A 72089-nucleotide genomic window follows, 5' to 3' on the forward strand; every position below is an offset into this window, starting at 1 on the left:
ATATTTAAAGACACGTGTAAATTATATGAAAATCCCTGAACAAGTCGCATTAATTCACAAGGGTAAGAGTTTAAATATTGGTGTGTAGCATTGTATAGTGGCACTCCACAAAGTTTTTTCATATAAAGAATTCAAAAGTGAAATACCTTAACAATTTTTTTTCTGTTAGAAAAACTACAACAGGTGTAATATGTCACAGTGGTCAAAATTGGCCCTGCATGAAGGTGTGGGCGTGGTAACGTTCCATAACAAAGCTGGTCAATCTATGTCCATCTTGGCCCTCTTGTTTTATATCCTATCTAAATATAAGTTAATTATTTAAATGTGATAATTTTGCTTGCGTAAACCAAGAAACCAAACTAAAACATTTATGTTGACAAGATTTTCTACTCTACAAACCATACACTTAAAAGGGTAAGCGACATACTGAAATTAACTGAGTTTATTAACTCAAGAGGTATTATAAGAGCAAACTATTATTACTATTATTGGATGAGACGGTAGATTTGGATTGCACATATAAGTGCTTCAAATAATGATAGATATACAAACTTGAGATGGACCGGATTGATTGGTTCGAAATTAAGTTATTTCGGCATAACGGTGTTTGAATAAAATTTCCATAATAGCATTGAAGTGGTTTGAATTTAAAAAAAGGTCAAATGCCCCTGCTATTTTCATGGAATTTCCCGAATTTAATCTGAACAATTACGACTTGTGTGCCAATAAATGACAATGAAATTTGAGTAGACAACACAATGATGCATTTTATAACAGGTAAATATGAAATAATAGTGGGTGGAGAGAATTCGCTTCACTTCGTTTTAAGTTGAAGACTGTTAAGAAGTGTTTTGTGTTATGCTTACTATATTTTGTAAACACTGTTCATTCAATAACGACGATTTTACGTCTCTAATATTAAAATCTGTCAATCATCATATTGTTGACAACTTTACCCTCATTTTGCTACAGATTGGTTTCCATTAATGTGCAGTTCAAAAGATTAAAATGTCGTTGCGTACCAATAATGCCAAAAGCGGAATTAATTTGTTGCTCTTGAAGCTTTAAAATAATACTGGCTGTCGAAATTAAATGCCTAGCTTGGGTTATGGATTGTAACTGCACTTTCCGAGAATGCAAATAACAGGTGTCTATGGGACTCTCGATTCGTTTGCGACAGGAACTGACTTACCACAACAACCCACCATGAACACTTTTAGCTAAAATGAAAAGCTTACACCTTAAATAGTTCAACATTGCATCTTGTACGAATACTCACTCCACGCAAGGGAATTATATGCGATTTCCCCAGCTGTAGACTCGGCCTGATGGGATCTAGGTTCAAGCCTGCACACACCGATAGTGTTCGCACCTGAAAAAACAAACCACTGCAGCTAAACAAAAACATATACAATAATGTGTGCTCACAGTTGCAATATACTTTTAACATAAATAATCAATTGTACATACCATTTCAGTTAAGGCATTTTAAAATCTTTCCGCCAATACGAGTGCCTTAAACATTGCATGCCTAGCAAATACTTGCAAGCCAACTGGGCAAACTGGGGCTCCAAAGAGGGAATAACTTGCTTTAGGTTAAACAAAATTCTCTTCAGTACATGCTGTAATTGCTGATAAATTAAGGTATTAGCCATTTTATCCAGATGACTTCGGTTTGTATCATAAGTTGAATACTTTTGGTTTTTTTCGTTTTATATTTATGGCTGCTACGCTTTACTTTACAGTAAGGTACGGAATACCGTTAGGGCCATCGTGGTTACACAGTAAAAACCAGAGGGCGACAATGCTATAGTTCGACGGCGACAATGCGATAGTACGATGGCGACAATGCGATAGTACGATTGCGACAATGCGACAACGCGATAGTACGATGACGACATTGCGACAATACGATGACGACAGTGCGATAGTACGATGGCGTCCATGCGATTATACGATGACGACAGTACGATAACGCGATAGTACGATGGCGACAATGCGAAAGTCACATCGTACTGTCGCCATCGAATCATCGCATTGTCGCCATCGTACTATCGCGTTATCGTACTGTCGTCATCGTATTATCGCATTGTCGCCATCGTACTATCGCACTGTCGCCATCGTATTGTCGCACTGTCGCATTGTCGTCATCGTACTGTCGCATTGTCGTCAATCGCTATCCGGTACACATGCGCATCGTATTTTTTGTAGATTACGGAATACCGTGGTTACACATTTAAATCCAGAGAGCGATAATGCGATAGTGCGATAGTACGATGGCGACAATGTGATAGTACGATGGCGACAATGCGATAGTACGATGGCGACAACGTGATACTACGATGGCGACAATGCAATAGTACGATGGCGACAATGCGACAACGCGATAGTACGATGGCGACAATCCTATAATACGATGGCGACAATGCGACAACGTGAACGTTCTATCGCATTGTTCCCATCGTACTATCGTATTATCGCCATCGTACTATCGCATTGTCGCCATCGTACTATCGCACTATCGCATTGTCGCCCTCTGGATTTTAATGTGTAACCTCGATGGCCCTAACGGTATTCCGTAGTAAGGAGCATCACAGTAGTACACATTGTCTGGTCATGGGGATAATAATACGATTAAAATCATCCAATGCATGATAGTTACATAGCAAAAACAAACATTAATGATATTTGACCTTTCATCAAGAAGCATTAGATTTGTACGTTACATAGCACATTGCCCTAGGCGAATAACAATTTAAATATATATTCAATCCATGTGAAAGAATAGCCCGAACCATCCACATAAACAACCACTCTTCCACGGACGGTGGCATATTTGTTGTACAATTGCTTTCCACAAATGTATTCAATGGTTAGAGGTAAAAATCAAACCATTGTTTAAAGGTTACAATCCCTAATATTATAAAGTTTGAAAAATTATTTAGGCAATTCAATTTTTGGCATACTTACCCCAAGAAATCTAGGTACAAATTTATCAAACAGCCATTTTGTTGTCAGATTGTATGAGTAAACCATTTAAATTGTTTTTTTATCAAAACATGTCATTGTTGAAGTTAATCAGTTAAACATGAGCTAACATTCTAAATCCAATATGCAGATAATCTGAACAGAGATATGACGAGTATCATTCAAATGCAAGTTTACATACATTATCAGCTACTGAATAAAAGTAGTAAAGTTGAATTAAACAGCTTAAAGTCAAGAGTGGAGCGAGGTTGAACATAACATAAACATCATTTACTGACCAACAGTGTTCAGCAATTTGATCATGGCGATGGCATCCGATTTTGAGGGATCAGTTAACAAGGGATCAGACATAATCCACGACTTTCCTTGTGATATTTGTCATTAGAATGAGGCTAAATTTTACTGTGAAAACTGTTCAAAAATTGTCTGTAATATCTGTATGAAACTCATAATAATATGTACAAAAACACACTGCGTTTGAAAGAAAAGACTCCGCAAATAGGTCGGTCGCAAATGGAAAAGAATATTTATCAGACGAATGTCTGAATCACAATGGTCAGAAACTGGAATTGTTCTGTGAGGACCATGATCAACTCACTGTTTGCAGCAACTGCAGTCATCAGTAAGTACTTTTATATCGCACTGTCAATTTTCTTCATTTGGAAAGATTCCAAGAAACCCTATAAGTGTTTGAGAAGAAGCAATTATGCGTAGTCCAGCCTAGGCTGTAGGCAAGGGATCGCTGGTTCGAATCCAACCCAGAGCAATGCAAGAAATGCATCCAAATATCATTTTAAACACATAACGGTCAATTTAACAAATAGACCCGTTTATGTAATCTATATTAATAACCTTTGACCTTTGACAAAGTGGCTTTGGTTTAAAGTGCAACATACCACTCCATGATGTTTATCACTTCCGTCAAGTTTCATTTAAAAATCCATCCGTGCTGGATGAAGTTACGCTCTGAACAAATAGTTGAGAATCTATAGTCTTTCATTGATCTTTTATCCCTGAAATATATCATTGTCCTTGGAAGTAGGGACTTTGCACAATGCACTCTGTACCATAATTCTTATCATTTCCATCAAGAAATACACATATTTTTTCCAGCCGCCCTTTAAACTACTTGCCCGCTCACTGGGTGTTCCCATAAAACGACAGTTTTATTTTCAAACTTGATGTAATATTGGTTATGAATGGTCTAAAACTTTTATTATTACAGATACTGTTCCAGTCAGGTACGGACAGCTGATAAGATGGCATCGCTTCACCACGAAGGGTATGTTGAGCAGCTGACAATAAAACATGATACTTTACGTGAGAAGTTTATACAAAGGTAACAAGACTTAAAACAAGACTTAAAGGAAAGTACAAAGTCACTTGATAAAACCTAGAACATAATTCCACAATTTACGAGAGGAAATAAATGAATGTTTAAATACACTAAAGATGAATACTGTTTCCACGCACGCGATATTATGCAAGGTATGGCCACAAAGAGCATCACCTCACAATTTATTATGTACAGTAATTGTCATGATGAGTCATTTAAGGCAGAATCTATTCTACACGGAATGTTTGCAAAGAAGGCGGTTACAATAGATTTCAAACCTGATACTAGTATCACAGAAACTGTCAATAATGTGTGCGGATTAGGAAAAGTTAGCAAAATAAAGCAATTATCTACTGAAAACAGCACAAAACAAGGCTCAAGTTACTCAGAAATACAAACAAATTATGTTAATAAGCCAGGACTGGTTTCCAATACGGCATCAGGTTCAGCTAATCAGCCAGACCCTGACTCCGAAAATCAAAACAATGATGTGAACAAACCAGACCTAGCTACTGATCAAAACAACCGAACATTTGAGGAAATAGCCACAGAATATTCAGATACAATGGAAAGAAATCCAGAAAAATCCAAAAAGACATTCTTGTAAACACGTGTTACTCAAATTACCTGTACAACAGCATGCCAATATGCACATACATATAGCATAATCACATGCGCTTAAAATATTTATCTAAGAAAAAGGGATGTGTATCTCTTTGTTGTCGTTTCTACGTTTTCATCTGTGATTTAATTAGCCAAACGCTCCTTTCAGAAGACACGAATTCTGATTGGAAGTTTCCATTTGTTATATTTAATAAATCACTGCTTGTTGCAAACGTTCCCCGGGCGTTAAAAAATTAATTTGGCTACACTGACGCTCTGTTTAGCACTAAAATCTATGGTATTCGTTTACTTATGTACACCAATACAAGTGCACAGTACCTGCATAACAATACATGTATATGGTAATGTGGAACTTTCCGTTTATATGACACATTTTCTAGTTTTGCCAATCAATCGGGATTAACCATTTTAGTTGTAAACATAACATACCGGTATATTATTTAATATTTCATGCTCATATTTTCCCTTATTAACTGATATATTATTAAAATCTGAACGTATGCATACCCTTTATAACAAAAGTTTAGCGAATTAGCCATCTCTGTTTTAAATGAAACTTTTGTTAAGTGATTTATATACTCATTGATTGACACAAATGCCTTTACAGGCTACGTAGCTGAGCGCAGCAAAACCTTCTGGTGCAAGGTGTGCTCTTACACGTTTGTTACTAATTCTTGTTCGATATACAACAAAGAACGATAACAATGAAAAGCATGTCGACAGTTTTATGATATGTTTATGAAACCATCTTCAACGTTTGCATCGCCTGGGAAGTTAATTTAAACTTCTTATGCCGCTTTGCAGATTACGCGATCTGGATATAGAGAATAACAGGTTACTGCCTGATCTTTTTGTAATATATCAGGCAAGGCTTCTAATAATACAACGGCGAGGCTTGCCGAGCCGTTATTTTATTCGTGACGAGCCTGATATATTACAAAAGATCAGGCCGTAACCTTTTTTTCTGTTTATCATACCTCTACGTCCCCGATTTTAAAGAATTAATGAAAAAAATCGCTAAAAAGCTGCAGTTTTAGCGGAAATGAATATGACCTTTGTCGTTTGACGTGCTAATAATGACGTCATGAGCACGCGCGCTTAATATTTGTAAAAAAATGTTTTTTCCTTTTTGTGTTGAATTTTGTGTTTTAAATATAGTACATCTTGGTATCAAATTGTGTTTTTTTTCCAATGTGATTCGATTTTACTAAAAATGATTACTTTATAATTGATTCCGAGTAATATGACCATCCTTCACACATGATGTTGTCAGATACAGCCGTGATGCTGCTACTATCTCCTTCATCAGGTGGGTCCATATTCATCGGACGTTTCGGCACTGTCCCACTACGTCCTCCTATGGTGTGCCGACCGGAAGTGATCAATTTCCGGCCAGGAGATAGTAAGCTTCCGCTACACTTCCTCATCTGCCAGGTCTCGGTGGCCAGTCCCTAGTCGACAGCCCTGTGTCCCCATATCCACTTCTCCTCTCTCTTCCGCCATAGCCACAAGGAAGCAGACTCTGTTTCACGTGCAGCAACCGATATGGCCCGTTTCCGGACCTGTCCTGTAACCCCCAGTCTGCTGAAAGTGCGCCACAGTGATTGTGCTGGGAAACCTCTGCAGCCCACCTCCACTGGAAAACACCATGCCTTCCAGCCTTTCTCTGTGCAGGTATCTGTGAGGGCCTGGTACTTTTCGCGCTTCCGTTCGAAGCTCTTTTCAATCCGCTCCTCCCATGGTACTGTGAGCTCCACCATCACAACCTGTTTTGATGCAGCTGACCACAGTACTATGTCGGGTCTCTGGTTTGTCACGGTGATCTCCTGTGGAAACTTGAGCTGTTTCTTCAAGTCTGCTTCCATTCTCCAATCTGTTGCCGTTCCAAGAATCCCACATGCGCGTTTGGCCTTTGCCCCTTCTTCTCCGGCTCTGACAAAGGAAATGAATGAGGGGCCTTTGTTGGTCATCTTCTGCGCTTTTCGTGCTTGATCTAGATGATCGGCGATTGAAGCAAGAACCCTGTCGTGACGCCATCTGTATCGACCATCAGACAGGGCTGTCCTGCATGAGCTCAGGACATGCTCCAGATTCGCTGGTCTTCCACAGAGCTTGCAATCTGGCTTTTCGGCAAAACCCCAAGTCACTAGGTTTGTTGGACTTGGCCGCACGTCGTAGACAGACTTGAGCAAGAAACTAAGTCTGTCGCTTTCCATGGTCCAGATCGCATTCCATGTGAGCCTGGATTCTTCCTCCATTCGGCGAATCTCTTCCTGCACTTGGGTGCGTCGGTCTTTTGCACTGGCTTTGCTCCACTGCGAACGGGTGACGCATCCGAAGCCTAGTCGCCCGTGTGCAACATTACCGACAATGTCGCTGTGACGAAGACGAGCCTCAGCCTCTTCAACTGCCTTGTCGGCCCTCCACTTTCTCCCGGTGTTGACCTGCACTCCTGCTTCTCTAACCTTCTCATCTCTACTGTCTCGTAGCATAATGACTTTCCGGGCCTTTGTGACCTTGTATTCCTCCGTCAGTGATCTGAGAGGTATCTGCAGCTTGCTGCCTGTGCAGTACAAACCGAGGCTGGTGAAACTCTTTGGCACCCCCATCCACCTCCTGAGGAATGAATTTATTGTCCTTTCCATTGCTTCCACTGTTGATGACGGTACACTGTACACCAGCAGCGGCCACAATAGGCGTGGTAGGATGCCATGATGGTAAATCCAGGCCTTGAATTTTCCTGGCAGACCACACTTGTCCACATCTTTCAACCAGTTCTCCATTTGCACTACCGTGTCTTTGATACTCTGTTTATCATTGAGTGAGTCTCGAAACCACTTCCCGAGGCACTTCACTGGTTGCTCCTTAACAGTAGGGATGAGCTGATCTTTGATTCTATATCTTGCACTCTCTTGAATCTTTCCTTTCCTCAAAACCATGCTCCTTGATTTCTGGGGTTTGAACTTCATTCTGGCCCACTCGATAAGTTCGCCAATGTCTTGCAGCATCCACCTTCCCTCGACGTACGACTTTGCTGTAATAGTCATATCGTCTATAAATGCCCTCGTTGGTGGTTGGATACACCCCGAAGTCATTTTGGGTCCTCTTGATGGCTTCTCCGCTGACTTCACTATCAGATTCATGGCTGCTGCGAACAGCACCACTGAAATTGTGCACCCGGTAACGATGCCTACTTCAAGTCTCTGCCAGTCAGTGGTTATTGCCCTTGTTGAAAATCTCATGATGAAGCCGTCGAAATAGTGCCGCAACATCTGCCGAAATCGAACGGGTACATGATACAATTGTAGAGTCTTTTGTATCATCTGATGCGGAACAGAACCATATGCATTTGCTAGGTCAAGCCAGATCACTGCGATGTCTCCTTTGTTCTCGCGTGCTTCCTTGATGATTTGGGTGATGACACTGGTATGCTCGATGCACCCAGATACACCGGGTACTCCTCCTTTCTGCACAGCTGTATCTATGTACTTGTTCTGAAGCAAATAAGAGGTCATTCTTTTTGAAAGGACAGCGAGGAGTATCTTCCCTTCCACGTTCAGCAAAGAGATAGTCCTGAATTGACCAAGGGTTGACGAATCCTCTTCTTTAGGAATAAAACATCCCTCTGCCTTCAGCCATTCTCTGCAAAGCTCTCCTTTCCTCCAAACAACCTTTATAAGCTTCCACAACCTGAGCAAGATCTTGGGGCAGTTCTTGTATACCCTGTACGGTACTCCATTGGGTCCTGGTGCTGAAGACGCTCTGGCCTTCCTTACAATGTCCTTGACTTCTTGCAACCTAGGTTCTGCGCAATCAAAGTCATGTTCAGGATCATCTGGTGTGAGCAACTTGTCGCACTCGCCCAGTTCCTTGTGACGGTCGCTGTCACTGTACATATCTTTGATGTACTTGTTTGCCTCCTCTTTTGTGCATTGAAGTTCGCCTGTCTTCTTTTCTCCGAGCAAACGCTTCACAAACTGAAATGGATTGCTAGTAAACTGAGCTCTCTTTCGCCTTCTCTCGTGTCTCTTCCGGCGCAGATTCTCTGCTCTCCGTAAACACTGGATCTCCTTCCGTACATCATCTCTCAGTTCTGCCAGACCTTGTTTCTCCTCATCCTCTGCTTGTCTGTATCTGCTTTTCAAGCGTCTGAGTTCTCCCCTTAGGTTGGAAATCTTCTGCAGTCTTCTATTCCCGCCAACCTTGGGTTGTCCGACTTTCTCTTTAGCTGTTCCGAATCGCTCTTTTCCAAATGTGTAGATCAGCTCAGACATGACATGCAGCTTGCTCTCTACTTTGCCTTTCAGAACGTTCTCCATCACCAGTTCCAGCTCTTCTTCAAACGCCTTCCACTTCGCTCTCTCTGTACTTGCGGGCCACATCACTTTCTTCCGCCGCTCTGTAGATTCTACCGCAGCTCGATCTTCAGTCCTCTCTGCGTTATCAATGGTTACCTCACCCTCTTCTGATGCGTGGAGGCTCTGGACACTGTGGTGTTCATCCTGATCCAGCTCCTCCTCCGTCTCACCAAGTTGCCTTGCGCGTTGCAACAGATTTAGGATTGGTGCGCATCCCATCTTTGTGCGATGAATCTTCAGTCCCACCTTATTCTTACACACCTTCCCACAACTACATGTTCTTGCCCAGTCCGTGTTCTGATTCGTTGTCGGTTGATCGGGCGTGTTCGTTACCTGTTGGCTTGTAGGTCGATCATCCTCCCCCACTCTCGTACGACCTTGGGGGTATTTATTGTGTTGTCTTTCTGTAGCTTGCTCGGGTTTCTTCTTACGAAGAACGTAAACTGACTTGCTGGGACAGTTTACCCCTATGCCAGTCTTTCCTAGCTGCCACCTGTCTCTCCATGGTGTCACTGTGCTATTCACAGTTGTCAGCTGGTCTTTCCCAACAGTCACTGGATATCCAGAAGATATAGTTGTCAGATACAGCCGTGATGCTGCTACTATCTCCTTCATCAGGTGGGTCCATATTCATCGGGCGTTTCGGCACTGTCCCACTACGTCCTCCTATGGTGTGCCGACCGGAAGTGATCAATTTCCGGCCAGGAGATAGTAAGCTTCCGCTACACTTCCTCATCTGCCAGGTCTCGGTGGCCAGTCCCTAGTCGACAGCCCTGTGTCCACCTATCCACTTCTCCTCTCTCTTCCGCCATAGCCACAAGGAAGCAGACTCTGTTTCACGTGCAGCAACCGATATGGCCCGTTTCCGGACCTGTCCTGTAACCCCCAGTCTGCTGAAAGTGCGCCACAGTGATTGTGCTGGGAAACCTCTGCAGCCCACCTCCACTGGAAAACACCATGCCTTCCAGCCTTTCTCTGTGCAGGTATCTGTGAGGGCCTGGTACTTTTCGCGCTTCCGTTCGAAGCTCTCTTCAATCCGCTCCTCCCATGGTACTGTGAGCTCCACCATCACAACCTGTTTTGATGCAGCTGACCACAGTACTATGTCGGGTCTCTGGTTTGTCACGGTGATCTCCTGTGGAAACTTGAGCTGTTTCTTCAAGTCTGCTTCCATTCTCCAATCTGTTGCCGTTCCAAGAATCCCACATGCGCGTTTGGCTTTTGCCCCTTCTTCTCCGGCTCTGACAAAGGAAATGAATGAGGGGCCTTTGTTGGTCATCTTCTGCGCTTTTCGTGCTTGATCTAGATGATCGGCGATTGAAGCAAGAACCCTGTCGTGACGCCATCTGTATCGACCATCAGACAGGGCTGTCCTGCATGAGCTCAGGACATGCTCCAGATTTGCTGGTCTTCCACAGAGCTTGCAATCTGGCTTTTCGGCAAGACCCCAAGTCACTAGGTTTGTTGGACTTGGCAGCACGTCGTAGACAGACTTGAGCAAGAAACTAAGTCTGTCGCTTTCCATGGTCCAGATCGCATTCCATGTAAGCTTTCTCTGGGGTACTCCCTCCCAGTTCAGCCATTTTCCCTGTTTCCGTAGGGTAACAGCTCTGGTGAGCCTGGATTCTTCCTCCATTCGGCGAATCTCTTCCTGCACTTGGGTGCGTCGGTCTTTTGCACTGGCTTTGCTCCACTGCGAACGGGTGACGCATCCGAAGCCTAGTCGCCCGTGTGCAACATTACCGACAATGTCGCTGTGCCGAAGACGAGCCTCAGCCTCTTCAACTGCCTTGTCGGCCCTCCACTTTCTCCCGGTGTTGACCTGCACTCCTGCTTCTCTAACCTTCTCATCTCTACTGCCTCGTAGCATAATGACTTTCCGGGCCTTTGTGACCTTGTATTCCTCCGTCAGTGATCTGAGAGGTATCTGCAGCTTGCTGCCTGTGCAGTACAAACCGAGGCTGGTGAAACTCTTTGGCACCCCCATCCACCTCCTGAGGAATGAATTTATTGTCCTTTCCATTGCTTCCACTGTTGATGACGGTACACTGTACACCAGCAGCGGCCACAATAGGCGTGGTAGGATGCCATGTTGGTAAATCCAGGCCTTGAATTTTCCTGGCAGACCACACTTGTCCACATCTTTCAACCAGTTCTCCATTTGCACTACCGTGTCTTTGATACTCTGTTTATCATTGAGTGAGTCTCGAAACCACTTCCCGAGGCACTTCACTGGTTGCTCCTTAACAGTAGGGATGAGCTGATCTTTGATTCTATATCTTGCACTCTCTTGAATCTTTCCTTTCCTCAAAACCATGCTCCTTGATTTCTGGGGTTTGAACTTCATTCTGGCCCACTCGATAAGTTCGCCAATGTCTTGCAGCATCCACCTTCCCTCGACGTACGACTTTGCTGTAATAGTCATATCGTCCATAAATGCCCTCGTTGGTGGTTGGATACACCCCGAAGTCATTTTGGGTCCTCTTGATGGCTTCTCCGCTGACTTCACTATCAGATTCATGGCTGCTGCGAACAGCACCACTGAAATTGTGCACCCGGTAACGATGCCTACTTCAAGTCTCTGCCAGTCAGTGGTTATTGCCCTTGTTGAAAATCTCATGATGAAGCCGTCGAAATAGTGCCGCAACATCTGCCGAAATCGAACGGGTACATGATACAATTGTAGAGTCTTTTGTATCATCTGATGCGGAACAGAACCATATGCATTTGCTAGGTCAAGCCAGATCAATGCGATGTCTCCTTTGTTCTCGCGTGCTTCCTTGATGATTTGGGTGATGACACTGGTATGCTCGATGCACCCAGATACACCGGGTACTCCTCCTTTCTGCACAGCTGTATCTATGTACTTGTTCTGAAGCAAATAAGAGGTCATTCTTTTTGAAAGGACAGCGAGGAGTATCTTCCCTTCCACGTTCAGCAAAGAGATAGTCCTGAATTGACCAAGGGTTGACGAATCCTCTTCTTTAGGAATAAAACATCCCTCTGCCTTCAGCCATTCTCTGCAAAGCTCTCCTTTCCTCCAAACAACCTTTATAAGCTTCCACAACCGTAGCAAGATCTTGGGGCAGTTCTTGTATACCCTGTACGGTACTCCATTGGGTCCTGGTGCTGAAGACGCTCTGGCCTTCCTTACAATGTCCTTGACTTCTTGCAACCTAGGTTCTGCGCAATCAAAGTCATGTTCAGGATCATCTGGTGTGAGCAACTTGTCGCACTCGCCCAGTTCCTTGTGACGGTCGCTGTCACTGTACATATCTTTGATGTACTTGTTACATCAAAGTACATTGATATAATAAATTCCTGTTGACCATGATATAAAAAAATATGTCAGGCAACGTTATATTAGGCAGATATCAATGCGGTGGTATGATAAATAACACTTCGTTTCAACCCAATTGACCCTTATATCTCTGTGTTAAAGATTGGAATGATTAGATGCCGCAAGTATATAGAAGTGAATATAACATTTTTAGTTCTTCGCAAGAACAACTAAGTTTAATAGTGGCGTTTTGAAAATCAGTTCCCAGACCACTACCGTTCATCTAATCAGTCAAACATCGAGGAATGAAGGCAACTCGCGCCGAGAAATAGTTTGCGGAGGTATACTTTATGTTATTAAAAGTAGTGCATTATGCTGGTCACATTGAGAAAAAAGTCGCGGCGCGGAAGAGTATGCTTTAAATAACATTTTGCCTTATGAAATAGTCAATTGCGTGTTACGTTATAATAGCGTAACACGGCTCTCCTTAAAGGTCATAGGGGCAGGTAGACGCATTCACGAAGACACAGCAGGACTTCCAAAAGAACTCTTTCAAATGAATTACATTTTTTATCTGTTCAACGGGAGATAAACGGAAAAATACAATATTATTTTACTTAGTCTTCAATAAAACAATTATTTCATTGTGTAAAGCAAATAAAACTATTAAAAGAAAAATGATTTATGTTTATATGCATATCAAGTCCATTTCATTATTGTTTCATAATGATAAGTCAAACGCAGTTCATTGTGAAAATTCGTGACAATCGGAAATAATTTACCCATATTCGCTTAAACGCAAAAGAAACCAACATCATTTTCGATAATATTGTGTTGTGAGATAATGCCTTAGATATATTAATAAGGAAAGTAATAATGTATTTGTTTTGCATCAAGTTCAATGTCGTGAATACTTTAATAGATATGCAATCAGACACCAAAAGGCCAGATAGCCAGACCTATTGTACATGTATCTTCTAATTATAGATGTAACTCAGCCAATTAATTAATGCATGAATACATTTCTTAGAGCGATGCGAGATGGCTAGTACAGATGGTATCTTCTACATAACGTCAAACTAGACGAGAAGAACGCACCAAGTTAATTACTAATTGATTATCTCGCTAATTAGTCATGTCTTGAGTATGCATGCGGCCCATTGATTGTTGTATAACTTCATGTAAATGGCGGGCTGACATCCATATACGTCCGTTGCATATATTACGGAATCCGGATAGGGCCAAGTTGATTGTCGCGTGTCGACCTTCGAGGTCGACGAACGACATTCAAGAGACGCACGATATGACACTCGAAAATTGAAGTCGACATGCGACAATCAAGATTTTAGTGTCGCATATCGCGCTGGGTTTTAGAAAAAAAAAATTGCAGAAAATCTTGACTGTCGACTGAATTGTCGACTGTCATATCGTGCGTCGCGATGAATGTCGCGTGTTGCTTTGCATGTCGACTTCAATTGTCGCATGTCGACTTCAATTGTCGTGTGTCGACCTTCGAGCGCGACACTCGACATTTTAGCGACGCACGATACGACGCGCGACACGCGATAAGACACTCGACACTATATCAAGCAAATGTTGCGCAAATGTCGCCTGTCGACCTAAAAGTCCCTACGTCGACACGCGACATTTGCTCGACGCACGATACGACACGCGACGCACGATATAACACTCGACACTATATCAAGCAAATATCGCATGTCCACCGGTGTGGGAGAAATTTTTTCAACTGCAAGCACGATGTTATAGTAACTTTTTCAGCTACAAGTAAAAAATGGCGGCATCTTGCAGCGGCGGTACGTGATTTAAATATTATACTATATGCTACATTTGCGACATGCGACATTTGCGCAATATTTACAAGCGAAATGGTAATTGTCCGTAGGTGGATAGTGGTTTTACTACATCGTCTGAGGAGGGTCGGATATGGGAACTTCTGCGGGCGGCTCTGTTAATCAAGCGAGTACCGTCATCCCTCGACTTGGACGTCCTCTCCCGCTGACATCGCTGACTCCAAGAACTTAGGAATGATCGCCAAGGCGAATTGTAATTGTCCGTAGGTGGATAGTGGTTTCACTACATCGCCGGAAGAGGGACTGGAGCAGCAGAGGTGGCAATTTAGAGGACGGACGTGGCGGACCTTGGGCCAGGATTTCGAGGACATGGCTCTATGAGATAATGGGAGTGTCCCAGGGCGGCGGTACTCAGTACACTAAACGTATTGGGGAAACCGTTCTGGGGTTCGGGTCGACGGCTTGTGGCTTTTAGAGGGGCCATAAAAGCGGCGCAGCGTGCAAGGAGCGAGAAGAAGGTCTTTTTTAATTGTCAATTTAATTTTCCAGCGTGCACTCGTCTATTTGGATCAAAGTTATTTCGTTGGCGAATACTCGGGCAGCCGAGGTAAATTTGACCTACTTTGGCTCAAAATTAAATATTTTCCCATGAAGATCACAGGGGCAAGTCTGCACATAATGTAGTCGTGAAGACTCAGCGATGATCTGTAAATAAACTTCTGAATTACACACACACTTTAAAGGAGCATTATGTACCTTTTTCAACTCGTAATCACCATAAACTTCACATGGGGTAATAAATAATCCACTGATAAGAGATAGCATGACGAACTATTCGAGCCAAATTACAGAGTCATGTGTGCTTACACAGATGCTTCACGAGAAATTCTCAGGTTGTGTGTATATCAGAGTTTATTTACAGGTCCTACTTGCCTCTTCAAGAGGTATTTGCAGCCCGACCTGCCCCTGTGACCTTTCAGGGGAAAATATTTAATTTTGAGCCAAAGTAAGCCAAATTTACCCCGGCTACCCGGGTATTCGCCAAACAATTTTGTTTTAAAATAGTTCAGTGCACGCTGACCAATGAGACCTTAAAGGGATCTTTTCACGTTTTGGTAAATTGACAAAATTGAAAAAAGTTGTTTTAGATTCGCAAGTTTTCGTTTTAGTTAAGACATTTGTGAGGAAACAGTAATACTGAACATTTACCATGGTCTAATATAGCCACTACATGCATCTTTTGACGATTTAAAAACCTGAAAATTATAAAGCATTGCAGCGCGAAACGATTAAATAATTTGGAGAGTTCTGTTGTTGTCGTTTAATTTTGTGAAACTACAAAGATTGATTTTATAAACTATAAAATACGTCTCTCATACATACTTGGCAGGATGGCCGAGCGGTCTAATTGGTTTTTACTTCAAGACTCCGGGGGTCGCTGGTTCGAGCCCTGCTGCGGGGCTACTTTTTTCCTTTTTTAAATTTTATTCTTGATGTTTTACTGGAGCTTTTAAGATCCAATGTTTACATTTATCAATATAAAGCATTTAATGACAAACTTCAAAACATTCCAAAATCTGTGAAAAGGCCCTTTAAATGTGCCTTGGAACGTGTGATGATAATCTGATGTGGATGTATGTGTGTGTTTGTCAAAGAGTATGATTTCAGCATTTTTATTGCAAAAAGTTGTGGTTACTAAGATAACATACATAAGAGCAAACTATCAGGTTTAGTCTTTGACAATCCCAAAAGAACTGTTATTTCAGTTTTTTCTTCAGACTAAAAATGTGGTTGCTATGGTTACAAAAATAATTGAAATGAAAATCTTGACCCTGCCATTTTTAAAAAATACTTAAGCTAGCATGATGAAACTTATGGAGATCCTGTGCTAACTCCAACAACATTAACCTGGTACTAGGCTGCTCCATTGTCTGTGACAAAACTTTTGTTTAACTAATGTTTACTCTGTAAGTCATACAAACCCATGTTTTTTAACGTCCAATAGCTTTAATGCTATCAAAGTACAGTGGCATTACTTGTTCTTGATTAGTCATGATATTATTTCTACAGCTATTTTCCCCACACCACTTATGCAAGGACTGTTGCCAGATTCTGGTATAAGTATATGCACTAAAGATAAGTAGTTTCAATCTATTTATTTTAGCTCCATTGCATCAAAAGTGTGAGACTTTTTGAAACTTTATTAGTTCCCTACCGGTTTCACCGGAGGGGCTTATGGTTTGCGCTCTGTCTGTCTGTCCGTCACACTTTTCTGGATCCTGCGATAACTTAAAAAGTTCTTAATATTTTTTCATTAAACTTGAAACATGGATAGATGGCAATATGGACATTATGCACGCCATTTCATTTTGTTCCTACGTCAACAATTATGGTTGCTATGGCAACAAATAGACTAGAAATACTGCTGAAAATGGTGGTTTTCTGGATCTTGCGATAACTTTAAAAGTTCTTAATATTTATTCATGAAACTTGAAACATGGATAGATGGCAATATGGACATTATGCACATCATTTCATTTTGTTCGTAGGTCAAAAATTCTGGTTGCTATGGCAACAAATAGACTAGAAATACTGCTGAAAATGGTTGATTTCTGGATCCTGCGATAACTTTAAAAGTTCTATATATTGTTTCATGAAACTTCAAACATGGATAGATGGCAATATGGACATTATGTACGTTATTTCATTTTGTTCCTATGTCAAAACTTCTGGTTGCTACGACAACAAATCTGACAATGGTGGAATTTCTGACAATGGTGGAGCCGGTAGGGACATATATTGCTTGACAATAGTCATGTTGAGTCTGTTTCCGGGATAGAACCAGTGTTTGGTGCCTTTGGGTAGAAATCTAAACAACACTTCAACAATGGGGATCGAACCCGTGACCACCCAGTTGCTATGCAGACATTATATCTACTACGCCACTGACCTGTCAACTAAATTACGCAGAAACAGTGGGAGAAGGTTCAATGACTTGATAAATATGATGCAAATACTGTTGAAAATGGCGATAAATAAAAAACAAAGAATCAACCTTTCTTGAAACTTTAAATTACCTTCGCATTTTCAGTCAGGGATTTCAATTGAAGCAGAATCCTTTCTTATTTATGCAAGCATGTTGACTTTTGATATCAGCAAATCACATTGCTTGCTTAATTTTCATGCACATGTTGCCAAGAAGCTAAACCCAAAATAAAGTTTATGTCATACAAATTGTGTTTGTTGGAATTTTACGTAATTGTATGCAAACATCATTTGAAGAGCAGAGCATAGCATTCAACAAATAGGCAGAACTACAATAACTAATTATATTGATCGGTTACCAAACAAATGTATATGCATTATTTTTCAAATATATTAAAATAAGTTGAGTTATTTAATGGTAGCGTGTAATATTATGTAATTTTAAAGTCATTTTATTAAGCAATTTAATTAAACGTAGTATACATAAGTTTACATTACTAGCCTCTGTCATACTAGTATTTAATCAAACACATGTAAACCTATAGTCAACGCGAGTCATTATCTAGAGCACTTAGCCTAGATATAACATCGTTTATTACAGTGAAGTCGGTGCATGCATCTCATTTCTCTGTATTTCGTTTATCATATCCTAGGTTTACTTCAAATTGTTAGTATATGGTTAGCAGTGTACACACTGTATTCTCTGCGTTGAAATACATTCACACATACCTACTATTTGTACTGTAAAGTATACATTGGCACACGTTCACAAAACCCGGGAAGCCCTGGCCAGTTTATGGGAGAATTAACAACTTATTCTGGGAGAGACACATTCTGGCACACCTTTCACCACCTGACCCACAACAACATGACCCACTGGTGCCTCCTCCAGTCAGTAGAAGTCTGGGGACAATTATGGCAAGCTACACTCTTTCAGCTGGCATCATGTTTTGAAGGGGAACTAACTGTGATCATTAAGCGAACTGTTGATTCTGGCTCTAGCTGCGTTCTCTTGCAGCTTAAGTCTGCTCAGGCACTTACCTATGTCCTCACAGTGGGGTATTTCAACTAGGATGTGTTGTGGCATCGACCCGGCTACCATCAAACGTGAGGACGGAAACAGGTCTTATTGAAGAGATCCATGATAATCAGGACTTACAAGACTTCATATAGGCTATATTGTTCTCAAGCTGGCACCGGTAATAGTGAAATTACCAAGCTAGAGCTGGTCAAGGTTAGATCTGTTGATAAAACGGCCTTCTTGTTTTTCCGCGTATGGTCAAAAGCCCTATTATTACGTCCCGTTATGTCACCCAAAGACTGGCTTTGAAGGAAACACCATCATTCTTTACGTCAGGCCATTCTCTTCCCTGAATAAATGAAAAATATATAAGGGCCTCGTACATACGGCTTCTTGAGCGAAGGGTCCACATCGTATTGCAGCTTCTCCAATTCCTGATGCCAACGAAAATATCCATAGATATGTTAACTGCGTCGGCACGCAATCCGCCGCCTACCAAGGTTGCTCATCTTATACTACGGTTATAAGTAAAGTCATATATTCTCATTTCTATGGTTTCCCTTGGGCAGATGTTTAGGGCACTCTATTTGCATTGGATACTGTGGTTAATCGCTAAAACCCAACATAAACCATCATACAGTTCCAGGTCACCACAGCATGCATTCCAATCTAATGCCGGAAGTGCGGTTGTTCAGTTAGATTCCGGATGGTATGGTCAACCCACTTCAGAAAGCAAACCATCTCTAAGGGTAACAACCCTCTTATGAAACGGGTGGTGGACATTCACAGAACAGAACCGCCACCGCCTATACTGTTTCACCGATAAAGGGGTGGATAACCCATACAGAGATGCCCTCCCAGAGGGTCTTATTTCCTGTCAAATGGTTATAGCACATTAACCTGTTCCGGGTCTGTTTTGTAGTTATGTCACTATTGTGTATATGACTTATATAAACGTCAACTCTTATGAGTATTAACTAATGTTAATAACAACACAACACGTGCTTCTGCTAAGACGTTTAATACAGAAGTGCGGCATCAGAAAACAGGGTACAGGGTTAACGTTGGCGGGAGCCGTAGTCTGTTTCACAATATAAATAGTGGTGGCTATAGTCTATTTCATAGTAGAACATTTCATAATAGAACATCTCCCTCTTTTTCTAAAAAGCAAAATCAAAATATGATTATGTTGTTATAATACATTACATGTTTGTATAATACATATGGTATGATAATATCAAAACGTTGAAAATAAATCAAGAGTTTTCAACAAAATATTGACCAATCATAAATGTTAGTTTATAATCAAACTATGGATTCAGATGCCTTTCTTTTGTTAGAATTTAATTTTCTCTATTTCGTCCATTCATTTCCTGCATATTTACGGTTTCCAATCACTAATCGTCCTGCCCGTGTTCTATATCCTGTATCTGAGTTTATGATCGGGTTATTTCGGGGATCTGGGATTGACACTTCAACTTGGGGGGTATTATGAGGGTGTTCATCAGGCTGTAAAACTAAGGCGTCGAATGGCTCAATATCGCTGGTATTTTCGCGCGTTTTGTGCAACACTGACCTGTTTCTGCGATACGTGCCACCATCGGCAGTTTGAACTATGTCCGAGCGGTCATTGTGAACTTTCATGACCCTTCCAATTTTCCAGATTTTTCCAAACTTAATACGAACGCTGTCATTAACTGATAATGGCGTTAACGCTCGCGATGTTTTGTCGAAGTTTGACTTTTGCTGTGCCTTAGATTTTTGCATTCGTGTGCGTAACTGTTTGTCATTGATTGCTGTAGGTTGCAGCGCTTTGTTTGTGATTGGTACAATTGATTTGGTTCGACGACCAAGTGCTAATTGACTAGGTGTGTAACCGCACTGTAACGGGGTATTGCGATATTTGAGTAGTGCTTAGTATACGTTGTTTTCGTATTTAATGCTTTTTGCATCAGCTTTTTAGCTGTCCCTACTGTCTTTTCGGCCAAACCATTGCTTTGTGGATGACCTGGTGATGACGTTCTGTGTTCGAATCCCCAAGAATCGGCGAATTTCTTAAATTCAGCGCACGAAAATTAAGGGCCATTGTCCGATATCAGGATATCGGAAATTGACATTCTTGACATGTATTTTTGCAATTTCGTTATCACTGTATGTGATTGTGTGTTCGGTAAATGGTCAATTTCAAAGAACCTACTATAGTAGTCGACCGTTAACAGGTATTCTTGTCCGTTAAAGTGGAACAGATCAGTGGCGATTTGCTGAAAGGGTCTGTCTGGGAATGCGGTCGTTATCAGAGGTTCTGGGGCATTTGCATCTCTGTGAGTAAGGCAAGTCGGGCAATTAGTGACGTAATGAGTTATTTGCTTAGACATGCCAGGCCAAAACAACGAATCTTTGGCACGTTCCAGTGTTTTCGTAATTCCCAAGTGTGACGAATGAACTTCCTCTATTAGTTCATTTCGCAGAGACTTTGGGATGACCAATGTGTGACCTCTGAATATCAGACCATCTTCTGAGCTTAATTCGTCGCGGTGATTGAAATATTCCGCTATGTTTCGATCGCATTTGCTCGCAGATTCCGGCCAGCCATCGGTTATAGTCCGTTTTAATTTTGTCATTTGTGGGTCTTTCGTTATTTCGGTACGTATTATTTGAAGTCTGCGATCTGTGACGGGAATTTGTTGATAAACCGTGTGCACGTGACTATCAAGACGTTCAATTATTTCGGGACATGTGTCTGGCAACGCGTGTCTTGACAAGCAGTCACTGACAGGGATTTTTTTGCCGGGTACGTGCTGTACATTGACCTGGTATTTGGACATTGCAAGAAGTATTCTGATAGTCGCGGCGGTGCAGCAGCCAGTGGTTTTTTCATTATTGAAGAAATTTGCTTGTGATCGCAGTGAACGATTACTTCTCTACCGTACGTGAATTGATGAAATCGTTTCAACCCAAAAAGAATCACGAGAAGTTATTTTTCAATGACTGCGTAACCTTTTTCCGTGTCCGTTAATGATTTGCTGGCAAACGCAATTGGTCTCTCGTCTTGCATAAGACAGCAGCCTAACCCATATTTGCTCGCGTCTGTCTCCAGTATCAGGGGCTTGTTAGGGTCATAATACCCTAGAACTGGCGACTGGGTGATGATGTCTTTAATCTTTGACAGGGCTATTTCCTGTGGGGCGTCCCACAGAACTCTTCCTCTTTCTTAAGGAGGTTCCTTATGGGGGCGGTGACCTCGGCTAAGTTTGGCGCAAATTTTGCCATGTAATTAACGAGTCCTAGCAAGGTTTCGACCTTTTCGCGGCTGTCTGGGGTCTGCAATTTTGAGATTGCGTCAATTTTCTTCGGGTCGGCTTGTAATCCGGTGTCAGTGATCACGTGACCAAAAAATGGGACTGATTTTACCCCGATTGTGTATTTTAGCGGATTGAAGTTGATACCACGTTCGCGTGCTCGTATCAATACCTGTGTCAAGTTTTGGTCATGTTCCTTGGGGGTGCGTCCCCAGACTAGAATGTCGTCAACGAGCGGGTGAATACCTGGTAGTCCCTCAAATATTTCGTTAACTTTTTGACAAAATATGTCGCTAGAAGCCGAAATTCCGTACGGAAGGCGCAAGTAGCGGTACCTTCCAAACGGTGTTGCAAATGTGGTAAGGTACGACGATTCCTTGTCTAGTTCCACACTCCAGTATGCGTGTGTTAAATCAAGTCTTCAAGTGTAGACGTTGCAAAATGCGGACGTTGTATCGCGTTATTGAGCTGTTTTGGATCTAGGCAGATCCGCAATTTGCCATTGGGTTTTTCAACAACCACAATTGGATTGACCCAGTCTGTCGGTTCCGATACAGGCCTTATAATATCGTCTTTGACCATTTTCTCAAGTTCGGACTTGAGGCGAGATTTTAAGGCTTCCGGTATGCGTCTTGGTGGCGTTACCACCGGAATCGCATCTTCGCGAATGTGCAATTTACTTTTGCCCGGGAGAGTTCCGATACCTCTAAACAGTTCGCCGTATTCAGACATGACATATTCCTTAGTGATAGGACTGTCCGTTTGTTCATTGACCTCGTATGTTAATTTCAACAGACCTAAATCAAGCAAAGTTTGTAAACCCATCAGGGGCTGTGCGCTATTCACAATGTAAAATATAGCCTGCGTCTCTGATGCTCGGTATTTGCATTTGAGATTTATTTTGCCAAATACATGTATGTTATCGCCTGAGTAGGAAGTGAGTCTTGTGTCAGGGGCTTTTAATGGGGCTTTGATATTGAGCGATTCGAAATGTTTTTGAGAGATTGTGTTTACGCTTGGCCCGGTATCAATTTTGAATTGTATGTTCTGCAAATTGGGACCGATGCTTACGTTTACGAATGCCTTATTGGGAGCAGAGGAGTGGACGGACGATTGTGGTTGACTTACCGTATCTATGGAGTAGGGTTGTATCCACGAATCACACGAATCATCGTCCTGTGTGTTTTCACTGTCACTGTCACTATTATCGACATCGTAAACGTATTTTGATTTAAACACTCGTCTCCAATGGTTTTTCTTGTGACACCTGTTGCATGTCTCTCCCCATGCGGGGCATTGTGCCCGTTCTTTGTGCGTCGGGTTGCCGCAGCGCTCGCACCGTCGATCCCGTCCATTTCCACGATTAGGGGCCGTTTGCTGTGCTATCCTATACGATGGTTGGTCTTGATCGGCTTTTTGCTGAACTTCCCTCTGTGCTGGGTATCGATCACGTTCTCGACCTCTTCTTCCGCCACGTAGGTGCCCTTTGTCACGTGAGCTAATGAGGTGTACGTCTTTTTGGTTGATCAGCGACATTTGTTGTCTGCAGTATTCGAAGTTTTGAGATATTTGTATCGCTTTGTCGAGCGTCAGATTTTCGCCTTCATTAATAAGCTTCTCTCGAAGTTTTTGATTGTTCACACCGAACACAATTCGATCTCGTATCATTACATCATTCACTATTGCTGGAAATCGACAGTCAGTAATTTTAAGTTTTAGCCTTGTTATGAATTGTTCAATGTTTTCATCATTTTGGTCTTCCTTGTAGAATTGATATCTTGCAAAGACCGGATTTAATTTGGGTTTCACGTGTTTTTGGAATTTGTCAAAATATGTTTTTAGTTGAGTTTTTTCTTCTTCTGTCATTGCCCATGCTTGTGAAATATCTTGGCCTTTTTCGCCGACCCATATGAGCAAGAACGATATCTGTTCCTCTTCTGATTTTTCTTTTAATGGTCAGGAAAATATTAATTTGATGTGTCGTTCGAATTTCTCCCACGTGGATGGTAGATGTGAACTGTCCCGGTCCATAACTGGTGGTGTTATTCCAGATAGAGCCATTTTGTAATTGTCAGCAGGTTATTTATTATAAATAAGTTCACTAGTTTTAAGTTATCCGATTTTTCGTGGGTACATATCCCACTTCTGACACCATGTTTTGTAGTTATGACACTATTGTGTATATGACTTATATCAACGTCAACTCTAATGAGTATTAACTAATGTTAATAACAACACAAAACGTGCTTCTGCTAAGACGTTTAATATAGAAGTGCGCCATCAGAAAACAGGGTACAGGGTTAACGTTGGCGGGAGCCGTAGTCTGTTTCACAATATAAATAGTGATTGCTATAGTCTATTTCATAGTAGAACATTTCATAATAGAACAGTGTCCATTCTCTCCGACAACTCTATGTTGAACCTTACATGGCATGTTTCTCTGGTGTTGTCGAATTGAACTGGAAAGGATTGTGGAGGGAACATGGTTAGAGTGTACCTTACAAGACCCAGAATGGTGGACACCCAGACATCCCGTTGAGCTTTTCTTTATTAAGCAACAACGGACATTCCTTTTAGACGAGCCATTCATAGCAATTTAAGATCAGACAGAAACAGGTCAATGAGCTTACGGATCTCATAGCTGAAATAATTAAGGACCTTGCTCGGCCCGCTAGCTGTCGAGTGACATCATACATAACGAACAAAATAGATTTCTGGTGTAAGACAGGGCTGGGAGGTAGTTCGAAACGCCCCACGAAAAAAGCTATTTGGGACAAAAGCTCCCCCAATAGACTGCTTATTTTTAGCGCTTAACTTGGAAATGTCCATTTTATTTGAAAACGTTTACTTGAAATTTGTAAACAAACTTACTTGTCTGGTTGGAATGTCTCTTTTGCTGATTATACCTCTCAAAAAAAATCCCATGCACGTTTCGGCAAGGCCGGCAGTCATTGCAAGAAACGGATCATCTGCAAAAGCACACCTTTCATGTAAGTTTATGAAAATCAGCGACTGTATATGAAAATTGAACTTGCACATAAGTTAAAGCCAGATAAACAGCTGCGTTTGAATTTTCACGAACTGGTTTATGTATGGTTTCTAAACATAGTTCTTTATTACAAATTAAACCAGATCATAGCACGCACAGTGGGGAACGTAAGGTTTTGTTGGAAAATACTAAACCCACATTTTTTAAATGTATACATATATATATATATATAAAGACGTACTATCTATGTCCTTAGTGGTGTTTAGTAGGAAGGCAATTGTCTGTTCACGATCAATCTGGAGGTTGGTGCCAGAAATAGTTGCCAATGTAGCATAAATAACAAGAATGATAAAACAAATGTGTGACAACATTTAAAAGGTCAAAATAACATGTACTTTGTTCTAGTTTTTGTATACATGTTAAAAATGTTATGGAATCACTATGGTTCAAAGCAAAAGTTTATTCTGAAATAAATGCATAAATGTTATTGCGTGACACTACAATTATTTTTAATTTCATAAATTAAACTGCGTTACATTAACATTGCAGTAGTGTTAAAACGAATTATTCATACAGGAAAATATCGATATAGAGAACAGATTTATATTCTATAAGAAAGGGTGCCTTACACTGAAATAGTGGGAAACAGGCAATGAACCCTGCAATGGCGGCCATATCCACATCTGCGCTTAAGTCCATCTGCAACATTTTAATGTGAACAAAATACTACTTATATATATATATATATAAACACTGCCATAATCAGCTACGCGCTACCAAGTCAGGTGTAAAGTTTTGCAATATTTCGTGGTATTATTTACGGACATGGAAGCTCCATATGGCAAAAGACCTATTTTCGCATGACCTTTCTCAATTTATTGGGCAAGGTTCTGTTTTCATGGTAAACATTGTACATTTAATAAATCGACCGACATACTTAAGATTTACATGAAATATTTCCTGTTCACTGTATTAAATGTTTTCCTTTTCAATAACGCTGCTTACAAATACTGTTTAATGGACCAGGTTTTTGTAGGACTGTTTGTACAAGTTTGTTTTCATAAATGAAGCATATATGACTAATTTTACAATTGTTTATGTGTGTATCTGCATCTCTTTTAGCGTTGTTAACACGTCGTTGCAAGCAATTGCCAGCGTTCCCATGTCATGATCCATTCCCATGTCCGGATCCGCGCCTGTAATGGAATATAACATCTTACGCGTTTTTCTAATCTGATTTTTTAGCGGCAACAAACAATATATACAGTCCAACCCCTTTAAGCAGCCAGTCAAGGGAAACAGCCAAATTGGCTGCTTAAGCGGGGTGGCCTCTTAAGAGGGGGTTGGGTCATAGGGAGTCTGGAGTTGATGAGTGCATGACCAACTGTTCAATTTTTGTATAAACAAAATGGTAAATATGTGTACATGTACTAAACAATGTATAGACTTAAAATAATTTTATTTCTTCCGTTATAAAATCAGCTATAAGACAACAGTTTTATTCAAAAAAATATTCAATTCATCTTTCTAACCATCATCAATATCATCATCATCAGAATCAAGTCAATGAAAAAGAATCATTCTCATGATTCATTGTTTACACAATGCGCGTTGTATGGCCCCAATGCACTTAAGATGGGAACAGTTGTGAATCAGTTATGCGTGAATAACTCCCGTGTCACTATAAATCGATAATTTAATCGGTTTAGTGCAGCTTTGAATACCTACCGCACGAAATGGTCCCGACAGTGATCTCCTTCACGATAAAATCGTGGCCAGTTACTTAAGAGACTGATAATAGCAACCGGGTGTAATCCTCCTGGTAATCGTGCTTTTCATGCATAATATTATAAAAACATTTTTTCGCCGCGTAAAGGGTTTTATGAATATTAATATTGAAATCATTGTAAATATAAAACAAATATAAATGTTTTGTTTTATTCCCAAATGAGAATAATAATTTGTAATCCGAAACACACTCCCGATTGTTTAATGTTAACGAGACGTTTACAAATTCTAGCATCGTGTATTTCCTTTGTCCCGACAAAAGCGCGCGAAAATTATGCACCAATGTACAATGTCACGCCATACCCATGGTTCGAAAGCATGCGTGTATTGATTTTTGGATAAAAACTTTGTAGCACAGATAACATGTAGATCAGTTGATTTCGGTTAAAAGTTTTGTTGTTCTTTTTAACTTTTAATTAGCCGATAATTGTCATAAATGTGTGCTTGAAATAGTATGAGCTACAACTAATAAATTATAAATTAAGAATCTCCTTTCCAGTAATAATAGGTGATATTCGCACGTTCGGAAACAAAAAGATCAAACGGTCGCATATTGCTTTTAACCCGATAATCCGCCGCTAATTAATTGCAATTTGCAAACTGGCTGTCAAAATGTTTATCACACATCATGCTTCAGTACTACAGAGCCTAAACCGCAGACCATAGGGACCCGACACAGTGTTTGGATTGCCTAAAAAAAAAAAAAAAAAAAAAAAAAAAAAAAAATAAATATATATAATATATAGACAAGGGGTTGAACATGTCAAATAGTCAGACTGTCACACAGTCAACAAAAGTGCAAATTACAAAGTCAATTATCGTTTAAAATGTATAAACCTATATATACAATTGTAGCTAAATATCATCTGCAAAGGTTGGCAATAACAAAATTGGCATCATTTCAACCGTTAAACAATTACAAACTTGAACATCGAACCAAATCGACAGTTTTCGCTAGGTCGGACAAATACCCGCACTCAGATCTAGTTCATAACCCTCCGTGTAAATGCGCACTTACAAACAATACTATCACAATTTATCGCTTTACATTGATGAAACAGTGTTCAATAAACAATCTGACCCTAAAAACTCATTCCAAGCATTTATATTTTGTTTTCAACAACTGTTTTAACACTAGTTTATTTACTTTAAAACGAAAGTCTCCATCGATTTCCGCTGCTAGAATCACGTGACCAATTTTGCAACGAGTAATTTCATTGGTTGGTACCTGGCTCCCGGCGCTGTAGTGGATTATTCAGGAAGCTGTAACAATAAAACGGTATAAGTAGCGAACAACAACAACAAGTGACGAATGTAAACAAAACAACGTTTTCTGTCCAAAAAAGCCTAAAAAGTTAAAATGATTTTAAATAAAAACCAAATGACTGCATTTGATATTGCAAGCGGGGGTCACAGCCTTTTGTTATTAGGATCGGCCGGAACTGGTAAAAGCCATGTTATTAAAGAAATATGTAAGGAACTTAGTAAAAAGGGTAAAAAAGTGCAACTGACATGCAGCACTGGAATAGCTTGTGCTGTGTACCCCACCCACTTGAATCCATTAACAGTGCACAAATTCACTGGAATAGATGATGGAAGACATGACCCCACGGAAATTGCATCAGTGTTAAAGAACAATGCTAAATATGATAAAATTGTAAGTGCAATAATGGAAACTGATGTATTAATTGTTGATGAGTGCTCGATGATCAGTAAACGTACATTTGAGTCCATAAAAAATGTTTGTGGCATTAAAAATCCGGATAACATATTTGGAGGCATCCAGGTGATATTCAGTGGTGACTTTTTTCAGTTGCCACCGGTACCTAACAAAAGGTACGGTGATGATGGCACTTATTGTTTTTTAAGTGATCACTTTGAATCGGTATTTCCTCATGTAGTAACATTAAGAGAAAATGTACGTCAAAGTGATGAACTTTTTGTTAAAGTAATTTCCGATATTTATCAGGGTGAATTTTCAGAGTGTGTTAACACTTATATGAACAGTGCCAGTAAACCTTTACCAGAAGGTTGCAATAGTGTTAAATTATTTTCAACCAATTTACTTGTTGACATGTACAATAGGAATCGTTTAATAAATTCAGCCGGAGACATGTATGAATTCAAAGCTACAGATTCTGGGATTTCCGCAGAGTTAAAAGATTCGACTGCTCCTAAGACATTATGGTTGAAGGTTGAATGTCCAGTTATTTTACTGCGTAATTTAAATGATTATCTTGTGAATGGTTTAACGGGCACTTTGAGATCTGCTTCTAAGACACAGCTGGAAGTATACTTCCCAACTCTACAAAAGAGCCATATCTTACATAAAGAGTCATTTTCAGGTAAACATAACTTGTCATATTTTGCTATATAATATTTATGAAGTAATTAGGCCACATGTTTGTAATAATTGATGTTACAGTTTTCTATAATACTTAACCCAGTCAAATGAAGCATTACAGAAAAATAAATAATTCATTTTAGTCTGATTTGGTTCCCTGGTTTTAAATTTATTAAAAATATAATAATTTACCAATAACATATACTTAATAAATAAATTTTGTAATTGAAATAAATTAGTAGGTTTCATACATTTTAACAGAATTAATCTTTATTTTACAGTGTTTGATCCAAAAACAAACACACACATTGCCAGCAGACTTCAGTTTCCGGTAAAGCCTGCGTATGCCCTTACAATCCATAAAGCACAAGGAATGACACTACCTTGGTAAATATAGTAAATACAGTAAATACAGTTCAATGTTATCTGTTAACATCATGTAACATTAAAACCTTGGCAACAGCTGTATTTAAATAAAAATAAAAATAGTAATTATATAAAATTGTTATGGCCTAGTTTTAATTTGGGTTATTTATATAAGGAGTAAAACTACATGCAACTACATGTATTACAATTGTAAGCAAGTTAATAAGTTATGAATATATAATCAACAGTTGAATAATTGTATTTAGAACAGAATATTAAGTTATGCATCATTTTATTTTAATGTTTCAGGGTTGAAGTAGACTGTTATGATATATTCAAGCCAGGCCAGTTTGGAGTTGCAATTTCTAGAGTTAAGTCTTCTGATGGATTACGTGTCATAAATTTTCACCCTCGGCACATCTTTAGCCCACCTGTCGCTATACAGAACATATTGAATATGAAAAGCCTGGAAACAGTTGAAGATTTCAGCTGCTGTAGAATGAAAAGGTATCTATACATTAAAGCATTATTGGTACATGTATTACCACCAATTGATTTTTCTCTAATTTAATTTAAAGCTTAACAATGAAATAAATAATACTCACTATATGGAACTGCCAATAACGTGTGATAACACTTTTGTCGTCAACTTCATGTGATGATGGTGGTGACTTGAAACTTCACACTATGTTGGTCATGTCATTTAACCACAATATGTACCATTTTTGCTAAGCTATATAATTCAGTTACAATTTCTTGACCTTAATTTCACTGCAAGTAGAACTGGAAGAAGAAGTAGGTCTTTTTCGTAATGGCTCCTTTATATCCAATCGGTATGGTTCATATTTCACTTTGGTATTAGCAGCATTAGACTTTTTTGACACAACATTCTGTCCAACCAGAATACTGTTAACAGCTCTCTGGTATTGTAAGGCACTAGGATTGGTATTTGCTCCGTGGTATGTTGACCTTTGCTGGTTAAAAATGTTTTCAATAACGTCGGAGTTGACTAGTCCTGGAGTAACATACATTACAGATGACTTGGTGAGAACTGTTTTACAAAGTGCTGTAAAACCCAAAATACATGATTGAATATCTTCAGAACACTGTTGGGATAACAGCCTTTTCTTTCTGTCTTTTCCTGGAATTTCAGGACAATTCAAAATGAAATTATCCCAGGCAGAAAACCATGTTGCCACATCATGTAGAGTAGAAATTCTGTTGTCATCTAAAGATTTTACAGGTCTCATGTCTCGAAAAATTTCTATAAGTTTGGATGTATTTTCCAGCAATTCTATGACTCCATTTAATACCTCACCCTTTTCACCCAGATTGTTTTTATATAATTTCATTGAATGCAGCATTTCAGAATTTAGCACATCTTCTGCTAGATGATTTCTCATTTTTAATTGTGAGTCAAGATGAAAATGTTCTCTTGATAACTTCTTGTGAGTTTGTAGAGCATTTTGTTGGTCCCAGTTGAAAAAGTCAGTGAACATTTGCCACTGAATAGTGAAAAAACTAGTTAATGTCAAAATTCTTGTACTTTTGGGATGAATTCCACTTTTTAAAATGTTATTTCTTATTTTTTTTACAACATGTGAAAAATCCATTACAAATATGATGTCATTTGATGAACATGGGCTTCTTGCTATATAATTCTGTGGCTTATCTCCTAAACACATATGCATGAATGATCGGTTAGCTTGAGCACCATCCATACATGTGTATAGAGCTGTAAATCCTGCACACCTTAATAAATATACAGCTTTCCAGAACATACCACATAGCTCGGATGCCTGTACACCATTGGTAATGAAATAGGCAAACGGGAATCGAAAACCATTAGTTCCCAGGAAAAGAAGTTGGAGAGCATATTTTCCTACCTTTTTTTCATTTGACCCTTGCTTCAGGGCATAGCAGGAGTCTCCCTCATTTCCATAATCCGTGAACCCGGAGATTTCTACAATGTCACCATGTTTATCAATTTGTATGTCTGTCTGTATTGACATTTCATCAAATATTATCCCCCCATATCTCTCCCCCTCTGGTATGTTCTGTCTATTTGCCTCAGTATACATCCACTGGAAAACATCATCATCAAATCCTGGTTGTTGTTTTATTAAATTTTTGTACAATATTAGCAACGATTTAGAAGGCAGGACTAATAACTTGCTTGAATATAACAGATCATAGCAATTTGGACTTTTATTGTACATTTGGAGACATACACCAACAAATTTTTTGGACCATCTTCGTCCTTTTGGGTCTCTTCCAACATTTTTTGCCTGTTCAACCAGTAATTCAATCATATTTTCATCTGCCTGTGGAAAGAGCGATCTAACTTGATTAATCAATGGTTCAGCAACAGGAATGTTTTGTACAGGCTCATTTTCCTTATTATCAGATTTTGAAATTGTCATTTTTTGACATATTCTACATGATACAACACGACTATGTAAGGGAACCACTTTTGCACACATTAATGACTTTAGTGATCTTACTTCTTCTTCACCAGGGCTTTTCCATAAGTCTATTGTGTGGTATCTACTGACAATTATTGATTTTGTCACCTTAAGGCCACTACAAAGTTTGATATTTTCTACCGCATTAAAAACTTGTGTCACACCTTTAACACTTAAGTGAAATGTTCCTTCAATATAAATGTTGGACAGGTCGACAATTTTTGCTGCAATTTTAAATTGCCATGTGTTGTTACTTTGAAATATTATTGTCCTTGATACATTGTTGCCATTGCTGGTGTATCCACTTTCTGATTCACAAATGATCTCTTCAAATGAAATCTTCTTTATTAAATAATTTTCTGGCACTGATTTACTTATATCTGACCAGATTATATCAGAAACAGGGGATATTGAATCAATAGGATTAAGGCAGACACCTTTGTAAAATGTTTTGAACGATGTTCCAACCTTTCTCCTCACACTTTTTACACCAGGAATCAATTTTTTTACATGTTCTATGAAAATGATAGAGCCAGGTATTGGATACTCTTTTCTTGATTCCACACACTCAAATTTAAAAGTCTCATAGAGGTTCTGTATCTCCACTTCTCCCTCACTTTTTGGAGACAGTCTGGACAAAATCCTATAAAAACCAAAAAAAAACTAAAGCAAATGTTAATTTTATGTATAAGCAAAATACAGTTAACCCTTTGCATGATGGGAAATTTGTCGTCTGCTAAAATGTTGTCTGCTAAATTTCTAAAATTAGCATTTTCTTCAAATGTTTTCAAAGAATACTATCAGAATAGCAAACATTTTGGATCCTGATGAGACGCCACGTTCTGTGGCGTCTCATCTGGATCCAAACTGTTTACAAAGGCCTTCAAAATCCGGTTCCAGCACTCAAAGGGTTAAACCTGTGCTAGTGGTATTTTTTAATATGGAATGTTAAGGATAAAGTTGTAAAATGTGTACTTCCAATTTAGATCATTGTAGAATTTAGCTTTGTTTAAAATAAAAATATATTTTCTTTAAGTATTTATTTTTATATATTCTTTAAACATATGTGTCGCGTTCTGAGAAAACTGGGCATAATGCATGTGCGTAAAGTGTCGTCCCAGATTAGCCTCTGCAGTTCGCACAAGGTAATCAAGGACGACACTTTCTGCCTAAATTGGATTTTTGCTAAGAAGAGACTTCATTTAAAAGAAAATTGTCATTTTGTGCGTAAAGTGTCGTCCCTGATTAGCCTGTGCAAAATGGACAGGCTTATCTGGGACAAAATTTTACGCAAAAGCATTATGCCCATTTTCTCAAAACACCACACACATATACATGAAAGTACATGTATACTTCATGTCATTACTTATAACTTTTGGATACTTGAAAATAAAGCATGAATGACTGATATATAGCCGACAACTGAGGGTTTTATAATTATAAGAATGCAATATATTCACCCTCAGTTATTAATTTATGATATTTTGTGGTTAATGCCTTCGAAAAGTAACATCATGTTTAATGTAAGTAATGCAATCATTAATTTTGTAACCTTCTAATATATGGTTGTAATACAAAATTTTCATTTACTGTAACATGTCAGGTTTATAGATGTTATCATTAAATGTATTAATGTCTAAACAATTTATATCATTAAATGTATGACAACTTAACATACTTCCTTTGTAAATGGCTAGTTCTTTTAGAAGGAAAAATACAGATATTTATATTCGAACATGATGTTACCTTTTGAAACATGTATTGATGTTCTGGTAAATTGTTATTCTTAGTAAATTTGGTATGTTGTATTCATCAGTTAAAAGTTTCAGTCTATTGTTTTCATTTAGTGAAAGCATACATCTTTATTACAACCTATAACTTTTTAACCTTTAATAAAACGCAATTTGGACATCTTATTGAGATCAGTTTTCATCAAAAAACATTATGAAAAATTTGAAATTTCTCAAAATGTATTGCTCCTATGAAAATTTACACATTTTAATGTAGATAATTACCAGATCATCAATGATTTTATTTTAGTCATTGAGTCATTAGTGTTTAAATAATAATATTTTGTTTTACATACATTTCAGTTATAAACATGAGCATATGTCAGTGGCAGCTACAGATACAAGTTTTCAAGCATACACTACAAGCACTACAGATAGCTATGAAATGGATCTTGATGATGATTTTAATGACATTCTGGCATCTATGGACAGTGACGAACAAGAGGTACTACAGTTTGAAATCAATGATAACTATGACATGATGAAAATGATTGAAGATATTTCTTTCAAAAACCCATTTGGTACATTACAACCAAAGTGCAATTTAATTATATCACAACTTGACCCAGCAGACCCCAGACTGCTTACTTTTATAAAGAGAATATTTTTAAAAATGTCAAATGTGTCAAAAGAACTAGGTATAGATGATCCTAAACCTATTGCTGAGAGTGTCCTTAATAAATTTTATAAAACTCTGTATGAGTACACTGTTGGTTTACAATATACCATGGACTGTCTCACTTTGTTCAACATCGGAACTGAAAATGTATTTGAAGAGGAACACAAAATTGTTTGCTATAAGATGTTTGAATATATAAGAGAATTTGTGTTGCAACAAAGGGTTCAGTTACTTAAAGAAAGTACTATGAATATTTATAAAAGAACGGTTACAGATGCTTCGAGGTCCAGAATTCGCTATGTGGCAGGATACTGTGTGGCAAAGCTCAGAAAAAAGTATGTGCAGGTTTTGAAATCTAATATGTTCTCTTGTAGTAAAGCATCACAAACAACATTCAAGGAAGCTAGACAAACACTACTTATTCTAAACTCATTCAAGGAAGAAGAACATTATTTACAACAAATGACATCTCACCCCGACTCCCTTATTGACACTGAAAGGAAACAAAATATAAGGCATGGACTAACTAATGTAACAGATGGCATGTTTAATTTTTTCTTAAATATAACTGAGTTGTGTTTGCAAAAACTTGTGAATGAAAATTTAACAAAATATGGAAAAACAATGTATAATAATTGTTTGGAGCAGCTTCTTTGTGACATGAATTTATATCAGCAGTTTTCACATATGGTTATTAATAAATTGAAAGGAGAAACCACTGAAGAATTTTCTTTCACTCTGGAACATGTGATTATATCAGAAATTGTGGATTCTTTAGTTCTTACCTCTGCACAGATTTGCACCATATATAATGAACTTGTTCAAAAATACTTTCTGGTTTTATTTGCTCAGTTTTGCAGAGATGTTAAAGGTGTTTTTAATATCACAAAAACAATGGCTCATAGGAAGCAAATAAAAGTTTCTAAATGTTCTAAAAAATCAAAAACACTTAAGAAACAAACTACAAAATCATTGGAACCAATGGATGTCACTGCACAATCACCCATGCTGCCTGTCCAACCAGATTCAGAGCCTGAACCCCAACCGGGACCATCATATTTGGAAAGTGATCTTTGTAAAAAGTGCCAACAGGCAGATGGAGAACTGTGGATACAGTGTGATTCGTGTAATTCTTGGTTACACAGAAAATGTGCAGGTTTGCAGAATGCAATGAAATGGAAAAAATATTCAAAGGCTGGAGCTAAATGGAACTGCACAGAATGTGAATAATTTACATTATTTTTATGGCTTTTTGAGTCATCTAAAATCATTTTTATAAAAGAGAACAATCCATATAATAGAATAACAATGTTGAAAATAAAGTAAACATTGTGTTAATTTCGTGTGTAATGAAAGTGCTCAGTACTGTTATTGTCATAAATTGATGGACAGACTCTTTCTTACCAATTGACAAGCATTTTCCTTTCAATAAGGAATAATTTCTGTGAAGAACTGGATAAACAAATATCTCCGACGAAAAATAACTATTGTTAATAAATTTGTGCCACACCCCCTTCACGTGCTCTTGAACCCGGCTTGCACTGAATTACACGTGCTCTTGAACCCGGCTTGCACTCAATTACAATGACAGAGCCAGGCCCAGAATCATCCAATCAATGAATGGCTTACAACCGGAGTCGGTTAGTAACCACGTGACTTGGACAACAACAACGACGCTTTGACGAATGGAGACCGCAGTATACTTTCACTGATGCAGGTAAATAAATGAAAAATACTTACTCATCTGATTGTATTGGAATGAGGTTTTAGGGTCAGATTGTTTATTGAACACTTTTTCATCAATGTAAAGCGATAAATTGTGATAGTATTGTTTGTAAGTGCGCATTTACAAGGAGGGTTATGAACTAGATCTGAGTGCGGGTATTTGTCCGACCTTGCGAAAACTGTCGATTTGGTTCGATGTTCAAGTTTGTAATTGTTTAACGGTTGAAATGATGCCAATTTTGTTATTGCCAACCTTTGCAGATGATATTTAGCTACAATTGTATATATAGGTTTATACATTTTAAACGATAATTGACTTTGTAATTTGCACTTTTGTTGACTGTGTGACAGTCTGACTATTTGACATGTTCAACCCCTTGTCTATATATTATATATATTTATTTTTTTTTTTTTTTTTTTTTTTTTTTTTTTTTAGGCAATCCAAACACTGTGTCGGGTCCCTATGCCGCAGACTGGAAGTACGTATTGATTTTTTCGCCGTTGCGTCTGTGTAATTTTGCCAATGTACATGACTGACTTACTTGCGCGTGACCACTCATATGGGGGGAATTTAACATTTGGGATGCAAAATTGCTGGCCGCTGGCCGGAGAAACGGGGTTACCGCTTAAGAGGGGTGCATTATATAGTGTTTATCGACGGTCGCGGCACAGACCGGCCGCTTACACAGGTTGACCGGCGATGAGGGGTGACCGGAAGTAGGGGTTGGACTCTATGTTTATTGGAGTTTTGGCCGTTTTTGACAGTTTCAAATATATCACGACGTCAGTTAACCTACAAAACACTTTCTCTGTGTAATCTGATTTGCCAGTAACAACTGTAATAGTTTAAAAATTAAAATTAAATTAAAGTTACCGCTGTTAGTGTTATTTTATAGTAAGCTGATTATATTACGCTGCATTTAAGTTGTGTAAGGCAACATTTAAGTCACAAAACGCAACCTGGAATAGGATTTTCATAGAATCTCTTCATGCTCAAAAATAGCGTCATTGTTTTTTGTTATACATCGATGTTTATGCATCTTCTCACAAAAATCATATATTTGTAAAAATGCATATAACAGTTGTTTTGTTATTTTGACGCATGTGTATTTATGTGTATTCATGATTGCTTTATTGTTTGACGATGAGCTGTATAAGCTTAAGTCGCAAATAAACTTTCTGTTCTTTTGTGTTTATGTAGGCGAGGCCTACACTTACCATGCTGCGTAACAGCATTGAGTCTGATGAGTTTATAATTACTGTTTACCTATTATGAAACACACACTTTCACAACACACATACTTGGTAGTTTATAAATTATTAAATGCGATTTCTCCGTTAATGTATACATAATTAATAAGAGCATTAGCATATCTGTATCCCATTCATCAATTTCAGTCGAAGATATGTATTATTAGTTGCCTAGTTATTTATTGATTTGAATCTAGTGTTGGTCTTCGATCTTGCTTCTCGATTTGTGTGTGTGTGTGTTGTGTCGTTATGCGGTGCTCTTGCAAAAAGTTGGAGCGACACAAACTCGCTGCACTTAATTTACTAAATTACTAGAACTACTTCTTGAAACTAATCTAACTATATGGTTAGATATTCTAGAGATTACACAAATCTTTATTTATATTCTGTGACATAGCCGCATGTGTGTTAAGTATTGGAATCGTGTTGGATTTCTTTAGCACACATTTCAAGACTCTATGCTGCATTTTCTACAAGGTATTTAGCCCTTCATATATTTACATAATAATATCAATAACTCATCTAATATATAAACCATATTAATACCAGATAAAAATATAAACTATTCATTTTTAGTAAGGATTCTTGACTTCTGAAAGGTGACTCCCATCGATGTCGATTGCCGGATATGCGGGTAGGTATCATATACTGTTTCATTCTATGAAAATTAAATAATAATGCTATTTTGTAATTCAAGATTGACTTTCATAAGCTTTTATTCGTATGATATGTACACATTACTCGAAAGAGAAACGTTCAATATTCGGAGCACAACGACGTTGAATGCATTATATAGTTTGAAAATATACATCTCTCCAGGACAGTTGTATTATTTAACTCGTGTATATTTGGTTGTCAAACATGGTATTTTGTATAAATAAACACCACACACATACATCGTTAAATTAATGTTTGAATTCATTTCTTAACATTTAAATTAAGTCAGAAATATGTAGTTCAGTTACGATAATAAAACGTAAAAGAACACAGTGCAGTGTTTGTGACCCTTTATCAACGTGGACACATGAACATTTGCATTTGTGCAATTTTATTAATAAAACGGGTATCAGTAAAAACAAACTTATAACGGTGAAATCAAACTATTTCGATTTAGACTTTCACATGAATTGATTACACGTGTTCGAATATCTGTGAAAAATTTGGTTTCAAATTCGCTTTTTCATGGTCTTATGGGAGGATTTTACAACGATGATATGAGCATCGTTGTGGGAAAACTGGGCTTAATGCATGTCGGCAAAGTGTCGTCCCAGATTAGCCTGTGCGAACTGCACAGACTTCTAAAGGAAGTGTTTTCTAAGCAAAAGCCTGTCTACACGGAAATTGTCGTCCCTGTTTAGCAAGTGCGAACTGCACATGCTAATCTGGGATGAAACTTTACGCACATGCATTAAGCTCAGTTAAAACTAAACGCGGCTCATATTTTTCTTTGTTTGTAGACATACAGAAAAAAACATGCTATATAACTATTTGTCTAACTGTAGCATTCACTGTCGTGTTTTTCCTCATGTCAGTGTTCCCCTTTATCCCACAGCTAAATGATTTTATTTAACATAATACAACCTATAAAGAAAAGATAAGGTTTATCACACACCTATGTTTATCCCACAGCTATTTTTAGAACATGTACATAGGGACTACCTTTTTGGCTTTTCACCCCTGGTTAAAGGTCAAATGCAGTTAAGACTTGTAGACGATTTAACTTGAAAAAAATGGATCCAACGAGGATTTGAACTAGGGTCTTTCGCGTGGTAGCCTGACACTCTAACCGCGAGGCTAAAGTGCTCACCCGATTGCGAAACTGTTTGAATTCGCAAGACGATATTTTACTTCATAGCTGACGAAATCACTTGATTTCGTCATTCAGGTCATTGGGTACGCAGTCGTTTAACGAGTTAACGAGTGTGTGTGTTTACGATGGATTATTATAATATTATGAATGTGAATAACAGTGTTGGAATATAAAACTGGAATGAAACTGATGAGACTGCATTTTCGATTTCGTTAAAATGTCGAATGTACTCGAATAACAAGATGTTTTGTTGAACAATTGATGGATTAAATTTAAGAAAAGTGTCAATAAATTGTTCTTTAACTTTTTGAAGGAAATCGATGGTGAATTAAAAGGGTAATTTCTTTGATGAATAAGTCGTTCCTTTGTCAGTCGATCAAAGAATGTCTATCCACAAAGAATTGCCTGCTTACATCCAGTGCTTTAAAATGGAAAAGATGGATGGCGATGAAGAAATGTGTCCAGAATTTTAACTCGTCATGAAAGCAAATTAAACTTTACGAAAATAAACATGGTTATTACACAACTTCGGCGAGTAGAACAATAACCAGTAGATGTTTTACTTTTCTATGCCAGTAAGTAAAGTATGTAATAAGAAGAGTTGTTTTTAGACTAAAATTAACAATATCGGCGGGGATAAATGCTGAATCATGCTTCACGTAGGTGTCTACACATTTTGTAAGTTTTAAAATGGCAGACTTTTTTGATTTTGGTATTTTACAGTGGTGAAACAAGAATTGTAGCTTGAACAAACCCGTCAGTGTTCTACTTGAGTGTGTTACATTTGGAACGCTGATTAAATTTGAATCGAAGCGTATTGCGATATTTTGTCTCGTTACTCTTCTTTGCGTGGAATTCTTAACGACTATTTCGAGTTTCATAAACGGGAAAGATCACAATTAATATTACTACGCAATGTTATATTCAGTTAATTTTGTGTTTTTGCTTTTATTTAATCAATTAAAGACTACTATTTTTATTGCATCAGGAGTAAATTAAATAAAAAAATATTGTAGGATAAATAGAATACTATGTAAGTGTGATTGTGTACTTAAATTCATCCCACTCGTCTCAGAAAGGCTTACAAGGCTCGACAAGCCTCGCCATGTTAACCTTTCTTCACTCGTTGGATAAATTTAAGTACACAATCACACTAACATAGTATTCTCTATCTCCTGCATTGCACGTCATCAATGAAAACTGATGTGGTCCGGAAGTGGCGACGAAGTGGAGGTTTGCTACATATAAATGATACTTCCAGGTACCAAAGAAAACGCGACATTGAAACAAAATCTGAGTAGAATGTTTGTATTGAAGTAAGCTTTTCTAAATCAAAACAGAATGTTTATCAGTTTAGTATCTTCGTCGAACAGTTAATTATTTAAGATTATGAAAACTGTGTAAAATGAAAATGAGTGCGCGCGTACGAATGGCAAACAAAATGACAATTATACTACTGCATCGTGCTCTATATTTTATGTTTGTAGAAATGTACATACTGCCTGTGATCGATTTTAAAATTTCACCATGAGCGTATGTCAGAAGTGATTTCGAGGATAGAAGTTGATTTCAGTGTTAGATCGTATACTATTATCATTTCATCATTGGTAACATAAAACAAACTTTCCCGATTACAAAATACGACGTTCATTGCAGAATGTGTTAATTGTATACGATGTTGGTCGAGTAAATAACATATGTTATTTTGTTTAAGTTTTTCCGATAAATAAGTAGTATTTACATAGCATTCCCATATTATAAAAAAGATAATAATCCAGATATAAATGATGAGATCTTAGCATGTCAATCGAAGTCTATAATTCACTGACATTCTCCACTAATTCATACACACCTTAAATAGATACACGTTCAATAAAACAAATCGCTATGATTAAAAATAAAATAAAACTTAACAGTAAATTTGCATTCTCTTTATAGACTTTGGCAGACAATACGGGTTCGGACATGAAAGCCTCACTTATGGGGAATAGCTATCTAAAACCGTAATGTTAAGACAGGTTCTTCATTTTTTATACATACGATACTTTGTTTATCGTTGGTTGTTTTAACAAAATGTATTTCTTAATCAATTGAATTTTTCTAAGACATAATTAAAGATTTATCTTAGTTAAAGAATCTATAAACAGGTGTCTGGTATCCTTATACGTATCAACCAATATGGATAACTTATCAGAACAAAAAAGTTAGTTTGGAAACAAGCAACGATAATCCGAATATGCATGATATTATAAGATTACCAAACAATCGTTTTTGCAATTTAAAAGCGAACTTGTTTTGACTATGTCGCTTTAAGTGGAGGTATATATTTTCTGTTGTTTGTTAAACATTTTAACAACGATACGTGTGTTTATCTGTTCTAGAAAATCGGATATCCACCGTCACATACCATGGAGTCCTGTTGTTTGTAAAGACAACAAAGCCGCATGCTCGCAGTCACATGATAACTGTCACAGTGTATGCCATGTGTGTATATAGGCCACAGTGTATGCCATGTTTGTATATAGGCCATAGTGTATGCAATGTGTGTATATAGGTCACAGTGTATATCATATGTGTATGTAGGTCACATTGTATGCCATGTGTGTACAGGGTTATGGTTAGGTCCAACCTGTCCCAGCGACCACCTTTTAATAGCGACCACCCGTCCATAAGGACCACATCAATTTCCTCCCGAACGATTCCACTGTATATTGTACCTGCGAATAAAGCCCACCTGCGAACAAAGACCAACGACAGTCATTTTACATTCCCCAAAGTCCATTTTGATAGCTAACAACGACCACCTCAATCATAACAATCAACGATTTCGCAGCTTGTAATAAACAAAATGGCCACCATGACGCTGTGATAGTCACCTGATAAACATCTTAGGAGTGGACTTGTCGGTCGCTTTGGAGATATTGGCAAGTGATAGTTTACTGCAATGTTCATTTAACACAAATTGCTAATTGGTAGCCTTCTGCTTCTTTTGTTCATTTGACATTTTGTCGAAAGTGTAAGAAGTTGCATTTATATTATAGTGAACTTATTGCCGAAAGTAACACAAAAACGTTTTGGGCTTTCATAAACTCATTTAGGAAATCTACGGTTTCTTTACAATTACGATGCCAATAACACACATACATTTTGATATCCATTGCTTTCTTAACTTGCTCCGAGATAAGACGTGCATTGATTTTAGATAAGTAAATCGTCAGTTCAAGTTAACCACTATGGCTTCCAAGCGTAAGTTCTTGACGTTGGAAGAACGCGGTAAGGTCATTAGTATGTTAGGTAAAGGAAACAGTTGTAGAAGAGTGGCTAGTGATCTTGGTGAAGACAAAACTCATATCCAGAACATTATGAAGCGTAAACGTTAGATAATGGACGAGTAAACATGTATGAAATAAATAATAAAAACATAAGGAAATTGAAATCATACATATAAAAGCAAAGAAATGCATTAGTTTTTAAACATTTAAACAATAGAGAAAATACATAGATAATGTACCTGTTAAAAGCCTACTAGAATATTTTGCACAGTTTCAATCGACCCTGCGAATAAAGACCACCTGTGAACAAAGACCACAAAGACCAAATCTCTTGAGTGGTCTTTATTGACAGGTTAGACTGAACATAGGTCACAGTGTATGTTATGTGTGTATAAAGGTAAGGCCTAAAAAAAACGTGTGTTTCAGGTAACGGGCTGAAAAAAATGAGGGTCGGTAGGTCGGGAATGTTTTTCTTTTTTCTGTAGGATCTGATATTAACTGGTGGCAAAGAAAGAAATATTATTATAGACTGAAATGATTACTTTAATATTCATCTTTAAACTGAAGAAACCAGCCGTTGCTAGCTTCAATACTACCAACTTCATTAATTATGAATTCTCCTGAGGAGCATATGCTTAATTTAAAAATTACTTAGAAAATGATGTTATGACATGGTGCCTTGATTGTTTTTTTCATTTAACAACTGTATTTTACACGGAAATCAATCAGATGAAGAAGACCGATTTAACTCTGTAGCTGTCGGTCAAACCAATTTTTTAATTCTCTTATCACAATTAAACTCATCAAAATACCCGTAATGGTTTACACAATGCGTGTTTTAAGGCCCACTCCTAGGAGGCAAGTGTAAATCAGATATGCGTCAATAACCCCATGTCCATATCAATCGATAATTTCAGGGGTTTATTGCAGTTTTATGGCTTTGTTTTGCCTACCACATTAATTGGTCCAAACAGTGTACTTCTCCGCGATAAAACTATGGCAAGTTATGTAAGAGACTGATGATAGCCAACGGGTGTTATCCTCCTGGAAATTGTGCTTTTAATGCATAATAGTATCAAAACATTTTTTTTGACACGTTAAGCATTTTAACAAATCAATATTTAATTCATAACAAATATAACACAAGTATAAATGTTCCGTTAAATTCCCAAATGAGAATAATAATTTGTAATTCGAGGCACACTTCCGATTTGTAAAAGTTCACACGACGTTTACAAATGCTTACAATATAGTAATCATATATACTTCCCGACAAAAGAGCGCGAAAATTATGCGGCAATGTACAAGGTCAAGGTATACGCATGGAAAGCGTGCGTGTATTGTTTTTTTGATACAAACTTTGTAGCGCAGAGAACATTGAAAAATTTTGATTTCGGTTGAAAGTTTCTTTGGTATTTTCTAACACAACTTAATTTCCTCTAAATTAATTTCAAATCAAACACGGCGTATCTTTATCGTTACGGACTTTTAGTTGAGCAATTATTAAAACAGTAATTGTACTGTATGCTGATTCAAGAGAACATCTGGACGGAACTGGATTAAGTGTTGGGCGTTATAAAAACACGCATAACACGTCTACTGACCTATTATGTAGACTGCTGTCTGCGTTGTTTGGACAAAAGAGATTAACATGTGTGAATGCAACTCTGTCGATTTGGTCCATAATTACCGTTAATACATTTTTTTAAATGTCATTATTTTAATCAATACATTTGTAGTCTCATTTGCGGCCGAAAAGTGAAAAACGCGTTCATTTTTATTTGCAGTCGGGGTTAAACTGACACGGTCGGTCGGGTAACCTGAAACAAACAAGTTTTTTTTCTTGGGCCTAACAGTTAATGCAATGTGTGTAAAAAGGTCAAAGTGTATGACATTTGTGCATATAGGCCACAATATATGCCAATTGTGTATATAGGTCACAGTTTTCTAAAATGATGGTTAGTTGGGTACCATGACATGTAAATAATGAAACACGCAGGGAAATATCCCACGAAAGTTTTTGTTAACCTATCACGTCTCTTAGTAGTAATAAATAATATAACAGCTTACTAGCAAGAAGTTACCATAAAGAAACCTGATTTCCGATTATAGTAAGAAATGGGTATATACATTATGGATGCTTTCAATTTTAGTTTTTATGTATGTCTGTTACTATGAGGCAGCAGTAAATTTACAAACACACTTTTATAAGCCACGCCATGGGATCTCCTTGAGGACTCATCGAGATCCAATAGGGACGCTGGTGTTTCCTGTGACCCGCACATGAATGGTTAATTAACAAATCAAGACTCTACGGCGAATTTACCTCATTCTTAAACGTCGATAGGTTTTGGTCAAGCATAATCACGATTAAACTATTCGTTAACACTACGATGAAAGTGTAAAGGTTGTTGTCGACCACGCATAGTAACTTGGTACGACAAGCAACGTTAATTTTGTTTCATCGCTGTTGTATTATGGTATATTATACATATATGTTTCTACTGAGTTGACCTGGACTTCACGAGCGTCATTTGTTCCATCATAATTTTACTTGCGAGCAGCTATACACACGCAAAGGTCAAGATCGTGGTGGGGAGGCCGATCACTGTCTCAGAACACAGACGGATAGAAGCACGTTATAATTAAACACAACACAATTGATTCTCTTATCAACGTTTGTTTTAATGAATGATTCATTCAACTTATGGACATTTTGTGACGATTACAAGTATGAAGCTCACAGCTGAAGAATTGTTGTGACCGTTTGCAATGCTATAATAAACAAATATTAAAGCGAAGTCATGCAAAGTGAACATATTTTTTATAATGTGTAAATTATGATATGCGCCTGAAGTGGTTTTAATTTCTTTAATCATGCAGCAACTGGCATTAAACTACTATGATTGTCAGATAATTGTTTGTATTTATTTTTTGGTCTGCACATTAAAGCCGAGGCAGCCGTCTCGTCTTGCCGCAGCGTGGCTATGGCGCTAGACATAATACTTCTTCCCCAACAGGCAGTTCTGCACGGACTTCAACCGTCTGGAAATGAATGGAAAGTTAAATGTATAACCATAGCACGTGTACACAGATGAACACCAAGGTGCAGTGGATCGTTCCGTGTGTCGCGCATTCACGATTTGAAGTCTGCAGTAGGACTTGCCATCTACCATCATACCAAATAGCTGTTCATGCAATGCCACGAAGATGCCTACCATGTATACAAACAGCAAAAAAAAGCACGTGAATAGCTTACTATGGGTATATATTTTCAGGTAAGTTGACCCTTCAGAAGTTTATTGTCAAGATTTCTTGTTCCAATACTACTCGAAAGGTAAATCAGTTTATCTAGAACTATCGGGAACTTAAATGAGTATTTAACTATGCTAAATAGTGTTCCTGTGACTAGCGAAACTATTTATGCTTTCAATTTATTTAGATAAATGATACCCGGGGAACTTTATCCCAAACATAATATTATTGTGCTTAGTGTTTCTTGAAATGTGTTAAGACCATTAAATTACTTTATGCAAAAATAGTTATATTTTTAAAATGATTCACTGTATTATAAAGAATTTGCCATATTGTGTAAAACTGTTGTCAAGCTGACATAATGTGCATATTCTGTTCACAGAATGCGACAAGTATATGCAAGCGGTTCACAAAGTTTTTCTACGTCTAGGCTTGATCAGTGGTCAGTCAATCTGGACAGTTACCGATTAAGCAAGTCGTGTCTTGATACAAGTTAAAGCCCAACTTCCCAACTACTTACAAACAACTACACTTTGTAAAGATCATTAAAGTGGACATCTTGCGGACCTAACTTAAGAGCAGTCTGTAAAAATAGCGAGTTTGTAACATTCGGTGTAACCGATAGCTGATGTCGTTGGTATCCACTGGATACAAAGGTGCCTGATGCATTTCTGTTTATTTCAGGTTAACAGACGTTTATAGCAGTCAATCTTTAGAGATAAGTCATATTACTCCAAATCAACTATTAATTCATCTTTTCGGTAAAAAGGAGCATATCAGATTCAACGCCAAAACAACAAACAATAATAAGATAAAATATATTTTCGACAAAAACAGTAACAAAAACAGCGAAACACGTATTTGTTTATATATTAAGTGGTAATGAGCATGGCGTTATGTTAAAACGTAGACAAACGTCATAAAACGTATTAATTTTTGCTAAAATGCATTACATTGATAAATTGATTATATTTTGGTATCAGTCCAAGAATATGGCAATGGGGTATGATAATACAAAAACAGCAACGTGTTATTGCCCCATCGTTTTAAATATATAAGGCTCAGCATGAATATAATATTGCCCAAAAAGCCTTGTCGTTATTTAATTCTAAGCCTTCAAAACGATAGGGCACTAACTTTTATTCTACATGACTATTTATTAAATTCCTTTGTAAGAAGTACGAAAAGGCAATAAATTACGTACACAAAAGTCATATTATTTATAAAATAAAGTTGCTTATAGTGAAATAATAATTAACACATATTTACAGAGACCATTGTTTGTTATTTAATATGTTTGAGAGGAAATGGTCTTCAAAAGTTCAGTAAATTGTTAATTTTGTAGTAATGTTCTTGAGCATAACTATTGAATATACACATAGTTTGGTTTACATACATGCTGTATATATTTCAAACCAATGATTTTGTCTGTTCTTATAAACTATTCATCGTTAGGTGAATTATATTTAATTATGATACAACAGTACACTCATATGAGTGCACGTGCTAATAATTTTACTCTTCTAAAATAACTTTCCTCATAATCATTATCTCACTCAACATTAACATCAGCATCGTCAACTCATATATCATAAGTGTTATGATCAACAATATTTAAATAATCAAAATAATTTAAACGACAGTTTTATCACAGACACAGCAGAAGTCTTCTATCGAGAGAGTAAGAACTGATTCTCCGTAAGATTTATCAAACTAACTTTAGTACGGTTTACTAATGGCAGTTTCCCGATTTTAGTCTTAAATTATGTCTGTTACCATATAAATCACAATTTTGTTTTTTTACCAAAAACATGACGAAATAATGTGCATATTCCCCGCACGGCCCTCTATCCAAATTTTTAGTTTAATCAAAAATGCTTAAGTAATGTTATAGTTATTGCTGGATCCACCTTGTTTACAGATAGAACAGACAGTCGACCTGGGGTCAACATATAATCCCCTCCGGTGAAGCCAGCAGGGGACGTAAACAGAACAAAGCTGTTGCCAACCTTATATTTGAACAAGATGGTCCAAAAGCCTAAGGTCTCTCCCGTGAAACATGTGAATAAAATATGTTATGTGCAGACGTTGTGATGTTTGTGCAATTACTGTGACGTTAATCTAAGTTTTGTACTCCGTATGACACAGATTTAATACGACCAGAGACATACAGTTTTCACTGCATACATAAAAACACAAATATATCTTTGGGTGGGCTAGATTTTGACCCCAGGGTTATGATTTTAATAAACTTAGTAGAGGTCCAACATTCAATATCGCACACCAAATATAAAACCCATTAGGGTTTAAGGACATACGATGTTGTAAGTTTTTGGCCTAATAAGTATATACTTACATAACCTTGACCCTTCCGGTAACAGAGAAGATGTTTGACGGCATTTACCACACACGTCCATATACATCTTTTGACCCCCTAGGGCAAAGGCTGTTTTGACCACAGAGTCATTATGTGAACACGCTAAGCAGAAATAAAGAGGACCACTGTAAAATGTGAATGTCAGATAACACTTAAGAGCATTGCGGTGTCAGAGAAGAAGAGTGTTAAAGTTTTCACTATACACATAAAAAACCAGTAACCAACAGTGCGACGCAAGTTTTACCTTAAGCGCATTATTGGAACAATAATTACGAGGAGCACCACACAATATAACAAAACAAATATTAAATCCCTAATCCTTATTATTTCAGTCTATCTTAATAATGTGACTCATTGGAAGTGGCAAGTTTTGGCCCCAGAGGGATTGCTTTGTAGAGGATCACTAGACACATTTTCATGCCGAATATTAAACCCCTGACCATTGTGGTTTCATAGAAGATATATGAAGATTTATTTTTTAAAAATCTATTTTTTAGGTCCTTCAAATACTGTACATATGAAACAAAACTAAACTTTGAAAGTGTTAGACACAAAGATAATTTGTGTGAGGTTTCCTTAAAATCGGCCCAGCGGTTCAAAATGAGAAATTAGGTTAAAAACGTTTACGGACGCATTCACAGACTCAAGGACGACAAACCAGACGGTATCTTAACAGCTCAACATCAGCACTATATGCTCCGCTGAGCTAAAATATTGCAATTATCATACACACGTTCAGAATAAAAAAATACATAATTATAAACTTTTAAGGAATTAAACAATCACAAACTACCCATACTCAAAACGGAGCCTAAATACAAAGTTGTTTAGTGAACCAAATAATCATTGCACTTGACTGTTTTTGGACTCTTTACATTCATGTAAGGTTAAATCTGGATCCTAGTTAATGCGAAATCTCAACGATATACGATACAACTCACTCATATGTTCTATAAATAGTTTATACTGCTCGTCATCACCGATATCATCATCATGACCATCAACGTCAACAACAACGTTTTGAACACACCAGTCAGAACCAGTTTCTATTGAGGGTTTCCAGTTATATATCAGAAATCGTGTGATTTTAACATTTCCGAGCGTCTCCAGTTCCTGTTGGTCGGCGATGTATTGCTCTTTTGACTCCTTAAAAGCGCAACCGAATTCCAGCTTAATCTCAACTCTCTGAGTACAATCAGACAGTGTGTCCAGAAGCTTGCGTATTTCGAATGAACGTAATCGATCAGAGTAGATATTTAAAAACTTCAATGATTGAGGTAGCTGTAGGTCGTCTGAATTTAAACGCAAATATAGTGTAAGCGTTTCCAGCTGTGAGAACGATGATAGTGCCTGAGCAAAATATTCTTTACACAAAAGCGTCACACCTCCATCCAAACCACCCAGACGCAGACTCTTGATATTCAGACCATTCAGACCCTGCCATAGTTCTGTTCCGTCACATTTCACATTAATACTAAGCGTTTCCAGTTTTGTGAGCGATGATAGTGATTGCAACATTGACTCATGATTCACTCCTGCAAACATATTCCAACTGAGACACAGATTCGTGATATTCAGACCACGGAGTGTCTCCCATTGACCTTGACTGTATTTGAGCAATTTGATACTAAGCGTTTCTAGGCGTGTGAGCGATGCTAGTGACTGTGACAAAGCCGATACTTCTCCTCCCGAATCACTCCAATTCAGACTCAGGCGCGTGATATTCAGATCACGCAGAGCCTCCCATAGACCGGGACTGTCTTCCGACACTTCAATACTAAGCGTGTCTAGATGTATGAGCGATGCCAGTAACTGTGCCAACGCCGATACATGATTTACTCTTACACATCTTAATCCCCCACCCAGACTAAGACTCTTAATATTCAACCCATGGAAGGCCTTCCACAGACCGGGACTGTCATTGTTCACGATAACATAAAGCTTATCAATTTGTTTGAGCGACGAGAGAAAATAACACAACGCCGATACACGATTCCCTTTCAAATGTTCTCCTCTTCCCAAAAGACTGATACTTTTTATATGCAGACCACACAGAGCCTCTAGCAGATCGGGATGGACATTTACGTCAATGTAAATCGTTTTAATCTGTGTGGGTGATATGAGAACCTGCGACAACCTCGATACATGATTTACTATCAGACCACTCCACTTTCCATTTAAATTTAGAGTCACATTCTTGATATTCAGACTGTGCAGTGCCTCCCACATATCTGGGCTGATATCATTAACGCGAATGTTAAGCGTGTCCAGTTGTCGGAGTGATTGTAGTGACTTAGAGACAGATTCTACAACGTGTTCCGTCCAGTCTTCATTCAGTCCAGTGATAGCCAGCCATTTGATATTCAGACCTTTTAGAGCCTCCCAAATTCCACTATTGAACATCAGATCATTGCACACGTAGATTGTATTGTTTACACCCGTTCTTATTGTTGTATATGTATCTGATTGTCTGACAGCGTCCTCTACAGACCATGTAATTACACATGCCTCTAGCGTTAACCTCACCTCGTGATCGAGTGTAAGCAGCGTGCTTAACAGACTGCGCAGCCAGGAAGAGGAACATGTAATATCTTCCAGTTGAATGTATTGTATTGAGGGCAGTTCTGGAGGAGGGTCTCCAGACGATGTTGGATCTGCATTATTGAAAACAATCCAGACCGGACGTTCTGTTTCGGCCAAACTGGCAGAATCTGTAAATATAATTAAATACATAATGGAAACAAACATACTGAAACGATTAAATTGGTTGACAGTGGCGCACATCCCTATCAATCAATGATCAATGCTTTGGACATTTGAAGTTAATGTACAGTCAAAACGAAGTCTTATATATAGAGAATATATGGTTGGTGACTTTTGATATCATGCGATATCAGACGTGTCTGATATTGCGTAGGAAAAGGCGAGGCTTGTCGGGCCTTTTCACTCGCCATATCGGACGAGTCGGATATCACATGATATCAAAAGTCACCAACCGCATATTATATTTATTATACCACACTTAAAGCAAATAAGAAAATATAAACCAAAAAAACGCCGATAAATTTAATTACTTTACGGTAGTAAAATATGCAAATGAGATGCGGCCTGATTACATCCGCTAGCGTCTATGCATATTTACACATACAAAATAGTTCGCAAGTAAACTACAAACAATAATATTTAAACGCACATAATTTAACCAAATAAAAAAATGAAGCGAGAAATCGATACTTAAAAATACAATATCTGCACTAAAAACACATCACCAATATTGTTTATAATAACACATTCGACATGTATATGTACTTCTAAGTACACGCTAACCGCTGTTTTTCAAAGCGAATGTGTAGTGTGAAAATTTGAAACAATAAAGACAATAACCGAATGGAACGGGATTTTAACGTAGTGCGCAAGTTGAAAGTGATAAGAGTGATTTATTTTTCAACTTCTCCAACTCCGTAGTATACGTTTAGTTGTGAGATGTTAACGGTTTTCCCGAAAAACATGCCTTCGCGTGCAAAGTCAAAGTGGGTTAGGAACGCGACTGCTTGTGGATTTCGAGATGCTGGAACTTTTTAAAGAAGCTGCTTTTCTGCAATATTCAGCGATTTTGCAAGCTGTGTGTTTGGAGTCGGAGATATATAATGCTGAGATAAATGATGCTTTGTACGTTCTTGTGACCAATGATCAGCATACTATCAGTGGGAGAGCATCCCGAATCCCACATCGTCTGCACCAAATGTTTCTTGGTCGAGTGGTTGGTAAGTTTCGTCGTCATACATGCACATTACACATGTTTCATATTTGTGCTTTTTTGACAACCATGCTTATGAACCAACGGCCATTGTCAGTAGTCCTACTGTCATTGGTTTGTGTGCGTGTTGAATGTAGAATGGGTTGTTTAGCTCCGATAAGCCGTGGGGCTGTTTACTCGCACACTGTTCAAAATGTGCAAAAATTAGTCGCGCACTGTTTACAATTGTGAAAAATGGGTGGTGACTATTCAAGATTGTGACAAAATGAGTCGCGCATTGTTCAAAATTCTGAAAATATCAATCGCAAACTATTGACAATTGTGATTTAAAGTGAGTCACGCACTGTTCAAAATTGTGAAAAATGAGTCGCGCAATGTTGAAAATTGTGAAAAAAAAATTAGTTGCACACTGTTCAAAATTGTGAAAAAATGGGTTGTGACTGTTCAAAATTGTGGAAAAAATTAGTTGCGCATTGTTCAAATGTGTTAAACTATAAGTCTCAATCTGTTCAAAATTGTGGAAAAAAATTAGTCGCTAACTGTTAAAAAATGTGACAAAAATTAGTCGCTAACTTTTAAAAAAATTGAACATTTGCATTACGAATTACTCAAATTTGTGCAAAAACAGCCATTTGCTTATGAGGAAAAAAGCCCCGAGTCTAATATAAATACGTTTTAAGTTTAAAGAAATTATTAATTTTTTATTCAAAGTTGTTTATTGCCAGTTCATTGGCCTATATTATCATTTTTGTGATATTAACGATATTGTGTGCCTGTCTAAATAGTAATTTGTTCAAGTTGTGCTATACAATTATTATTTTAATAATCTCTATTTTGACATTTTGTCTCATGTTGGATTGGTTTTATTGTATTATAGTATTTTTTTTTAATTTAATTGCAGAAAGTTGTGGCCAAACATTTTGACGGGTCATGGTCATTCGCCCAAGTTCTTGGCGGCACAGCCATATCAGTTGCACCGGTCTCAGTCTTTGTCTGTATCTCAAACAATTCAAGATATAGTCCCCCTGCATTTCGGCATAGCTTCACAACTAGGTAAAACTTTTTTGAACAAATATAGTATTGAGAATAGTTTTTTGTTTTATGTTATTGTTCATCTTTGAATGCTATAGATCTTAAATAAAAAAAATAGTCTAATAATAATTTATAGATCTAGATTTTTATTTTAAAAGTAGTTGTGCAATGATTGTTAAATGATGTTTTATAAAGGTTTGACCGTTTCTTTATTTCATTTTCAGGTTAACTAGACTACCAGCCTACCAGTGTGAACAAACATTTTCTTTTTTTTAATGTGGAGACAGAACCAGTTTTATGTACAATTTTGATTTCAGACAATTAAAAATTGAATAGTTCATGTATTATTAGGTATGGCAGGTATTGACTAAGAAAGCATCTTTATTATTTAGAATTTGTCTTTGTCGACATTAATTTATGGTGTACGATATTCGCTTTTTTGCCTTGCTATTTAAAGAGTGACACACAAAAGGAAAGCATTTTCATCTTTAAAGCATAAGTTGTCCTGAATTATGTTTTTGATCAAATCTGTTTATTTTTTTTTATTAAAACGTATTTAGTTTATTTTTGTTTAGTTAAATGTTTCTTATTATGCTGTATAATTTGTGTTCTTTTGAAATGAAGCAAGTGAGGCCCAAATTTGTATTTATTTTATTTTTCCAATAGATGAATGCTCATTTCTTTCATGTTTTTCATTTTGTATAAACTCATTAAATGGTATAAGTTTTAATTATTACTTACTGTTTATTAATTTTCTGAAAACAACATGAATGGTTCAGTTTGTTAAGATTTTAACGACGTAAGCGACATTGCACGCCTACAAAAAAGTAGTTCTCAGTATGGGCGAGACTACGCAAACATTGACCGCTGCACAAAATAATGATGAATCCAAATGTGGGCGGAGTTAAAAAAAGATATTAATGGGCTGAGCTTAAAAGTGCTATCGGATGGGGTATCTGATAACACTTTAAAATATAATGTCAGCGTCTCCAACGTAAATGTGCAGTAGTGGCATAATACATTTGATTATGAAGTATGTGAGCAGTACTATTCAGTTTGAAATATTTGACAATTCTGTTTGTATTTCACATGTATTATACTATATTAAATCATTAACTAATAATATTGTGTTGCTTATTTGCGTGATAAGCGAAGTAACAAATCTTTGTTATGGTACAGGTATGCATCTATTTTAATTATACACTTTTATACACTTGAAGTAGATCAGTCATATATGCATGGCATTAAAAACTAATGTTTTCGGCGTCTTGTTATTGAGACGAGAACAGATGAAACAAAAACATAAACTTGGAGACTTTTCTAACGCATCACTTAATCATATCAATATAGCTCCCTTATTTTTGACTGGATTGTGTTGAAATTTGGACCAAGAATAATTCATCACATATCTGATAAGTGCTGAAAATTTAATTGCAATTGAAAAAACATCAAAAAATTAAACTTAACAAATAAAAACGTTACTTCAAAAGTCAAATTCGAAAACTCGTACAACGTAAAATAATAACAATGTTAAAAGTAAAACACATAAATTTACACGTCTTCATAACTGACCGGCTTGCAACATGCCGATTGAGCCGTTGCGCTCCTTAATATTCATACGAGCCATATTGTATTTCTTTAATTAATGTTATGTTTTTCTTGTGTAAAAACTCACCTAGAATGACGAAATTGAAATTAAATTGGAATACCATGTATATCCCGTTTTACTACACTTGGTGGCATTTCTAACGCAACACTATTAAAACTAACATATCTCAGTAATAAGTAAATATTTTTATTTAAAATTGCACATGGGTTCATTTGACTACATTATGTGCAAGCTAGCGATAAAATCATTCATCCGTGACGATCGGACGCTTCAGCAAGTGGGGAAGGTAGCCTGCAAAATGCAAAGTGCGCGATTGCTCTGCTGAATATTCATTCGAGCTTTATTGTTTTGTAAATTAATTGTATGTTTTCCTTGTGTAAGAACCCACCTAAATAACTAAATTGGAATAAAATTAGAATCATATCGCGTTTCACCATTTCCACGTGAAAAAATATGGAGCCACACCTACCCCACGTGCTAAAGCGTCCAATCGTCACGGATGAATGATTTTATTGTGAGCTTGCATAGAATGTAGTCAAATGATCGTATGTACAATTTTAAATCAATATCTTTACTCATAACTGAGATATTCAAGTTTGAAAAGTGATGCGTTAGAAAAGTCCCCAAGTGTATTAGAACAGGTGATTCGTGGAACTATTCATTTCTTTGAAATTGCTATTATAAAATTGCAACCATCGACAATGGATTTCTTAGTTATAACATAATATTCCATCAACTGATGAAGGTGACATTATACATAATCAATTGTTTTCTAGTGAACTCTTCTTTAAGTCATGTTATACTAATGGAATATTGATATGGATACTAAACTATTTATTGGATAAAGTAGGCGAATAATAACGATATTGAACAAGTTAATAGCCAAATGGTAATAAAGCCAAGCTTCTGGCTTTGTTTTTTTGCAGTTCGTGGACTTCCAAAACTTTTTTTTTTTGGGGGGGGGGGGGAGAGGGGGATGATCAGTTGTAAAATGAAGCCTGTAAACGTCTGTGTTACCACTATATAACAGTATTTTACAATTACTATATGTATAATGTATAGCCATGCTGTTTGCGAAAGTGACACTCGTAACTCCCGCTGACGTTTATATATTTCCTGGTTTGTGCAATTAATTTGTGATGTATATTAGTTGAAGACTCGACTTGCAAATGTGTAACATTTCAACGACAATAAACCTGCCCTAGTAAAAGATGTATTAAGGCATTCTATTTGACATATTTCTTGTTTTGTCATCAACATCACACACGGTGCGATATTATGATTTGCATTACATTTAAGTTCACTGATTAATATAAACACAGTTTAGTATGTATGTATGCCGTATCTTACGGTCCGAGTTTACAAGATCATTTCCGAACATTTTTGAATCAACTTCGAATGTATCCTTTACGAAGAATCTACATAATTTTAGAAATATGCCTATTAAAGATCTGCAAAAGCGTTGTTTAAAAATAAGTACACCATCTCCATATGCTTCAAATAACTTTATAAATATTCTATGAGGAAGAGGGATTATTTCTCGATATACACGAGGTTTATAGTTAACGGCTCACAAGGACAGTAGGTGACTTTTAACTGTTTCGAGGTTTTTGCGTTGTAATACATAGTAAATGCATATAAAACGATTATTTAACAGCGGTTTCTATAAAGTAGTATGAAATGATTGTTCGCGTACTCAGCCGGCATGCTCAGACTGGACTCGCTTATCGGTTCGTCAACTATGGTATGCAAGTCCAAAGATATCACAATGTTGTACTAAACGATGATAAATAACCTAATAATAGCGGAAAACAAAATGTATCTTCCCTAATAATTGAAGTGTTTTTGTGTTTTTCATTTAAGAAACACCCATTATAAAATTAAAGTAAACACAAATATACACATCAAGAGCGATAACACCGAAGTGGTCGTCAAACAATTAATGGACCAACAACATTGTAATTTACCTCTTGTTTGAGGCTGAGTTTTTTCAACACACTCACTCCTAGTGTAAATCGTGGTGCATAATGGCCATGCTTTTCCTTCTGTGTTTGAAGCTGTTGAAAATATATTTAATGTACGCATTTAATGAAAACGAGCAACGTAAAACAAGGCTATCGTCAAGCAATATGGTCCCCTACCGGCTCCACCATTGTCAGAAATTCCACCATTTTCAGAATTATAATTTTTTGGTTGCCATAGCAACCGCAATTTTTGACGTAGGAACAAAATGAAATGACGTGCATAATGTCCATATTGCCATCTATCCATGTTCCAAGTTTCATGAAAAAATATTAAGTACTTTAAAATAATCGCAGGATCCAGAAAACCACCATTTTCAGCAGTATTTCTAGTCTATTTGTTGCCATAGCAACCATAATTTTTGACGCAGGAACAAAATAAAATGACGTGCATAATGTCCCTATTGCCATCTATCCATGTTCCAAGTTTCATGAAAAAATATTAAGAACTTTCACAGTTATCGCAGGATCCAGAAAAGTGTGACGGACGGACGGACGGACTGACGGACGGACTGACAGACGGAGCGCAAACCATAAGTCCCCTCCGGTCAAACCGGTAGGGGACAAAAACAGTAAAGAGTTTTAGTTTATTCTGAAAAATACGAACAAAAACACAATAATATATACATGTATTGAAACAATATGAAGTTTAACACAACAACGTCGATGTACTTAATATTTAAAATAAGCGACGAACACTGATTCTGTTCGCATACTATTTAAATGTTTGTTTTATATAGGCTCGGATTTTTTTAATAAACAAGCAAGTTGTCGCGCATAAAGAAATTTTTGGCTGATAAATTTTTACAGCAATAATGTGTAATCGCATGCTAACCTCAAACAGCACATGTGGTTGGGATTAGCACTAAAGCTGGATTTATAGTAGACAAAACGGACTTATAAATCAATTAATAATGACAAAATAAGAGTTTTCAAAAGTCAGCTTAAATTTCAAATGCTGTAATTTGTACAATATTTTTATGTTTATTCTGTTTACATACGTTTAAGAAAAATTATTAATATACATACAAGCAATTAGTTTTGCTCAAACACTCAGATATAGTAGAAAGAAACTGACTGTATACACACGCCTTTACAAATACTAATTTGTTCATGTGCACAACATGCTTAGACAAATTCGATGCACAAAGTAATATATGAATGTGTTTAGAACTACACAGCTCAACAGTAGAAAGTTTTGTATTCTCAAATCATGTGTACTATTTGTTGACGAAAATTACTAATCGTCACGGTCATATTATAGCTCTGTTCATCATAATTATTTGACGAATGATTAATCAGCCCATTAATATTTTACATTACACGCGCACTTGATAAAGACTCGGATCCATCACTGAACATTTCAAAAACAGTAAATGTTTTCAGACGATGCTATGCAAATTCGGAAAAAGCGCATATGTGGTTATTCCCATGTCCTAAGGGCGTAGGAGACGTGGACAAGATCAGTCACGAAAAGTGTCGGCCCAATTAGGAACAGTTTACTCCGAAAATTACCATTGTATGTACGGCCTATAGTATAGTAATTGGTGATACATGTTGAATCAAGCTAGTGGCTACGTGTTTCGGTGTACATCAAAACACAGCAATTGAGACTAATGACTTTGAACTATGTTGGCTTTCTATTTCATATGTCTTATACATAAAGCAGTAACAAATTATAACAAGAGCACCGCCTTGCGGGTGCAGACCGCTCATCTATTTTTCTTTTTAAAGGTGACGTGACCTATCTCAATACTTTCATCAAAAAAGATGGAGGGGTGGGGTGGAGAGGGGTGTATAGTGTGGGGTGTGGTCATTTATTACATCATCTTCCTAAAATACGAAATAAAAATGCAAAAAAAAAATTGGGGGTGGGGGGTTGGTGGGATAGTTGGACGGTCTTTCAAAATAAAATAATAAAAATAAATGTTTTTCTTTTTTTTTAACCATGTTAAAAAAAAAAATTGGGGGCGGGGGGGGGGGGGGTATAGTGTGAGGGTCTGGTCATTTATAAGATGATCTTTCAAAATAAAAAAAAATAAAAATACAAATTACTTTCTTTCGGGGGGGGGGGGGGGGAATTCTGAGGGTGGGGGCATGGGGGATGCTTTGGGTGGAGTCTAATGTAGTATGTCAGGTAAGAGTTGTTTTGTCAAAGTATCAATCAAATCTGATCATAAATAACGAAGTCATGGCAATTTAAGCAAAATTTCATTATTTGCCTTGAGAGTCAAGGTCATTCAAAGGTCAAGGTAAAATTCAACTTGCCAGGTACAGTACCCTCATGATAGCATGAAAGTATTTGAAGTTTGAAAGCAATAGCCTTGATACTTTAGAAGTAAAGTGGATGCAAACACAAAATTAAACCATATATTCAAAGTTACTAAGTCAAAAAGGGCCATAATTCCGTCAAAATGACAACCAGAGTTATGCAACGTGTCCTGTACAGTCCCCTTATGATAGTTTGCGAGTGTTCCAAGTCTGAAAGCAATAGCTATGATACTTTAGGAGTAAAGTGGACCAAAACACAAAACTTAACAACATTTTAAATTTTCTAAGTATAAAGGGGCCATAATTCTGTCAAAATGCCAGTCAAAGTTACACAACTTTGCCTGCACAGTCCCCTTATGATAGTTAGTAAGTGTCGCAAGTATGAAAGAAATAGCTTTGATACTTTAGGAATAAAGTGGACCTAAACACAAAACTTAATGCAAATTTTCAATTTTGTAAGTATAAAAAGGGCACATAATTCTGTCAAAATGCATGCAAGAGTTGTCTAACTTTGCCTGCCCAGTCCCCTCATGATAGTTAGTAAGTGTACCAAGTGTGAATGCAATAGCTTTGATACTTTATGAGAAAAGTGGACCTAAACACAAAACTTAACCAGACACCGACGCAGACGCCGACGCCAAAGTGATGACAATAGCTCTTTTTTTTTCAAAAAATAGATAAGCTAAAAATGATCTCCACTTAAGCCACATGATACATTTTCAACTAATGAGAACTATATTATCAAATTCGCAAGTGTGTGACATTGAATAATAAATAGGTGTAAGTATACGTTCCATATGTATAACATAATCTTTGGTTGGGAAAGATCTAAATGATTTTAACTTGTACTTGTATTTAATTTTATCATACCACAGCATTGATAACTGCCTGATATAACGTAGCCTGATATATTTTTATATCATGGTCAACAGGAAGTTCTTATATCAGTCATGCGTGGTGAATGGTCATATTATTCGGAATCAACAATAAAGTAATCATTTTTAGTAAAATCGAATCAGATTCAACAAAACAAGCAATTTGATATCAAGATGTATTATATTTGATGCAATACAAACAGCAAAAAAACATTTTTTTACAAATATTAAGCGCGCGTGCTCATGACGTCATTATTAACACATCAAACGAGAAAAGTCATATCCTTTCCCGGTAAAACTGCAGCTTTTTAGCCATTTTTTCATTCATTTTTTAAAATCAGGAACGCAGAGATATGATAAACAGAAAAAAGTTTCTGCCTGATCTTTTTGTTATATATCAGGCTCGGCACGAGTAAAATAACGGCTCAGCAAGCCTCGCCGTTATATTATTCTAAGCCTTGCCTGATATATTACAAAAAGATCAGGCAGTAACCTGTTAGTCTCTATATTTTATGAATATGTAACTTAGAATCGGTGTATGTCTTGCAAAGCGTTCAAAATTTCGGAGTACACATAAGTCCCATGATTTTATGTTCGACAGGGTGGTCAAAATCAAATATTGGTATAGTGAAGCATTAGTAAAATCAATCCTTAGAGTCAATATACGTGTAGTTAAAACACCGACTTGTTTTCTGTTACATATTAATACATCACACAAGAAAAAATGTCCGTAGCGTTTGCAAATTAATGTGTACAAAATCGCAAAATATGTAATATTTAAGTTATATTTATCTGCAGCATTGATAAAAAATGCGCGGTTGATTTTATATGAAAAATACAACCACGCAGTGAGGTTTTAAAATGGTATGCCTGTATCAAAATTGTGTGAATGTGCATTTATTTAGGCAATATTATTATAAAAACGAGTATAATTACATTAAAACCACTTCAAAATCCTATTTTCAAGGAAGGTAACTGTTTTACATGTAGAAATGCCAATGTTCATTTTCTTTTCACCGCAACATTCAATTGTAAATATGATTTACATGTAAATTCAAGAACTTATATATACATGTGAAATAAGAAGTTCGGAACATATAAACTGTATATTTTTTGTACAATAAACACTGTATTTACGCAAGTTGTTGAAGCAAATATATCTTGTTTTTGTCCCCGATAATATTTGTGACACTACTAATAATTCAACGATCGACTTAATTACTTGCCAACATTCCGTAGTCAAGTTACATGTCCGTGTGTAATGTTTACCTTCCTTAGAATCATTTAAAAAAAAACAACCTATAACAAGGAAATCAGGAACGCTCATAACACTTCGGGAATAAAAATGTAATATGTAAATATACATTCCTACTGAAAAAATTGTGTTATGTAGTTATGCATTTTAGGAGGAAATTACGACTAGCATGAGATAAATCTTATATACATTTTCATATTTTCCGAATTTTAAAATAGCCATTGATCATACATAACTAGGTATACCATTGAACTTGAATAAACTGATTCTTTTTTATGAAAAAACTACAATTTTACAGGAACACGATGTAAAGCGGGCTTTGCCAAAATAGTCCTATACATTCGAATACAACCTACGATAAATGCCGCCTCGAAAAACGCGCCCCCCCCCCCCCCCGCGTTTTTCGAGGCGGCATTTATCGTAGGTTGTATTCGAATGTATAGGACTTGTAAAGGTTTGTAAAGTTAACATTATAACGTTAACGTAATTGATAACACACATACAGAGCTGCCATACCGATGGCATAGCATAGAAATAAATGAACAACACAAATGCTATTTAACTCCTGTTTCACAGAGAGTTTCTTCATTGTAAATCACAGAACGTAATGGACTGGCTTCTGGGTCTGCGCTTGAAGCTATTAAATAATTATATAAATACACTAAATGTACTCATTCAGTGAGAAATATAATCATATATTGAATAACATCATTAAATTATGTTGCAAATAGGACAGTAAGTTGACACTGTATTGTGGTTTCCATAAACAATGTATTTTTAAGACAAACTTATGAAAAGCAATAATACGTTTTGAAAGAGTTTGCAAAAATGGAAATACTTCTTGTCCCAACGCTTTTGGTAATACACACTATGCAGTTAAAGATATCGACGACAAGATAAGGTTTTATCAAATTAATTGCTGAAGAATGATTTTCGTTGCATATAATGTAGACAGTTTGCGTTTATATAGTATTATATCTCGTTCAAATGTATATCAAGTATAAATCTATTTTCAGGTTATAATAGTATGCATTATTAATACTTTTATTAAAATACACATGTATGTATTCATGTCTACAACGACCAAATATCGACCTGAACCGATTGGTTAGAATTAACGGCGCCAAACGAATTCATTTTTGTTTTAGTTTCGAAATAAGTTTTACATTAAGTGCACATTTTGTTGTAAAATGCAGCGTACAAATCCTTATTGAGACCTTTTGACATGTAAAGTTAAACGTTTGTATACATATAGTACTTTAAACACTTTCTTAGTTAATGTTATTTGTATTTAGTTACTTTTACTGCTATTATATTTACAGTAAAGTGTATGATACATTTAAACAATGTATAATAAATATTAAAGAGTTAATTAATTTTGACATTCATGCTCAAGTATTATTAACAACCTGTGATATCGGAGTTTTTCTTTTGTAAATAAACGTGTGTATTTTGAAACTTTGTGAAAGCTCATCAATAAGCCGTTCATTAATATACCAGGCATAATATGAATACATAAATGTAAACTTTCTTAATGATGTGTTACATTGTGTGCTGATATATGAGTATTTTGAACCAATTGACTGTTAACACGTATTAACGATTCTCCCCCACTAACGCATCTCCCCATATTCAATAATGTTTCACCCGATCAGTGGTAATGGTAGGACTATGCGAAATATTTTAATTTAATGTACATGTATGTGCAATTCATGTACTAAAGCAATATACCATTACTATAAACTGCATAAAATGATATTTAAACATACATATCCTAGATATTTTAATATATACATTTTTATTATAAAGTGCATTAATATTTTAGCGTGCATGGCCATTTAGCTGAAAGAAATTCACTTCAAAAGGGAATCACATGGAATGTATTCAATGCGTATTATCTCTTCCTGTGTTTTATCTGACGGTATCAAAGTTTACTTGATTTCTTTATTAACGAGAGCGCCGATGGCGTTGAAAGCATAGTTGCAAGATACAGGGAAGTTGCTGCTGAAGTTAATGTTTAGGTCAAAATATACTAAATAGTTTCCTAATATGTTTCAATGTAAAAGCGACAAATTTGAGCGAAAATAATTACAACATTATGCACATAGAGACCCCCATAACCATACCTTTTCTTGACGGGCATTCTTAGCTGAATCGATTTAAGCAATAAAAAAGATATGTAATGTTCAAACCAAAAAAGAATTCGACTCAAATCAAAATCGACTGTTTTTGCACCTTCTTTTTTCGGCCGTTTTCTAGTGGATTGTAACCTTTTGCAGTACCATTTTTTTACTTTAATCTCTAACTTTATCCTATTTCAGGTATTTAATAGTGAACACCTATGCTTACCCTATCAATATCTCCAAACGATAAAACCAGAACAACAGTCTAAAGTGTAAAACATGCCTTCGAGGAAAATATGATGATTTGTTTAGACAGGGACCTATACAGTATAGGTCCCTGGTTTAGAGAGTACAGACCTTCATGACTCGATTATTCATGACTCGATTATTTTGTTTATTGTAACCTTAACAATTTCTGACATCACGAGTCGCCTCCCTTGTTGGTTCATGCTACCAAAATGTTCTATTTTAAGAAACGGGAATTCCAAATCGTGACGAATGTGAATGGTTACAAAATGACATAACTATGAAAATAAATACGTAGAATTACATTATTTCACGCATACCATTATGCAACCATCCGTTTTCTTTTCCGACTTGATACATTTACGGCATTCCATTTAATATTTTACAGACACAACACTCGTCCAGAATTTGCGCGAATTCATTAAATTCGATGCCACATTTAAACCGTTAGCTCTACTCGAACGTTAATTTCTGGCTCAAAGTAAATCATTTTAATTTCAATTAACACATCTCTATTACTTTCAAACTCTACTTCATTAAATACATAGAAAGGCAGGTCAGAATCCATGTCATAAATCAGAAAACATTCATCGTACTCCGCTATTTTTTTTACACATTTACAAAGAATGAAAGTGTTTTATGCCCTACTTCCTGTTGAGAATATGTTAATTTCTATTTATAATTAACCAATGAAATTCTTCATATCCTTAAACCAGGGCCTAATGAATTTGACCTCTCCCAGAACAGTAAACAAAGGAAATAGAAAGTAGGTGTGAGATCACTATCAACCAGAATAGAATTGTTTTACGAACGAAATTTGTTTTAGTTTCTTAGAAGGTTTTTTCACGTAAAACGGTCTTAGAAAAATTACTAAAAACGGTGTCAGCAATATTCTTGGAAGAAAACCTTAGAAAAACGTTTATAAATAAAAAAAATGTTAGAATTACCATATACTATATTAAATAGATATTTCGTCTGATTTGTGATCAGGTAAGGCTTCATAATGGTCAACCGTTCCATGTCGGTTTTCGAAATGTAGCTCTAACATAAGCATATTTGCGTAACCGCATCTATGCTAAAAACCATGTGTTTATTCACTTATGACTGCCTTTTGTACGCTTACATTTCTTTTCAAATTCGTATGTAAAATTGCTCTATAACTTGAAAGCGAAATACTTTTTATAAACATTTAAAATTATATTTTTTAAACAATAGTTTGATAAAAAAATCAAGATAATGGACTTATAATGAACCAACAATTTAGATAGATATTACCCTTTTCATGCTTATTAAACACAACTTATTGCAATGGACTCTCACTTATTGAAAGTCTTACCGATTAAAACGGACATCTAAGTTGAACATTTCAACATTGTTAAGACGACCCGCAGTCTATTTAAAAAAAGTTGTAAACAGCAACAGCACTCCTCAACATTGAAAAAGAAGATGATTTATTTCAAATCCCATTTGTAACAAGACGATTGCCAAGCAATATATGTACCCTACCGGCTCCACCATTGTCAGAAATTCCACTATTGTCAGATATTTTTTTTTATTTGTTGCCATAGCAACCAGAATATTTGAAGTAGGAACAAAATGAGATGACGTGCATAATGTCCATATTGCCATCTATCCATGTTTTAAGTTTCAAGAAAAATTATTAAGAACTTTTAAAGTTATCGCATGATCCAGAAAACCACCATTTTCAGCAGTATTTCTAGTATATTTGTTGCCATAGCAACCAGGATTTTTTACGTAGGAACAAAATAAAATATGAAATGACATGCATAATGTCCATATTGCCATCTATCCATGTTTCAAGTTTCATGAAAAAATATTAAGAACTTTTAAGTTATCGCAGGATCCAGAAAAGTGTGACTGACTGACGGACTGACGGACGGACTGACGGACGGACGGACGGACTGACGGACAGAGCGCAAACCATAAGTCCCCTCCGGTGAAACCGGTAGGGGACAATAAAATCACGTTTCCCCGTGCTCTGGTCTTTACTCGTTATTATCATAATTTCGTAAAATCATTTTGAAGATCAAAAAACAAAGCCAATGTAAATGTTCAAAGTTATAATACTAGGATATATATAGTCTGAAAACTACCAAGATCGCGTAACTGGCACACTGTAAATATATTTAAAATTAATCACAGAACACACGCTCTTCCCACTCAACCTCTTAAGCTGATGTCAAGTGACCGTGACATTCTTGTCGCGTGTTTGCTGCTCGACTATTATTGAAAGTAAAAATGATCTATGAAAACGTTGAATTCCATTTTATCTGTTTTAAGAGCTACAATAAAAAATAACATTTATCTATAGACAGCTCGATATTATACGTTCAAAGAAACATTTAAATAGTAAATCTTCAGAACTGCTTTCTTCGCGCAGGAATAATGAATAACACAAACTTAAGGGGCGGGTAGTAGCTGTTCCCGAAAGTAAGATTACAACAGGTGTTGATATAACAAAGTAAAGTAGTATGAACCTAACGTATTCGCTGTCACTTATAACCCAATACCTAATTTGTATTAGTACACTTACGATTAGTAGATATCCCAATACCAAATAATTTGTACCAAAGGATGCATATATGAAGTATATTTCACATTAACCAAATTGAGATTGTATTAATACACAACATAACCACAACATGGTATGGTTTGGCCGATAAACACTTTTCAATCGATTTTTTTTAAATTATGTGTATTTCAGAGATTCGAGAAAATTTAAGTTTAAGCAACTCCCATACAAATCCTTGTTAACTCAGATAAGTGATAAATCATAGTTTTTCTTCGAGGTTTCAATTAGATTATTTATGGTCGTTTTTTTAAAGGACTTGTTCACATTTTTAGTTTTTTCATAATTTAAAATTATTATAAAAGCAAAAATGAATAATATAACAATGTTTACCGCAAAAGTCAAAACCGGTACTTCTGGAAGCAAAAAAAATACTCGTTACCATTGCACCATTCAGACTTTACATTTACAAATAATCGATGGTATCCAACTCACATTTAGCGAGTATCGTGATCTGGCACAGTTTATCATAACACTTTAATATTTAATATACCTAATAAGACCTAAGTCTTCCACAATATCTGAATACAATAGGACAGGAACTGCTGACTAGTTTTAATGATAACTATATAACATAACGAATGGTGGCCATGCAGTTTTAAAGTGGGTGTAATGGTATAGAGCTTTCGTTGATGCCAAACATTTACTTCCGTATAGTTATGGTAGGATAATATAATATGAAAAACGTTACAAAAGCTTCATTATTTTGCTTATCCATAAATAAACTGATACGTAAACCAGGTTTCTTAGTCAAGGGTATGATTTTGCATTTTTGAATATAATGTTCAAAGTGTTTCTTTTTCACCATTTTGGTAATGGGGCCGGGTCCCTTTGGATTGGGAAAATCATTGCGTTTTGAATAAAATTCGGGAAAAGTGTTGCTGTTGATTTGCTAACAAAGGCTTCACAATTGAGAATAAGAGTGTTTTCAATATTATATTTACTAAGGTTCAACTTATTGAGCTAAATAGAGATGATCTGCATGTTAAGATCTAAAGTATATATATTTTCCCAAATCGGACCTTAACATTCCTAATTGAAAAATTCCAAAAATAAAGTGGACTCATGGTGTTTACAAGCGTTATCTTCAATTCGACAAAGTGACCTAGTTTTTGATTCCACATGTCACAATTTCGATTTATAGAGATATAGTTGGAAAAAGTGAACTGACAAAGGTTTTTGAAGAGCGATATATGTGGCCTCTATAGTGTTCACAAGACTTCTTTTAAATTTCACCTAATCGCCTAAATATTGACCTCACTTAATCCAGTTTCAAAATCGGCCAATATATAAGTGTGACAAATGTTCTGACCAACACTGGCAATAAATGCCGCCATTAACACTTAGGGAACTTGTGTTTTACACCATGTAACCCACTTTTTACTCAGAAGAGATTTCAATGGTGCAAATATTCTTACAAAGGTTCATGAAGATTTGGAATTAAATGTAACCTTTGGATCATTCACGAGCCTTATCTGTAATTTGTGAACTATTACACCACGTGACAAAGGAAATGACCTGTTCTTAGAAGCAATGTTTTTGAATCATTGTAGAACTTGGTCGCGATATTATTAAAATGCATTTGTTGAGCAAGGTTCTTGACGATTGGAGCAGAAATGTTACTTACCGGTATACAGTGTTAACAAGGTTCCACTACAGCAATTTAACGAAAACTTACCCGCCTCCGGGCCGCCGTGTCAATGAACCGGAACCATTGTTGAACTCGGCTAACAAATTGTTACAATAAAATTCATGTTCCCAGCAAGTTTAATAAAGACTGTGCCAAAAATGTGACATCTATAAATTGAACAACGTTTCACTATAACCACATAAAAAATACCTTGCCCAAGTTACGGACATGTGTTTAAACAGACCAAAACCGTTTTCAAACATACTATGGAACAAAATGTTTCTTGCGAGTTTCAAGATGATTGGATCCAAACACGTGTATATAGTTCCACAAAACTGCCCCGTCCCCGGGCCACCATGTTTTTAAACGAACCAGAACTAGTTTTAAACTAGCCAGAGATATAAGAACAAATGATAAGACCAATTCATTAAGATTGGACAAAACTGTGACTTTTACAGTGTAAAAAAGATTTCCCTTTATACAAATAAGACAATAAGAAGGTATCACTAAAGCTCGATAAGGAAAACTGCCCCGACTCTCCCCTTCCATTACCGCCAATTTGGTTTCAATGGACCGAAACCGTTTTGGAACTTGGTGTATAACCAAAGTTCTGTTTCGCGAAACTAAACTTATGATTTCTATAGTGTTAACAAGCTTTTTCTTTCATTTTACCTAGCGACCCAATGTTTGACCCCATGTGACACAGTTTCCAACTCCGACGCGATATCAATTGGACGAATGTTCTGATCAAGTCTCATGAAGATTGGACAATACAAATGGTATCTTAAGTATTAAACAGGTAAATGTTGATGACAGACAACTGACGACGAAAGACGGACAAAAGATTATCACAAAGTTCACAATAAGCATGTTGTTTTAAGGTGAGCTCAAACGTAAGTGTCACAATAGATCAAGTTTAGCTGCTTTTGTCTTCCGAAAATGAACTCATGGATGTACTATCAAATGTTTTTTTTTAAATGTCAACCACAAATGAATATGCTCAATTTATCTCTTGCAAAGGAATTATATTTAAACAATTTTATATGTTTAAATGAACTATAAATGATTAACTTAAAATTGTACAATAAATGTGTATTATATATATAAACAACAGAACAAAATGTGGAACTATAATGCGAGTATTAACCTGCATTAAATGATATTAATAATATATAATGTGTTTTACCTTTCAACAATATGCCGTCTCCTTGTAGATACAGTTGTTTCAGCTTATGGCACGACAACAGGCTAAACACATAATGAGTTTTCGGCTGGCCACGTGCACGTAATTTATCTTCCGATATCTGTACAGTCAATAACTGGACATTTGAGGTGTTTGCCGACCAGACGCGATGTAAATCTTGTATGTTTTCCTCAGTGATGCAAACGCAACTGAGTTTCGGGCATATGTCATCCTGTTTGTTCGCTGCTGCCTCATTGATTCCATCCAAAATGGTTTTCTGAAACTCACTTGGCCAATACAAGCTGGACAATTCGCTATGAGCAATGTCATATTCGTTCATCAAAGCTGACAATTGATTCGCAGCAACGATGTTCATTCCACACAGGAATAGAAAAACTTGAATTATATCGAGATAGGGTTTTGTGTAGCGTTTCAGATATCCGTCAATAATGTCATCAATGACACTTGCATTTCGTGCGATATAATATGCTGCAAGGAATTCCTGGATAGTTAGGTGAATAAACGAGTTCGAGCTACCTGTCCGACTTTTATCTTTCCTGTTTGTTAATATTCCTGCCTTGAGAGCAAATGTCTTGCACTCTGTAAACACCTCCCGGGAAATATAGTTGGACAATGTAATGTCACTGAAAACAATAGATGTTTCTCTTTCAAAGGAGAACAGCAATTTACAAGCGGCAGCAGCAAGATTATCTAAGTGGTCAATGTTTGGCTGAAGGTAACATGTGTTAGAAAAACACTCTACAGGAGAAGGGGTTGACTTTTTAAAATAACCAGTTGTACAGTTAGCCTTTTTACATAGACTTTCAAGCAAAACAGTGTAAAAGGCACACAATGACGATTCTTTCAATTGTTCTTCATCTTTCACGTTGTCTACCCACATACAGATGACCGCCGTAAATAGCATCGGTGATGATGATAACGATTCCAGCTTACGCCTTTTTACGAATTCTATAAAAGTGACCACAGTTTTGACCAAATCCTTATCCTCGTCAATTATGCATCCGAGTATTTGTTCACAAAACTTATCAGCATTGCATATACCGTCAATCTCTAAGAGAATGTCGATTTGAGAATTCTTGATCCGTTCATCAGCAAGTTTCCACGGTCGCGCGGTTGTAATAATCGTGCATTTGTCCTTCTGAAATCCTGTTAAAGAAGGTTCAGCTAGATTATAACCATCAGGAGCCACCCATTCATCTAGGCCATCTCTAACTATGAGGCATACTTCAGTTTCTATTATTTTGTAAACAAGTTCGGACACACGCTCAACATCTTTATCGGAATACATGCGATCAACAAGCTGGGATTTAATCATCTGAGTCACAGTTTTCTGTTCCCTCACATCTCTCAATGAGATAAAAAATAGGAACTTGAATTTTGATATTGTCATAACATCATCAAATGCTGTGTTTTTAATAAGAGCAGTTGATAAAGGCTGAATTCCATTGCACCAATCATAAACCAGCTTAGCTGCAAACGTCGACTTCCCGGAGCCGGGTTCGCCTTGTACGTAAATGCGTCTATTTGCAATTTCATTTCTGTAAAACATTTCTTTGTATGAATTTATTTGTTCCTCTTTCTTGCGTGTACCATCTTTCTTTATATCGATTCGATGTATCTTAGGCGTTGCGTATATTTCTGTTATACGCTTATCAAGACTCTGATCCAAAGCTGAAAGAGGCACATTGCTTGAGGTGTCATTGTAATGTTCCATCAATCGTCTACGGAAATCTGAAATGAAAATCCAGTAGGATAAATAACGCTAAAATGAAATACAAGAGGGCCATTGACAATATGTCGCTGACCTGAGACTTTGGGGAACTGAATTGATCTGAGCAACGTTTTCCGAAACCGTTTTCGAATTTGGTCGACAAAGGTAAAAAATACAAATGTTCTAAGCAAATTTCATTAAGATTGAGTACAATATTCGACTTCTAGAGTATTCACAATGTTTCACCATAGCCATATACGGACATCAGCACACCCTTTGCAACTATCACACTCATTGTCAAACTTTGCAGACATATTATTATCACAATTTCCCTGTGGTTTCGGCCAACTTTGTCCTTGAATAAACGTTGAAGAAGACCACCATACCGTACATGCCAAATTTAAAATATTTGGTTTTGTTGATTGTTTAACCGTGTTTAACCGTATTTCAAGTATATCACGGCAGCCAGTTAACAAACTAACATTTGTACTGGGGTAGCTGTTACAACAGTACTACGTGCAAACGCCAGTAACAAATGCCCAATTTGAATCAGAGGTAGGTTGAGAGGCAAGAGAAAAGAAGCCGTATACAATATTTCTGTAATTGACATTCGATTTAAAGTACACAATGAAGTCAGATATACCTTCACAGGATTGCTCGTAGTTTGATTCGGCAGACTTCCGAAAATGTTCATCAAGTGCATCTTTACATTTGTTAGTGTATTTATCAAGTTTTTCTTCACATTTTTCAGTGCGTTTATCAAGTTTCTCTTCACACTTTGCAGTGCGTTCATCAAGTTTCTCTTCACATTTTGCAGTGCGTTCATGAAGTGTCGCTTCACATTTTTCAGTGCGTTCATCAAGTTTTTCTTTACATTTTTCAGTGTACTCCTTAACATCATTCCTACAGTGTTCAAGGTGTACCCTTATCGCGTCAAGAGTCTTGTCAGCTGTATTTTCAACATTCTTAACTTCATCTTGAACAGCAACTAGTAGATTAATCATTTCTTCTGTGGTTATCTTCAATCCGTCGTTTTGCAGCTGTATTTAAGAAAGATTATCTTAGACATACGTTCAGATCATTTACGTTAAAGAACTGCACCATAAAGTGAGTATGTCGATTTTGTATGTTCAATGATTAAATGTATGATACATGCTCATAATTTCAACTTCCTATATAGCATCAACATCTTATAAATGATAACCGCTGCATGATATGCATATTGTCAGCTAAGCAGAGAAACTGTGCGTTAGTTTAAACATCCTTTTGCTAAACACTACAGTACGGCTTGTGTGGTATGGCTTCTTTACTCAAACAAGAGTTTAATTCCCTATGTGATGAACAATAAAGCATACATCGACAAGATTTGTAATTTAACAATTAGTAGTACTTTTGCTAATTTCTTCACAGCCTCCTGTGAAGTGACATCACGTGCTAGACACATTGGGTCAGTCAGCAGGTTAGTCAGTGTTGTGAAGATGTCCTGGAGATCTGCGTCTGTGAGTTTACACTGAGACGAGTGACGGACAGTCCTACCAATCTCACGCGCCTAAAAATATCAACACACCATTTATGTTCTCAACTATTGCCTAATGGTTTCGCGATGATCGTTTCCATGTAATGTGCAATAATGTGATTCATCTTTAAAGGAAACTATATACTATTGCAACAATGTGTTCATCTGCAAAAGTATGTGCATTAATATGATTTTAAAAGACACGTGCATGAATCTTATGCAACATAACCTAGTGAAACAAGGAACAAATCATGTGAACATTAACGTTGATATATGCTGCAAACAATGAATCAAATATATATATATATAATGTAGCTGTTGGAACACACAAGATCTTTTTTCCTATTTCACTATAAAGTTTTTATTATATATTCGCATTGCATACAGGATCGTTTTTCTTCGTACACAAAAGTAATCATCAACACAAGACGGCTACATTTATTACTTAGACATTTGCTATTTGTGTACCAGATATATTGATCGAATTCAAAATTAT

The 72089-nt window shown here is 36.8% G+C and overlaps 5 protein-coding genes across 26 annotated transcripts in view; 1 reads left to right on the forward strand and 4 right to left on the reverse strand.

Annotated features, from left to right (window-relative positions):
* Positions 1-6399: 6399 nt before the first annotated feature.
* On the reverse strand, positions 6400-9921 carry LOC127831185 (uncharacterized). Its single transcript, XM_052356179.1, has one exon. It carries the CDS (start codon positions 9919-9921, stop codon positions 6400-6402), a length of 3522 nt encoding a protein of 1173 aa, XP_052212139.1.
* A 145-nt stretch (positions 9922-10066) lies between these two features.
* LOC127831186 (uncharacterized) lies at positions 10067-12580 on the reverse strand. The gene has a single exon (XM_052356180.1). It carries the CDS (start codon positions 12578-12580, stop codon positions 10067-10069), a length of 2514 nt encoding a protein of 837 aa, XP_052212140.1.
* Positions 12581-27212: 14632 nt separating this feature from the next.
* Positions 27213-35591, reverse strand: LOC127830963 (uncharacterized). The gene is made up of 4 exons (XM_052355913.1): positions 35468-35591; positions 34538-34556; positions 29795-32297; positions 27213-27742 (listed from the first exon to the last, which is right to left on the reverse strand). The coding sequence occupies exon 3, from the start codon at positions 31670-31672 to the stop codon at positions 29936-29938; it is 1737 nt and encodes a 578-aa protein (XP_052211873.1). The 5' UTR covers positions 31673-32297; positions 34538-34556; positions 35468-35591; the 3' UTR covers positions 27213-27742; positions 29795-29935.
* LOC127830964 (uncharacterized) lies at positions 28743-35474 on the forward strand. The gene is made up of 4 exons (XM_052355915.1): positions 28743-28824; positions 29105-29210; positions 29499-29696; positions 33748-35474. The coding sequence occupies exons 2-4, from the start codon at positions 29197-29199 to the stop codon at positions 35291-35293; spliced, it is 1758 nt and encodes a 585-aa protein (XP_052211875.1). The 5' UTR covers positions 28743-28824; positions 29105-29196; the 3' UTR covers positions 35294-35474.
* Positions 35592-46180: 10589 nt separating the features above from the next.
* Positions 46181-72089, reverse strand: part of LOC127832627 (uncharacterized) — a 71998-nt gene continuing 46089 nt past the window's right edge. For all 22 annotated transcript variants that reach the window (XM_052358162.1, XM_052358174.1, XM_052358164.1 and 19 more), the window contains 5 exons: positions 71468-71626; positions 70721-71117; positions 68349-70097; positions 56119-56208; positions 46181-50464 (listed from right to left, as the gene is read on the reverse strand). In XM_052358162.1, coding sequence (XP_052214122.1) covers positions 48654-50464; positions 56119-56208; positions 68349-70097; positions 70721-71117; positions 71468-71626 — 4206 coding nt within the window. In that variant the 3' untranslated portion in view covers positions 46181-48653. The remainder of the gene's footprint in view (positions 50465-56118; positions 56209-68348; positions 70098-70720; positions 71118-71467; positions 71627-72089) is intronic.

Source organism: Dreissena polymorpha, chromosome 5 (assembly GCF_020536995.1).
Source record: "Dreissena polymorpha isolate Duluth1 chromosome 5, UMN_Dpol_1.0, whole genome shotgun sequence".
NCBI lineage: Eukaryota > Metazoa > Mollusca > Bivalvia > Myida > Dreissenidae > Dreissena > Dreissena polymorpha.

What these genes read in the sequence shown, in the direction of transcription:
- LOC127830964 (XM_052355915.1), top strand. An exon ending in AGCTGCTGTAGAATGAAAAG is followed by an intron (nt 29,697 to 33,747) that starts GTATCTATACAT and finishes CATACATTTCAG; the next exon opens with TTATAAACATGAGCATATGT.
- LOC127831186 (XM_052356180.1), bottom strand. Translation starts at nt 12,580, where the DNA reads ATGTACAGTGACAGCGACCGTCACAAGGAACTGGGCGAGTGCGACAAG.
- LOC127830963 (XM_052355913.1), bottom strand. Translation starts at nt 31,672, where the DNA reads ATGTGTGCAAAAGTGGTTCCCTTACATAGTCGTGTTGTATCATGTAGA.
- LOC127831185 (XM_052356179.1), bottom strand. Translation starts at nt 9,921, where the DNA reads ATGAAGGAGATAGTAGCAGCATCACGGCTGTATCTGACAACTATATCT.